Below are 72,089 nucleotides of genomic sequence, written 5' to 3'. Positions count from 1 at the left end.
TGGGATGTTGTACAATATTCCAAAACTCTTCACTGTACCTGAAGAAGACCTACACTAGCAATGCAGGGCATTAGAGACAGAGTTGACAGGTGATGACATGTGCCATGTTGAGGTGAGTGATTCAGGTGACGAACTGGAAGCCCTTTCAAGATACATTTCAGCAGGATCAACTCCAAAGGCTGTTCTGGAATATATGTGCACAAATAAGATGACCACCCTCTTTCTGAATGCTTTTCTTGCTCTGTGCATACTTCTAACACTTCCTGTAACAGTTGCCAGTGGAGAAAGCAGCTTCTCCAAGCTGAAGTTAATAAAAACACATTTACGCTCCACAATGACACAGGAGAGGCTGGTCGGCCTTGCAACCATCTCAGTAGAGCATGAGCTGGCCCATACTGTGGACCTTCAGCAGGAAGCAATTCAAATCTTTGCAACCAAGAAGGCACAGAAAGCACCACTTTGATTATTCAAACAGATAAAAATGCCAGTGTTTACTATGCAGAGAAGAAAAGTTATATTTGCTGTTCAGGCGTTTGGAAGTTAAGTGTTACTTAAAATTTTTGAACAAGGCATTTTAAGTTGTTAGCTCTCCTTTATTGGGGTAGGTAGCAGAGCAGTACAATGAAAGGAGTAGAACATGAAGAAGGCAGAATTGAGAACTTTCAAGTTTTGGCCCAAGCAAGGGGGAATTTGTCATTTGAGCTCCCCATCTCAGATTCCAAAATGTTGTGGGCCGGCCCTGGAGAACCCTAATCTGTCTCAATGACAGTCTGAAGTATTACAAAGCAGAGGGGAACTATACTGTAATTGGTTTCAAAGTGTGAAATTCATATACAGTTGAAGCTATGATTGTCAGGCAGCAGAGGGCACCATTCATCCAGAAATGAATGTAAGGAACCAGAACATGATGTAGATCTCTAACTACAATATAGATAGCAACACGTTGTTAAAGATCAACAGAATTGTAGCTAATGCAAGCTATTTTCTTCCATAACTATTAAAAAAGAGGGTAACAGGTATAAAAGATAATGGAACACAGGAGTGCTCTGGCAGTACAGGTTATGAGTTATGGCAAATATAATTTTAAAAAGCAATATGATATTTTTGAACTCTCAGACTATCAAAGCAACAGGAAGAAAACAAATGTATGTTTTAATATATAATGGTTTAAGGGAAAAATTGTTATTGCCTCAGATAATCAGATGCCTTATTTAGTTCTCAGAATCATCCCATCATTCAAGCTGACATTTGATCTCAAAATAAGATTTAAGGATTTGTGGTGGCTCAGGAAGCTTTGATAAACAAATAGTCCTAATACAAGGTACTAAATTCCCAAAGGATTAAAGGTAAATGGTCAAAGACTGACGTGTGTGATGCTAGCAGACCAGGTGCCAGCTCATGTATGGCCCCTAGGCTTCAGCAGAACACTAACAAATAATAGCTGGGGCCAGTCTAGCTCACCTGCATCTTAGTATTGTTAAAATAGGTATAAAAACGGATTCAGTGTTTAGATTTAGGGAATGCTTGTAAACTGCTGCATGTATTAATCTCACTTACAACATTTGTACCCCAATTGGCCTGTACACATTAGGGCTGGTTTGCAGTTTACCAGGTTTCCACACTGGGACTACAACTGCATGTTTTCACTCCGTTGGTAGCTCACCTTTTCCTCATATACTGTTGTACAGTTTTAGCAGTATTTTCAGACTCTCTTCATCCAGGTGTTTTAGCATTTTCTTACACGTCATCCTTGCTTGGTACAGAATTTTTGGTTTTAGATATAGTTTTTGAAGTCTCCTCATACAGAATTTTTCATTTAATATTGTATCCTCATCTTCCTCCCACCTCTTCCAGGTTTCATGATTCCCTTTACCGATTTTTTTCTTCCTCATGTGGATTTCTATACTCTGATTTTCACTATTACTAATGTCATGGAATATTTCTGCTAGGGCTTCTGCTTTTTCTTCAATGGATTAAAAGCTCTAATGTCCTTTTACAATAAGGCCTAGTATAGAATTGCTCTTCCTCTGTATTCGATTAATTGTCCTAAACTACCTATATACTGCCCTTGTTTTAGTATCTTGATTTTTTCATAGGACTTTCTCCAGCTGTCTTTTTTCCTTTGCATAATTACCTTGTTTATTTTATATTTCATTAAGTCTTCGCTATTCATTATATTTTTTGGTTTCTTACATATGTTGTTCCATCCATAAATGCTGTTTTTACACTCCTCATTCGACCACAGTACATGGTTTCTACCTTTAGGGTAACTTGATATCTACTGCCATCATGACTCCCTTAGTTATATTGCTACTAAATTCCTCAATGTCATCACTTATACATTATCCATCCATATTTTTGTTACCTTGCTTCTAAATAGTTCCCAGTTTGCTTTTGTTATTTTCCAAGTAGGGTGCCTTCTTCCTTCCTTAACATTGCCTTTACCTTGATATACCATAAGTACAAGGAAGTGATCACCTCCCATTCCCTCCTCTTTATGGACTTCCTAGCTGCATTTGCTTGCTATTCTACTTGACACAATTCCTAGGTCTGGACAGGAAAGATTTCCATCCGCTGCATTAAACCTAGTGGGTGTACATCCATTCAGTATTACAAAATTGTTTTCACCAGTTAATTGTTCTAGACACTTAGTGTTCTTTTATAACTTTTTTCACTTCCCCACAATATCTTATGGCCGTTTAAGGCCTGGAGTTGCGGCTGAAGACCTTGTTATAAGGGCACTGGACTGTTTATTTGTGGGACTTTGATATGCTAGAAGGGGAGAAACTTTTAAGTGACCTGGCTGGAGGGCAAGGTCACAAGCAGAGAGGCAACCACAGTGCCAGAGCTGCTATTGTGGGGACAGGAAGCATCAGATGACCAATGGGCTGCTATACCAAAGTCAGTCATAAGCGGCGTGCCTGTGGTGAGTCTATTCATAGCTATATGAACAGGAGTTTGCTCATATATTGTAATTCCTGATTCACCAATTTTATTTAAAACCATATAGATCCCAGAACTAGATAATATACTGTAGTGCATAATCCTGTACCAGCAGGGTGATGACCTGACAGATCTTTTCCATATTTCAATTTCTATGATAACAAAATATAATCGATGTTAGAAAAGAAGTGCTGCAGAATATCAGATCTGGTCATGAACTTTTTACTCCCTACAACTTAAACACGCCGACTAGCAAAAGTTGTCTTTTCATTTACTTATAAATACCAATGACAGACATTTCAACTGACAAACATTCAAGCTGTCAAATAGAAATGATAAAGCTATGTAAGAAACTGCTTTTTTGTTAAGCACTATTTAATCTATACCAATTGCTTAGACACAGCTTGACATAAATAGAAGGTTACTGGTGTTACAGCATAATGACTATTGGCCGATTTTGTATTCTGTTTGACTGCACAACTTTATCTAGATATGTTATTGGCAGTCCATATGACAGTGAAAACACCAAGTACTTCACATAATCTAATTATGCGAGACAGACTTATGCACAGTTTTGTGACGTGATAAAGGGAAGAGCCAACAAAAAATGCTGAGTCTAATAGCCATACAACACACTAATGGCATAACAGTATTCACTCATTCTACATTCAAAGTGCTTTCCCATGCCTCCCCAGCTCTGAAGGAGGCATTGAGGCTGCTGCTTTTCTATTTCTTGGCCCTTCTGGCACCCACCCAGGTTATGATCCCGTATCTGGATATTTTCTCTTCACTCCCTATTCAAGTCTCTGTCTCCGGACACCTCACCAAGCCACTCCAAATCACTGACAGTTTACTCTGTCCCCTTCCTCATTCATTCACCCTCATACTTCTTAACTTACATTTGTGGTTAGCAAAAAGGCCAGAGGCCACTGATGAAGTTAGGCTGCTCCTATCTCCTACCTCTTTTTCAAAAGTGTTTTGTGGCTTGCTGGCAAATGACTTCAAAAGGAGCATATAATACAGATACTTTTTCCTTGCTCCTCAGCACCAGCAGGAGATTCTTATGATGATGGCAGAGATTCACAGCTTTTCTTATGCTGATAATCCACAGCTCCTCCTTCATTACCCTTGCTGTTTTTCTCAACCCTTTCCTACAAAGGCCAATCACAGACAGGAGGAAGAGCAGACTTTGAAGGCTTGCCTCCTGAACCTTGCCCATTGGGGCACCTCATGAGAGCTGTTGAACTTTATCTCCACTGGTCACAAAAGACATTTTCAAAAGGTTCTGCTGGTAAACTGCAAATTTCTCCCACATGATGATTCTCAAAACTTTGGCCTAAGTGACTCTGCCAAGGTAGCACAAGAAGTCTGTAGCAGAGCCAGAAACAGAACCCACAGCTCTTAAAGTCCCACTCTAGTGTTTTAATCTTGAGACTAACCTTCCTCTCTTTTTCACTTCCCTCTAGAATTACTGTGGTGTACAGAATCTCATTTAACTAGCTGTCATGTCTAATGCCTAAATTTCAGACTGCCTGAATTTTGGACAAAGTGCTTCCACAAGGCAAAAGATCAGTATTGGTACCTATGGTGGTGTGAAGGTGAGAGTCAGCCTTGCTATAAAATAGATTGGATAGGCAGTGTGCACAGGAGTACCACAACAGGGAGTGTCAGGGGGCTATGGCTCCCTTACTTTTTACCGGCCATAAGGGCGAGCAACAGGGCAGGGGTGGACAGGAGCAAGGCAAGAGAGGTGGGGTCTTGGGGGGGAAGAGGCGGCACAAAAGCAGGACCTTGGGAGGAAAGGGCAGTGTGAGGGCAGGGGCTCAGGGAGAAGAGGCGGCATGAAGGCAGGCCCTGAGGGGAAGGAATGGCACGAGGGTGGGGGCTCATGGAGAAGGAGCAATGCGAGGGCAGGCCCTCAGTGGAAATGGGCAGCAGGATGCCAGGAAGAAGGAGTGGTGCGGGGGCAGTGCCTCGGGGGGCAGCACAGCATGGAGAGGGGTGGGGCCACAGTTCAAGCACCTGTGGCCCCCCCACTTTTAGGGCACTTCTGCCACTCCTAAGTGTGGGGCTAAATTGTACAGGACTTTGAAAGTTTGTACAGGACTTTGAATGTAAGGAAGTTGTGTTGGATGCAGGGAAGCTAGTGAAAGGATTTAAATAGGCCGTGATATAGTCAAAACAATGGACCATGAAGATGACTTTAGAAGTCAGTGGCGCCTGCAGCCCTATGCACATTCTGCATGGTATATGAAATAGACAGGGCCAGATTAAAGTACAGGCAACCTAGGCCTACACCTAGGACACTGTTCAGGAAGGATTTTGGGTGAGCATTGTTCTACAAGACATGAAAGTATCTTGTTAAGTAAGTCTAGGTTCTAGTATATAGGTGTTATGGTTTTATATGTAACCATTTGTTTCCAATATTTGCACTTGTCATTACTTGAATCTCTATAATTTGTTAAATAAATGTTCACTTGTTTTTACTATAAACACATCTAAGTGCTGTGTGTCCAGTGGACCAGTGACGTGAGGTGTAACCGGTAAGCTGGGTTGTACTGCTTCTTTGGAAGCAGTGACTTTGTGAATATTGTGTGTGTGAGGATCTGGACACTCCAGGAGCACACCTGGAGGTCTCAGGGGTTGGAGCGTGCCTATCTCTAACCTGTTGAGAGAGAGAGATAGGCCTGCGTAGGCCTACAGGCAGTGCTTGTTTGCTCATGGCTGATGAAGTCAGAGAACTGACCCATAGCAGGCAGAGACAAGCCTGCCTCACATAAAGGGCAAGTAGTAGCGAGAGGTCTCAGAACTCTATGCATTCCTGGGAGGCATCACAGGGTGCCATCAACTTTTTACCATTATTACCTGTGCGAGGAAGTGTTCCTCCTTTCATTTCACAACAACATACAGTTGTTACTTTCCTGCAGAGCAGAATGCTGATTCCATGGAGTAATTTTTCAATACAGTGCAAGAAGAATTTGGCATACGGTGCCTCATATGTGCTATGGGTCTTATTTATGCCCATTAACTTGATACTCAAAACTGGGGCTGCAGATGCACACAGAATTATGTAATAAATAAATTGCCACAATTATATCTATATATGCAAATGGCCAGTTATACGTCTAACCAGAAAACTGAATCCACAAATATTCAGTTTGGTAAGTACACACAAATTAGGTGTACAATCATGCACACATTTTTGCATAGGAAACCGTGTGCAAGCCGTTTAGAAAATCTTGCCCACAGAACCTGGTTTTCAAAAGGCACAGACAGCCAACTAATTGGATTTTCTTAAGTGTGTAAGCAGGTTAGTTGCCTAATTCCTATTGAAACAAACGAGATTCACATTTAACCTGCTTATTGCGATTTTCCACATTGTCACTAGGGGCATAGGCAATTAATGAAGATTCTCTCTCAGCTCATAAGGTCTGCATTTTAAAAAAACAAAAGTCCTGGGTCCTAAACTGTTGTTGCTAAGACTACTGCTGCATGTCTTCAATTTAACTGTTGATCATGATATATACATCTAGACTGAGATACCACTAATTTCTAAAATATGGACTGCATACTCTGTTTTATGCTATTCTCCATTTTTATATTTATACTACTGTTAGCCATCACTACTGAAAATAGATGCATGGAATATACAACAGACAGTAGCAAGAGTGTTTCAATAATTAAGTATGTTTCAATTATTTAAAATTTCAAAGTAGCCAACCTATCATGTCAAACCAGTAGCTGACCTCAAACTCTGTTAGCAATATCTAATAGTAATTTAAATGTTCTTTTCTTTCAATAGAGCCAAATTTAGCCCTGGCATAAACTGATTCCTGCTCACTTCATAGCTCAATTGGACCCATTGTTTCTGCACTAGAATCCAAGATGTCACATCTGCATAGTGCCTTTTCTACATAGTTTGAGAGCTTAATTTATATTGAAAGGGCAAAAATTTTCAAAATGGCTGATGGATGACTATCTGTACAAAGCAAGCTGACATCATACTATGTGTTAGGTATAAAGAAAAAGTTGGTGTTGTTTAATATGCTCAATTAGGTATTTTAATAATGTATTTTTGAAGTAATATTAAGTAAATCACTGGCTTCAACAGAATTTAATATTGAGTATATGAACTATGACCCTTGGACTCCATCTTAGTAAGCAAACTTGTTTACAACTTAGACACTGGAGTCCTCTGGCTCAAACTGGACGGAACCAGCTTTTCCTGCCTTAGAGATTATATAAGATCTCTCTCAGAGCCTGCACAGGGCTGTCCATTCCAGCGGCAGCATGTGTATGGTCAGGTCTTCCTAATACTCCAGAGCTAGAGAGAAGAGTACCATCTATCCTGCAGCGAGGTTGAGGAAGGAGAGGCTTGTCATCACTATTCCCGCCACAGTGAACCAAATCCATTTTACCTGTGGAGGGTCCTGCTTTCCTGGTGTCCATCATCCCAGAGGGTCTCCCTGCCTGCGACGAAATCCAACAGTCATCAGGACTCCCCAGTAGTCCTCCTCGAAGGCTCTAAATCAGCTGGAGAGTAGAAGGTCCAGGCTTTGTACCGGTACACTGTGTCCACTGCACTTAAATCATAGGAAAGGTTTCTGTATTGGGGTTTCATTTATTGTTTTTCTGAATGCCAAAGGAGGTTTTGTGAGTCTGAGCTTCAAGCTCCTAAAGCCAGTCACTGAATCACTGTATGGTTAAGTTTGTGTTTCTTCCCCCATTTTTCCCAGTTTTCTGTACCGTTACCCTTAATACACTTACCTTTGTTTGCAACATATTACCTTGTCTTTTCTTCATTTTCATAACATCACACAGGGAGGGAGGGACACCCTTATTGTAAGTTAAATCCACTGGTGACAAACATGGAAAGAAGCAGATTCTGCCCTTCTGAGATACCGGGCTCTCTTTTTCTATCTTTCCCCTTACCGTTTCTCAAGTATTTTCTCTCTGAAGCGTTACCATACTCCTTTTGGGGTAACACATTGGACAAGGAACATGAGCCATTAGCCATGGCTCTGAGAGGATCCCAGAGTTTCATCCATTTAGTCCCACATCTCCAGTTTGCCAGATTCATTCATTATATATATATATATATAAAACACAATTGCTTCTCAGCTTCACTAAATTTCACTTTTTTTTCTGATCAGAATTCCAGAGTAGATCTACACTAGTATATCTACATCAACTTTCTACTGATCTTAAACACTTATTTAGGGAGTAGTGGCTAACGGAAAAGGAGCAGGGAAAGAAATTTTGCCAGCCTTGGCATAGTATGTTTTGGGAAGTGAAGAAATAGTCTGCTTCTGCATTTGAACCAACTGTAGCAGTATGTACAGCAGTTCTTTACTCCAATGGGAATATGTGGGTGTCATCCAAAAACTTATTTCCTACAAGTGAAATCAGCATGCAGATGTGCACACTGAATATAAGAACTGACATCACTGTGAAATGCAGTCACAAGATTAAGATAAAATGCTAATTTCACTTCATAGCCAACTAAAAATTTACTCTGGGAGGCTGTTTCCTTTGCAGGGGCCTTAACCTCTTCCAGGGGTAGCTCAGACAAACCAAAGGAAAATGAAGAAAATAAATGTATCTGTTTAAAGGCCAAATTAAAAGTTACTATTCAATAAATTGGCCTGTGTTTACTACACCCAAAGTAGAAGAGTTCCAGCAAAAGAGAGACATGATCAGGCTGCCATCCGTGATTATGTCATTTTTCTTTTTCCTCTCAGTAAAGGGCTTTTGCAGACTTCTGCACCATATTTATAAACTGTTTATATTCAGGCAAACAAATATTTGGTCTATGTTTAGAGCAGAATGCTGTGGCAAAGTTTCTGAAACAAATATTCTTCAGATTTTGAAGGATGTTTTGGAGACCCACACCCTTAAAGGCACCGCAAAACACAAATACTTTTTTTTTTTTTAAGTATCCATTTTAGTGCCTTATACAGGTATAAAAAAAGGTCTAAACGTATGAGTGCTGTCATGCTAAATCTGCCTTAGTGATCAATCCCAGATAGTGACTGTCTTCTTGGTTTTAGAGTATAAGTGGAGTATCAGGAACCACACCTAACTAAAGAAATGACTCACAACTAAGCTGTGACAGGTTTATAACATTTCTTCTGCCCTGGAAAAGACACACGTAGCATTTAGAAACTAGGTAGGGCTGGGCAAACCCAAAAATGTATGGAATTTTTCTGAAGTTTTAATTAGGCTCCACAGAATGAAGGAGCTGTAGCTGGGTGGGGATGTAACTGTGACATTTAGCAACGTATCACAGAATAGAAATCTTATTACAATAATTAGTACAATTATGACTAATTCACTAATATGTCTTTCTTTTGTCTTCTACGAAAATTGTGAAATCAAGCTCATTTTTACTTCAGTCATGGAAGCATCAAGAGGATGAGCAATTCCCTTCAAACTAAAGACTGTGCCCTTCTATGGCATCTTGATTATGAAATGTCATAGACAGATGCTCCTCATATATCAACTGCACGTTAAAATTACCTCACAGAAGTTCTCGCTGTTATAGGTCTTAAAATGGCATAATGGACAATCCCTTCCATTACGGTGAATTACAAATACAAAGAAAAGTTTTCTTTGCGAATCAGAACTTTAAATTCAGGGGATCTGCATTCTACAGCATGAATTATAAGACACAGTAGGTGACAAAATAGAAAAATAATGAGTTTCTATTAAGTTAATAAATATCTCATCTCTACTTTAAATGGAAAGGTAATATTGGGTATGTCTACACTGCAAAAAAAAAAATCCATCTGTGGCAGCAAATCTCAGATTCTGGGTCAACTGAATTGAGCTCACACTATAGGGCTAAAAATAACAGTGCAGACATTCCTGCTCGGGCTGGAGTCCAGGCTCTGACACCCATCAACCTTGCCTGATCAGAGCTCAGGCTCCAATCTGAGCAGGAATATATCTACATTGTTATCTTTATCCCCCTAGCGTGGGCCTTGCCAGCCCAACGTAGTTCTGAGACTCTCTGCAGCAGTTGCTTTTTGTTTTGTTTTGTAGTGTAGACATACCCCATGATTCACCTGGGTCTTGCTTGTTATTCCCACTGAATAAAAAAAAAAAATGGGTAGCACATTTACTATAACAACTGATTAGAACAGTGCTGAGTACTGCCCCTTCAGCACTATGGGCAGGGAAAAGCAAAGAACCATTGTGGAAAATGAAAAAACTTTCAAGTGAATTGAAGGGAATTTGATTCTAGAGTTGACATGAGATATGTGTCAAATTCTAGTGATGATGCAAGCAGTGTGCCTCATATGAGCTGGATCTGTGCCTGTCCTGGCTGATGAAATTGGGTCGTTTATTAGAAGACATGTCAGAGCAAATAGTTGGCAAACAACCTCAAACAAGGTGCGGTCAACCCTCTGCTAAAGAAAACAACTTTGGATACCAATATCCTATCCACTTGTCTTCCAGGCTCAAACTTCACTTACCTAGGAAAGAGTTGAGAAGATGTCAGGAGAACTCTTCCAACAAGTCATATCCAGAAGTTTCATGGACATCATTATGATGGAAATAGCCTTCTGTGAGTGAGGACTAATATATAAACTTCAATTTTCTTTATAATGTATAAACTAGTCCTTTTTAGTTTAAGTGGAACTTCTAGTAACAGGATCACAGACAGCTCTGTCAACTTTGCGAAGAGGTGAACCTTTATCTGGTGAAGCTACAAACTGTTGCCCCAATTGTCAATAAAAAGCCTAGAATACTTTAAGAAATGCAGAGAGAATGAAATATTGACAAGTGTGAGGTATTGTACCCAAATAGTTCTCATTAGGTCATTGATCACATCCAGAATATGTAAGACACTTGAGGAACTTGGCACCATCTGCACCCACCTATTGAACTCAGAGAAGATGTCGGGGGGGGGAGGGCAAAAGAGGCCTGAAATCATATCTGTGAATTCATCTACCATTAAATCTCATGCTTTTTACACTTTTTGGAAGTACATCTGCTTTGCAGTACGGTAATGGATACTGTTAAAGGACTGCCCATAAAAGGAAAGGATTTTCCAAACTGACAAATTCAAGCTTGCCCACCCTTAATCCTGATTCACACACATACTGGGGTAGGATCTGTGATCCTCAGATTTCCTCAGATCTCCAGGAAGGTGCCATGAGAATGGAGCAAGTAAGAATTGCAACCTTTAAGTACCAGGTAAATATAGAAGATGATGTGATCCTCCTGGGCCACTGCAACATCAAGAAAAGCCAATGCCTCTGCTTTCCTGAGGCAAGTTCCAAGGAAACAGGATGCCAAGATTCCACAGGCCATGCGAGCCTGACCAGCCAAGTGTTCAGAGAAAGCCAGCCAGCATGAGATACCAAACACATCATGTCCCCTGAACTCCAGTCCTAACTTTGATGCTCCAAAGACTATGAAAGCTAGAGAATTCTCTCTCTCTAAGTAACCTTTTTTCTTTTTGTATTTTGTGATCATGGGGATTTGTGATCATTGTATATCTGATTTTTCCCTCTAACACTTTTTAAGATGAGTGTTAAGTAATAGCAAGTGCGTATCCAAGTCCAAAGCAAGTTCTACCTCAAATCACCTTGTGCTGCCCTGGACTGTAAAAACGTGCCTGCATTTACCACCGTGCCCAAAAGGGAAGATTAAGAGTTGCTGACTACTCTGTTACAGTGGGTAAGGTAGTTCTCCTAAACTTTCTGGCCTGCTATCTGTTCTGCACATTTCTGGAAAAGTCACAGTCACATATATCCTCCATTGGGTACCTGTGGCACATAAAGATTATTATGACAAAGAATGCTGTTTTTTCTTTATGTAACAAAATGATTGCATAACGCCAAGGAGCCCAAACTCTGATTACATACATTTTAAGCTAGAGCAATGGTCCCCGACCCTTCTGTGTGGCGGCGCCAGATGACTAGCCGCCGAGGAGTGTGGGTGCTGGACAAGCAGCTGCCGAAACGCTGCTGAGAGGCAGTATCATCAAGAGGCGTCGCCGCCGAAATGCTGCCATGGTGCCTGTGGGCACCGTGTTGGGGACCACTGAGCTAGAGCAGTTCAAAAAATTATGAGCCTTAGACATTTATGAATTAACCAATCTTCTTGAAATTCCTCAGAAAATTCAAGGTTTACTTGAGAAAGAGATTCTGACTGAAAATTGGGGGCAGATACACTAGGTGAAATGCTGTTTTCACTGATGTTAATGACAAGATTCTTAGTGAACATCTAACCCTGCAGCTGAGACATATGATTCCCAACAAAGGTAGACAGACTTTTGCTAGCTCTGTTCAAGTTAGTGTGCTAAAAACAGCAGGGTGGACGTTACGGCAATGGTAGTGGCTTGGACTCGCTGACCAAGTCCAGGCCAACCCAACCCCCTGGGTCTGAGATCGATTGGCTAGCCAAAGCTGCTGCTTGTACCACAACATCCACAATGCTATTTTGTCTACTCATGCTGGGAATCATACCTCCCAAATGCAGTACAGACATACTTCTATTGACTTCAATAGGGTCAGGATTTCACTTACTGTGTTTCTCATATAAAACATACGTTAAACTCTCACTTTAAGTGCAAAATAGAAAGCAATGTTAACTATGGTGTTGCAATGGCTCTTTCTATAACACAGGTGTCTTCTTTTTCATTGTATATTTAATCAAACAACCCAGTCTACAGGAAAACGAGATAAATGAGACTAGGGGAGAAGCAATAAATAAATGTGGTCTGTAACCTAGATATGCACATCCTACTCCTAAGAAGTGTTCATTGGTTTTATACTAGTTTAAAAACATGTTATTTCTATTAATATGAATTGAAATCACATTACATTTGTCCCACATTTATAACGTCAAAATGACTTTGTCAGAATTAAATGGAGATTTGAGCCTCTAGAAGATATACTATGGCCCACATCCTGCAGGATGATATGCCTGGGTGGACTCCTGCACCCATGTGGAGCCCTCAGTAGCACCTGCGTGGATTAGCTTTCAAGACTGGGGTCCATATTATTACTTCATGTCGTATCATTCCAGGATGAAGTTTTTTTTTAAAAAGAACACTTTAAAATAGGAAATCCAATTGGCATTAATGAATAACATGCAACTTCAGTGGTATGCTGCATTTAATTAATTAAGGCCTAAAGGATTTTTAAGGGATTCTAATATACACTGACACCATTTTCCTTTTTAAAAAGATTCAGGGCATTTTTCTATGAAAGTACCATTTGTGTATAAAGTTGTATAAATTAAATTTCTTGGGTGACTGATACTATAGATTAGCTGTGCAAGGCATTAGCTAGAAAAAAATACAAGTTATTAGTGAACTTTTCATAGGCTGAGGTTTTGAGTGGACATAGAGACTAAACTATTCTAAGACTGGTCTCTCTAAAATAGATCATGGTTGATGTACACTGGCAGGGCTGCAGACAGACATTTGCAGATGCCATTCTCTATAATGTCCCTGCACATTAATAGAGGACTTCAAAAATACATTTTGTGAGCATTAAAATTTATTAAGAGGAAAAAAACCACTTGGGAAGAAAGGTGGACAGACTACTGTTGTATGTGAAGGAGAACATTATTCCAAGCAGGAAATGTGAGCAGTACATACTCCTAGAATTGGAGATTTTTAAGAACAGACTGAACAAACAATTGTCAGGGATAGTCTAGGTTTACTTGGTCCTGCCACAGAGCAGGGGGCTAGACTTGATGACCTCTCGAGGTCCTTTCAACTCCTACATTTCTATAATACTATTTAGTTCCATACCAGAATGGCATGGTTTAACAAGGAATGGTTAATCAACTCTCAATTCTCCTTGTTATTTTGGATTTAAATCAGATCCTTAAAACTGTAAAGACATATGGCTGTTTAAAGAAAAAAAAATATAAGAGTAAGAAATAAAGATGATAAAACTCAGTAATACATCAATGGTATTAGCTCAGAGTGCAGGATTCCGAACAGAGGACTAAAGAAAGAGGGGGGTAGGTGGGAAGAGGAGCCTACTATTAATGGGGGATTTAAAAGCAAAAATATGTCCAGCATACTAAGAACATAAGAACAGCCATACTGGGTCAGACCAAAGGTCCATCAAGCCCAGTATCCTGTCTACCGACAGTGGTCAATGGCAGGTGCCCCAAAGGGAATGAACAGACAGGTTATCATCAAGTAATCCATGCCCTGTCACTCAATCCCAGCTTCTGGCAAACCATTCCTGCCCATCCCATTCCAAACCATTCCCAGCTAGGGACACCATTCCTGCCCATCCTGGCTAATAGCCATTGATGGACCTATCTTCCATGAATCTATCTAGCTCCTTTTTGAACCCCGTTATATTGGCCTTCACAACACCCTCTAGCAAGGAGTTCCAGAGGTTGACAGTGCATTGTGTGAAAAATTACTTTCTTGTGTTTGTTTTAAACCTGCTAGCTATTAATTTTATTTGGTTGCCCCCTGATCTTGTATTGTGAAAAGGAATAAATAACAACACTTCCTTATTTACTTTCTCTGTACCACTCATGATTTTATAAACCTATATCATATCCCTCCTTAGTCGCCTCTTTTCCAAGCTGAAAAGTCCCAGTCTTATTACTCTCTCCTCATACAGAAGCCATTCTATACCCCTAATCATTTTCGTTGCCCTTTTCTGAATCTTTTCCAATCAAATATATCTCTTTTGAGATGGGGCGACCACATCTGCACGCAGTATTTAAGGTGTGGGCGTACCATGGATTTATATAGAGGCAATACGATATTTTCTGTCTTATCTATCCCTTTCTTGATGATTCCCCAACATTCTGTTCACTTTTTTGACTGCCGCTGCACATTGAATGGATGATTTCAGAGAACTATCCACAATGACTCCAAGATCTCTTGAGTGGTAACAGCTAATTTAGACCCCATCATTGTATATGTATAATTAGGATTATGTTTTCCAATATACATTATTTCGAATTTATCAACATTAAATTTCATCTGCCATTTTGTTGCTGTCACCCAATTTTGTGAGATCCTTTTGTAGCTCTTCACAGTCTGCCTGGGACTTAACTATCTTGAGTAGTTTTGCTTCATCGGCAAATTTTACCATCTCACTGTTTACTCCTTTTTCCAGATCGTTTATGAATATGTTAAATGGGACTGGGCCCAGTACAGATCCCTAGGGGACACCACTATTTACCCCTCTCCATTCTGAAAACTGACCATTTATTTCTACCCTTTGTTTCCTATCTTTTAATGAGTTATCAATCATGAGAAAACCTTCCCTCTTATCCCATGACTGTTTATTTTGCTTAAGATCCTTTAGTGAGGCACCTTGTCAAAGACTTTCTGAAAATCTAAATACACTATATGCACTGGATCTCCTTTGTCTGCATGCTTGTTGACCCCCTCAAAGAATTCTAGTAGATTGGTGAGACATGATTTCCCTTTACAAAAACAATGTTGACTATTTCCCAATAAATTACGTTCATCTGCGTGTCTGACAATTTTGTTCTTTACAATAGTTTCACCAATTTGCCCGGTACTGAAATAAGGCTTACTGGCCTGTAGTTGCCAGGACAACCTCTGGAGCCCTTTTTAAAAATTGGTATCACATTAGCTATCCTCCAGTCATTGGGTACAGAAGCTGATTTAAATGATAGGTTACAGATGACAGTGGACTAAATGGAACTCTGTTTAAAAATATACTCAGAAGCCAAATATCTTCCTGATAGTGTTACCCCTTTTTGTGGCCTGTTGATTATGGTGTTACTGAATTGACTGCATAAACTGGCATGGAGAATGGAAACACCAGTATAGATCTACTCTCTCTGTCCTGATTGATCTCACAGGATAATGCTAAGCAACTGCTCTCCGCTGTGCAACCACCAGGGCTCAATGCTGGCTCTGAGTGCCCAGATGTGTGGAGACGATGTTTGCCTAACCTTCCCAGGTCCAATCCTTTTACCTCTCACCTGCATACCAGGCTTCTGCTTGCCCACTTCCAGGATTCCAACAGGACCTGCATACCAAGTTGGTGTCTCTATTGCCTCTGATTTTGGCCTTCATTACAGTTTATCCAACATTAGCTGCACCGACCAGCCAAACTGAGATAGAAACAAGGTTAGCTAGCATTGTGTTTAAACTTAACACTTCAGCCCTTTCATCCCACCTGCTCCTCTCTTGCTACCTTGTACCAGAGATGATCTGTGTCTCCCCATACTGGGGGGGTCCCACAATCTAAAGGGGAGGACACGTGTCTCTTCTGCTCAGCAACCCAACCCTGCACCCAGCCCAGGGCTGCCGCGCTCACCCTACCCAACCAGCGTTACTGCCAGAGTGGGCTCTGTCCATCTCCCACTGTGGCTTGGTCTACACTATCCATTTAAACCAATTTTAGCAGCATTAAACCAATTTGACGCTGTACCCGTCCACACTACGAGGCCCTTTACATCGATAGAAAGGGCTCTTTAAATCGGTTTCTGTACTCCTCCCCGATGAGTGAAGTAGTGCTAAAATCGGTATTACCATATCGGATTAGGGTTAGTGTGGTCACAAATTGACGGTATTGGCCTTCGGGCGGTATCCCACAGTGCACCACTGTGACTGCTCTGGACAGCAATCTGAACTCGGATGCAGTGGCCAGGTAAACAGGAAAAGCCCCGCGAAATTTTGTTCTGCCTGGACTGTCATAGCCCCGGGAGGCTGCCTCCCGCTCATTTTATCTCACTAACAAGTCACTGTTTGTTATTCCTGCATTCTTTATAACTTCATGACACAAATGGGGGGGACCACTCCACCGGTAAGCCCAGCGATTGGGGAGGAGGAAGCAACAGTGGGGTTGTTGCAGGGGCTTCCCTCGGAAATGCATGTATGCATCATTTCGCAGGAATCTGACACGGAGCAGCTGTGCTCTCGATTCACTGGTTCCTCTAAGTACACTTGCCCCATATTCTAAGCAGGACTGACTCTATTTTTAGAAACCATAAAGGAGGATTGACGTGGGAGTCATTCCCAGTTTTGCCTTTGTGCCTCTGGCCATCTCATCCAGGGCACCCATGATAAGCAAGCAGACAGTACCGAACGACAGATAACTGTCATCTCATTGCCAATTTACCCCGCATGCAGACGGTCAGAATAAGAACTAATACCGATCTTGCTATCATCAAAAGCAAATTGATGCTGCTGTTGTAGCGCTGGAGTATACAAGACCTCTGTCCGCGGCATCACAGTACACATAACAGGTGACTGTTTAAAAAAAAAAAAGACGATGGGCTCCATGGTGCTTTGCATAATGGCGATCTGCCCCAGGGGCAATCCATGGGAAACGGCCACGAAATGATTGTCTGCCATTGCTTTCCCAGAGGAAGGAATGACTGACGACATTTACCCAGAACCACCTGCGACAATGATTGTTGCCCCATCAGCCACTGGGCTCTCAACCCAGAATTCTAAGGGGCGGGGGAGACGCGAACTATGGGATAGCTACGGAATAGCTACCCACAGTGCAACGCTCCGGAAATCGACGCTAGCCTCGGACCATGGACGCATACCACTGAATTAAAGTGCTTAGTGTGGCCGCATGCACTTGACTTTATACAATCTGTTTTATAAAACCGGTTTATGTAAAATCGGAATCCTGTAGTGTAGACGTACCCTGCGTCTCCCCACCACATTTGGCTGCTCTCCCTACACATCTTGTGTGGCTCAAGCTGGCCACTCCAGGTTGCTGCTCTGTGCAACAGCTGCCTGAGCCACCCCCCGCCCAGTCCCAGCTGCCGTGGACGGGGCTGAGCAAGTCAGAAATATGCCTGGAGAAGTGGGGGCTCCAGCTTGCTCGGCCTGTGTCCCCAGCAGCCAGGCCCAGCCAGGGGGTAGCCCACCACCGCTTCCCCAGCCAGACTCTTTTAGGCAGCTGCTACAGTGATCCAGCATGGCTAGCATGAGAAGCTGCTGGTCCCACCCCTTCCACTCCCTGCTCAGACCTGGCTGCCAGGGACAGGGGCCAAGCGTGCTGGGGGGCGGGGGAGCAGGCACAGTGGAAGGACAGAACTCCTCCTCCGCCCCCCAGCAAGCCAATCTAGGGAGACACTGGACCCGACATGCTCCCCTACCTTATACCACCTCGATGCCCGTTTGGTCTCAGCCTGAAGGAACTGTTTCCCCCAGCCTGGCATTAGCAGTGCTTAATTGGTAATGAAGGAGGTACTGGTGCTCAAGCAACATCTGTACTTTCATACTGACACAGCAAGCGCAGAGGTGCCGGGGCTCAGAACTGCTAAGTCCTGAGGTGTCAGGGCTCAGAACAGGCACAAATTAAGCACTGGGTGATACCCTAGCTACCACCCCACTTCAGCCTCTCTCCCTCCTCCTGGTTCAGGATCCCCCTCGTCCCAGCTAAGCAGGTTTCCATTTGGCGGGCGATACAGCTCAAATGGGATAAACTGCCCCTCCTCAAGCTGTGTTCTTGGGTGCCAGCAGGCCACCACCTCCAGTGCGGGCACCCCAGCCCAGCAGGCCTCCCTCTTCGGCCAGCCTATGTCCTCCAGGCCCCACGCCCCCACGCTCTCGCCAGACCCTCCTCCCCTGCCCCTGTACCCGCATCGTCACAGCTCGGGCCCGGCTCCGCCTGCTTCCTGCACCGCCCCGGCGCTCCCAGCTTCCCCTCCCGGAGAGAGGCAGCCGGATGACGTCACCGGATCAGGCCGACCGGCAATGGGCGCCATTTTGAAACCCCAAAACCTCCCTCGGCTGCAGCTGTGTGCGGCGGCGGTTCTGACCCGGTCTCGGCCGGCGCCTCCCCCTCGTGGGCCCCGCAGCCCCCCGCCCCAGACACACTGCGCGACATGGCAGGTGAGAGGGACGCACGCAGCGCCGCGGCCGTCAGCTGGGGAGGCCTGGGCCTGGCCTAGGGTAGGGGCTGGGTGGAGGGCGCTCTGCCTTCCCACCGGGGCGGGCAGGGAGTCAGGCCTGGGCGGGCAGCGCGGAGCCGGGGCATGGGAGGCCGAGCTGGCTCGGTGGGGCTGGCTGGGTTGTTCGGGGCCGAGCCGGACCGCGTGTGGGCCTTGGCCGGGCAGTACGGAGCCAGGCTGGGCCCGGCACTGAGGAGCCTGGCCAGTGTTGGTGGGGGAGCCGGGGCTGGGTTAGGGGTCAGGTCGGCTCCCTGGGGGTTGAGTTGGGGTTGCCCGCGCCGCTCGCCCTCACCGCGCTCTGTCTCCGCAGGGGTGGCAGGAGGTGGCGGAGGAGGAGGTAGTAACGACTTCCAGTGGTGCTTCTCCCAGGTGAAGGGGGCTATCGACGAGGACGTGGCAGAAGGTAAGAAGTGGGGTCCGGGCGCTGCGGCCCGCGATTGAGCAGGAAGCGCCGTGTCATAGGGGTCCCCAGTCGGGTGTATCAGTGACTCCCAGTCCTGCATTCACTTTAATCCAGCCCCACCTTAGACCCAGACACCAACACCTCTTTTTGTCTAACGTGTCGCGCCTATCGACTCTTGCGAGGAGTCGGTGCTGATGCTGCAATTCTCCTGCCCCAGCGTGAATCCCGGAGGATGGGGTGTGTGTAGGAAGAGGGGGAGGATGCGATGACTAAGCTAGTGCCTGTGCGTTTCAGAACGGCTTGCTCTCACAAGATAGCATAACAGAGAAGGTGGCTTCCTCCTCTTCTTCATTTATAATCACCAGGGAGATGGGGTATTGACAGTGGTAATTCTTCTTTTTTTAAAGAAAGGTAGTCAGACATGTCAAGTTTCTGCCTTCTGCAGAGAGGGAGACTCCTTCATTAGGAAGGAATTTAAAAAGCGGTGTTTAGAATTTCACTGTAGCAATGAAGGATTTTATTCATACCTGCCAACATTTGAAAGCTATAAATAAGGACATTTGGGTTGGAAATAAGTACCCTTTTAAGCGCAGTTGAAATACGTTAGACTTGTTTATCATTTTGCCATTCTTATTCCGAAATGCTCTACGTTTTGCTTTAAAAAGTCCACTCCTTCTAAATAATCAAGATTGATGTGTATAGTGTTGCTATATGAGTTTCAATGAGTTAGTTTCTGTTGTTAAAAGATCTCCTATATTCAGATTGTCCCAGTTTGAGATACACGCTTGTAAAGAGGGTGTCATATGCTGCCTCACGTATTTGAGTTCCTACTACATTAAAAATAAAAACACACACATACTTTAGCTACTTGCGTGCATTGTTCTTAGTTCTGGAATTACTTTTGAATGTATTTTTCCCATGCATAGTTTGTTTCATCCATATTATTTTTCACTGCAAAAATATTATGAGACCGTTTTAGTTTTCATGTTACTTTTGTTTTGGAGAAACAGCATTGCCTCCAAAATATCTGGCATGTGAAGAGATTCAGTTTATTAGAGCAGATAATATTCAGACTAGAGATGGGTGAATGCGTCAGCTGATTATTTCTACACTTGTAACACACGCTAAAGTTGTGAATTTATGTAAATTAATTATATTGATAGGTTTTCAGGCCTTCTTAGAACACTATCTTTTTGTTTCTTTACACCTGTTGTCCATGAAAAAGCTTAAAGAGCCACCCCTGCCTATATTTTAAGAAACAATCCAGTTTTGGCAAAATATTTACTATGATAAAATTACCTTTCAGTCACTGCTGATTACCAGGACATTTGTATATAATCAGAAGCTCTGTCCTTTCTAAATAGCGGGTACATTTTACTACCTCATTCAGTGATTTTGTAACATCAGAATTCAATGTGGAAGAAATGTGTGTTATCAAAGATCCAATGCACATCATTACAGGATGTATTGCAAGTTAGAAACACTTAAGCTCATCCCTTGGCATAGTCTCATAGGAAAAACTATATAGCTATAACTTATAAAACTCTTAACAACATACTTTCCAACTATGGGCCTGATTTTAAGTACCTATTAAATCAACAGGAGTTCTGCCTAAGTGAAACAAGCACCTGTTGTGGCCTCATTCACTTTAGCATCATAAGCTACATTAATCTGGCAGCGATCTTGCCTCAAGGTGACAGAAAGTCTACCCAAAAATGGCCTCTAGTATTGCAAGGCTCACATAACTGCTGGCCAGTGCAATCTGAAGTAGACAGTACTTTCATTAGAAGGGGTACAGCCAGGGTTACTAGATAATGTGTTGATTCAGCTTATTTCTAAGCAACCTTCACCAACAGATCTCCTATTTAACACATCACCATACTAAAATTGCCCTTCCATTGTGTATCCCACAGAGCATGAGGGTGGTGTTTGCTACCCTATAATATGAGTGAATCCCCTTGTGTGCAGCGGGCTTCTTTGTTGGCATGGGAAGTGAGGTCCGTGCCCTACTTAACCCCATTCCTTCAAGTGTGAGTTGAGCCCAGTATTTGTAAAAGTTTATCCATGTGTTGTTGTGGCTCTTAGCATTTTTTTCAGTCTTTTGTCTGAGATTTAAAATTTAATCCATTTGTTCATAAAATCTTCTTTCATGGTAAAATTTGAGTCAACTGAAGGTATTAGCTGGATCTTTTATTTCTAAGTGCTTTTGAAGAGTGTCTTAAATAATTTTTATATGAAAAGCATGGACTTCAGATGAGGGACATTTCGTTAGCTCTATATCAAAGTACATTTTAAAAATCATTTTTTATTTTTTAACCTTATTCCCTCCCCCCCAGTATAAATCAAAATCTTGTAGACTTATTTGCTCCTGATACTGCTTAATGCTTTACCTTTTGCTTAACTTTACACCTGTAAGTAGTCCCATTGATATGAAAGCACATGTATTTTACAGGATTGAAACCTTAGTTATATTTATAATTTGCTACCCTCGAAATACTGTTAGCCTTTGCCATTTGTTAGAGTTCTTTCTCTCACCTTTTGTCTTTAAACAAGGATATTTATAATCACATTTAAAAAAAAAACTGGTCCCTCAGTCCTTCTTTGGGCTCTGCTCTTGTGCCTCTGTTTGTCATTGTGGCATTCACTGAAGTCTGAGAGTCTGCACCTATAGTGAGTGTTGCAGTATTTGATCTTAGGTGTTGAGGTTGGGCCTTGATTACTGAATTGTGGTGTCTAATCTCAGTCTTTTTTTACCAAGCTGTCCATATAAACTGATTTGATGGGGCACTATCAGCTTGCAATATTGTCTTGATGGTATAGACTACTAACAGCAAATCTCCTGTCACTTTTTGTGGTCTTACAAATATATATTTTTTAATTGTCTTTATCTTTTGCTGTAAGGAAAAAGAGATGTAAGTGGGGAAAACTAACTCTACAAAGAAATCTGAAAATGACAGTACACAAAGTGATGTCAAATCCATAAAATTCACAAATGGAGACTTTTTTTTCCTATAAACTTTTTATTAAGTACTCATGTTTAGTTTGCAACTATTGAGGAAGTTAAAAGTGCTTTTAGTTTTAAAGTTAGAGGTATTTCTTTAACCTAAAAGATCATGTTCAGCATCTGTTTCTGTTATGATGCTGTTTTAATGAAAATACTATTCTGAGTGGTGAGATATAATCTATTCAGATTGTTACTATGTGCTGATACAGGTAAGTTCTATCTGAAATGTACATTTTCAAAACTTTTTTTAACCTATTTGATTAATATAGAAAACTGAAGTTTGCTTTCTTTCTGATGCTATCCCTGTGCTGAAATAGCTATTATAAATTGTAGTGAATCTTTTTTGCTGAGATTGATATAAAATTGTTTTTTTATATGTATATCTTTAAATAAATGGAAGTGCGCTGTTTCAGGTTATCCGTGATGGCTGTAAACTGGTCATACAAAATGATGATAGATATTAGATTTATTGCATATAAAAGGATGTAGTTTTCAAAGTAGGAAAATTTGAGAACAGCTGAAGAATGGTATTGGGGAAAGAAATTTGATAATACCAAGCGTTTCAGTTACTTAACAAAGATAGACTTCTTAAAAGTGGATTGTTTAAATCTCAATTGTAGTTTCCTTATTTCAGGGAAATATTTTGCCTAAAGCCTCCATGTTGATAACCCCAGATTTCACAGGCAATGATAGTTCTGGGATTGCTTAACTTTGTTTAAAGTTACTTTATAAATGTAGGCTTCAGTTTAAATGTTTTGTAAACACCAATTAGAACTGTGATAGATTGATCTTACTATTTTCTCTAATTTGCCCTATCTGATCGATAGAAGACTGCAGTTTTTCAGCAGACATAGTACTAAATTAATTCTTTAAAACAAACAAGAAAGCAACAAAACTGGTCTGTTGTGTATATCAGCATACTGATATGCTTGCATCCTTGAGATCAAAAGGTATGACCATGTTCCTTAGAGCTTGTCTACACTACAAAATTAAGTCAACTTAAGTCGGCATACAGCCACCGCAATAATTAAAGCAGCAGTTCATATCCATACACCACTACCCCGATATAACACTGTCCTCAGGGGCCAAAAAATCTTACCGCATTATAGGTGAAACCATGTTATATCGAACTTGCCTTGATGCACCAGAGTGTGCAGCCCTGCCCGCCCTCCCCTAGCACTGCTTTACCGCTTTATATCCGAATTCATGTTATAGCGAGATAGAGGCGTACTTGCTTCTTCTGTGGGTGGTGCTCTTCCACTGACTGAAGTGAGGCATTGTGGGACACTGAGAGCTGGAGCTGGCAGCCCTGAGGCTGATAGCTTCATCTCTATGCGGGGGCTCACAGCTGCCTCCCCCACCTCCTGCTCTCAGGCAGCTGTTGGGCTCACAGTGACCCAGAAGGTGGCTCAGTTTCACAGCAGGGAGCCTACCAGCAATGAAATTAACATTCTTGTCAGTTTCACAGCTGCTTTTAGTTCACATTTTGCTCTGGGGATCAGCTTACAGCCTGAGCTGGAGACAAAATGAGAATTAATAATAGCAGTGAAACTTACAAGACTGTCAGTTTCACTACTGGTGGGCTCTCTGCTGTGAAATTGAGCTCTGGCAACTTAGTCAGCCCTGAGGCTCCCACTGTGGGCCCTGCATGCAGGGTTGACAGCTGGGTGTCCTTCTGCCACCTCCTGATGAGGGATTTGGCAAGGAAGGAGAGCCTGACCCTGGACAGGCTCTCCTTCCCACTCAATCTCACACCAGGAGGCAGCAACAGAGCTCTGGGATGTCAGCGCCGGGCAGGGGGAGGCTGGAAGCCCGCACCCAGCTGTCAGCACTGGTGTGGGAGGAGGGCTCACAGGGGGAGACAAAAAACAATGTAAGTAATACACTGTGTACACAGACACTGCATTGCTCTAACTTCATCAACATAAGCACTGTGCCTCCTGGTGGAGGTACTATGTTGCTATAATGGGCCACTTGCTTAAGCGGAAGCACCATTGTAGTGTAGACACTGACATAATGAGGTTGACATAAGGCAACTTATGTTGACCTAACTCCCTAGTGTAGACCAAGCATTAGTCACTTTCAAATTTGGTTAGTAGAGTACTGTGGATAACCTTAAAATTTGTCTGGCCTCACTATATACCTTTTTCCTGTTTTAATTTCAGGGGTGATAAGTCAGGGAGCTGCCTAAATATTGGAAGGAACCTAAGATCCTTATTACACTGACATCTTGAGATTTTTTTTTAGGCTTCCCACGGTTGTTAACACTGTCATAAATGTTTCTCTTAAAAGCATTGTGTGTTGGTATTTGGACAGTGTTAAAGATGCTGTCTCCTTAATCAAATACTAACTATATATATATTTTGCAATTTATACTTGAAGTTCTGTGAAGCAATCACACTGTTAGAAAGCACAAGTGTTCCTTTTAAGAATTTATGTAGCTTGAATTTCTATCATATTTTAAGCTTTATTTGGACATTGGTGTATCTTGAGCCTTCTTTGAAATAAAGGGATGAGTTTAGGCCCCAGTCCCGCAGATATCTGCATGTTGTTGTCACGCATTCTAGCAAGTGTCCCATTTTGGCCACTTATTTGGATAGCTCTGAGGGGAATCCAACCCCCTGTCTGCTGGATCCCTGGGGTGTTTCAAGCTTCTGCAGGCTGAGTGGAGTCCAGACACTGCCCTAATCTTGGGGTCTCTGGGCAAATTCTCAGGGTGCAGACTTTCTATCTGACATATATTCTCCCTTCCCCCTCAAGGCCCTGAGTTTTGGAACCCAATATCTAGCCACCTAGTCCCTCTGGCATGGCACTGACCCTTCAGACTCCCCACTACTTAAAACACATCTCTGTCCCAGAACTCCACCCAAAAGTGTGAAGTTTTTGGTTTACAGTTTAACTCTCAGTGACACGTAATAGTTGTGAAGCATATACAGAGTGTGTATGTGTGGGTATAGCATTATACTTTTGTGTTCTCTTATCTTGAATTGTGTAAAGCACAGGAGAGTACAGATATTTAGGATGTATATTCTGTACTGTAGCGGTCCACAGTAGCTCATCCTTCCCTTGGGAGTACTTGGGGGATCATTTGTGTTCTGTCAGGACAGGCAGGTGCAGTCCTCTGCTGCCATACCAAACCTCTCCTTTGAGCAGTCTCTTTCATCTTAATCTGATCAAAATGGCTCTCCTTCACTGTTCCCCTTGTGAATTCCTATATAGACTCCTACTGGGCCTGCCAGCTTCTTTTGCTGCCCCTCCTCACTTGCCCGTAGACAAGAGGAGGAAGTGCCCAGCTGGAACAAACCCATTGTCCTAAGGTGTCATACTTTGAATTTACCATCTTTGAGTGCTCATCACTCAGTTGTCTCTGGCCTGGCAAAGTCATAACACAGCCTGCTAACTCATGATGGATCCACATACATATAGACTTTCCGTGCCACTGAAATTTCATGATGCAATTTCATAATATCCTCCACAGTTCAGAACTGGTTCAGACAGAAGCCCCAGCTCGTCACAGAAGGTGCTCACCCATTACAATCGATGGAATTTCAAATATACGTGGCTGTGACTGTGCTTTAGGTACAGACTAATTCTTAGAAGCAATGTTGCATAGATACTATTTTGTCAGACTTAAAATATCTTGCATGTGTATGTCCACATATTGTGGTGATAGTCATATAATAACTGCATTTATGTGCACCTTCACTCTATGCTCAATGATCAGTTCCACCAGGACTATTGTGAACATTCCAGACAGTAATCACTTATTTTTTAAAAAAAGCTGGCCAGATAAGTTCCTCAAAATACACTGTCTTGAGGAGCAAGGCTGTTAGCATTAAATCCTATAACTTTTTTAAAATTTTGAGTACCATATAACCTGGTAAGGCTAAAAACAAGATTTTGAGCCTTTGGAAAAGGAAGAGCCCCACCTCAAAAGTGGATATGCGGAGCATGTTCTTCTCACTTCTAAAATAGGAGACCTTAAAATCAGGTTGTCATGCTCTAACAATTTGAGTACTCTGTACAGTTTTTGCATTCTCTGAGATTATGAATATTCTGTATGTATCTTTACCAAGCTACAAACTCCATTTTGAAGTTTCAGCCCTTTCTCTTCTGTTGTCTTTTTGCTGCTTCCATGTTGGACCAAAATTCCAACAGAGTAGAGGTACAGGCCTGACAATAGAACATCAATAAATCTGAAGTGCTCTCCCACTGAAACAGAATAGCTCTAAACAATAGACTAGTTAATCAGGGGAGAGGTCACCTGGAAGGAATGTGATCACCTGAGGAGGCTGAGAAGGATGTCACCTGACAAAGCGGGCTAAAAGTTACAAAAAGGTAGGAGCTCTTTTTGTGACCATTTTTTTTTCAGCTTACGATAAGGAAGAAGCAACCGAGCATGTAGCAGCTTGCAGCCCAGCATGTAGTGGTTTGATGAGGCTAGAGACTCTGGGTATGGCTACACTTGCAGCCATACAGTGCTGCCGCGGGAGCGCTCTCACGGCAGCGCTTTGAAATGCAAGTGTGGTCGCAGCGCCAGCGCTGGGAGAGAGCTCTCTCCCAGCGCTGCAGGTACTCCACCATGTTGTGGGGATTAGCTTACAGTGCTGGGATCCGCGCTTCGAGCACTGGGGCAGTGTTTACACTGGCGCTTTGCAGCGCTGTAACTTGCTGCGCTCAGCGGTGTGTTTTTTTTTTCACGCCCCTGAGCGAAAAAGTTGCAGCCAAGACCTCTGCTTGTGTAGCTTCCAGGGAAAGAGTGAGCTCACAAGAGGCTTTGCATTTAGGATTTTCATTGTTTTTCTAAATGATCTGTAATGTCTTCCGTTTTCTCTCTTAAGTAAAAGAGCATTGGTGACTCTGAGGCTGTGTCTACGCACCTTTTAGCATCACAGTCATGCTGCTAAAATGCGTGCAGTGTTGTTGCTCTTTATCAGCAGGAGAGAGCCCTCCTGCCAACTAAGCACTGTTCACACTGGCACTTTTCATCAGTAAAACTTTTGTTGTTCGGGGGAATGTTTCTTTTTCACCCACCTGAATGACGAAAGTTTTACTGACAAAAGTCCAGTGTAGATGAAGCCTAAGTAAAGTGTCTGAGTGCATTATATGCAACAATTACTGTACTGCCTCAGGAGAGAGTTAAACTGAAAGCCAGAAGACTCTCTCATCTTTTGGCAGAACTCTGGGGTAGGGTGAGTTTAAGCAACAGGAAATCTGAGAATAGGGGCTAGACAGCTGGGTGGGTTCCAACTCTCATGGGGGAGAGGGAGCACTGGACAGAGGGTCTGCACCCCGAGGATGTGCCTAAGACCCCAAGGATGGGGCCATCGGTTGGCCTCTGTTCAGTCTCTGTAAGCTTAAAACAGACAACAACCCAGCAGCTGGGTCCATTTCAGCAGTTCTATAGTGTGTGACCACTGAAAGCTACTGCCCTCTGTCTCCCAACTCAGCTCCTGTAAAGCAAAAATATTTGGTTATTACCTTGAAAAAGAGACTGGCAGAGAGGTGGGTCTTGTAAAGACCATGAGTCACATGGACTTGTTTATATAATAAAATTTGACCATTTATACGGGTACAGTGTAATTACCAAGTGGCCCCACTCTCATTCCAGAATAGAATTGCCTTCAGTGTAGCTTATGTTGCTCGGGAAGGGTTTAAGCTAAAGTGAAAAAAAAAGACACTTTTCTACTGGAATACATCCCTACCCTGATATAACACGAATTCTGATATGCGGTAAAGCAGTGCTTGGACGGGGGTGGCGGGGGCGGCTGTGCACTGTGGCAGATCAAAGCAAGTTCGATATAATGCGGTTTCACCTATAACGCAGTAAGATTTTTGGCTCCGAGGACCGCGTTATGTTGAGGTAGAGGTGTAATTGAGTCCACATGGGGACATTACATTAGTCTAAGTATATTTATGTAATTAGAAAAAACTCTTTGTGTCAACAGGCTGCTTGTATTAAGCCTGGGGTAGGCAACCTATGGCACGTGTACCAAAGGCAGCATGCGAGCTGATTTTCAGTGGCACTCAACACTGCCTGGGTCCTGGCCTCTGGTCCAGCGAGCTCTGCATTTTAATTTAATTTTAAAGGAAGCTTCTTAACCATTTTAAAAACCTTATTTACTTTACGTACAACAATAGTTTAATTATATATTATAGACTTATAGAAAGAACCCTAAAAATGTTAAAATGTATTACTGGCATGCGAAACCTTAAATTAGAGTGAATAAATGAAGACTCAGCACACCTCTTCTGAAAGGTTGCTGACCCCTGTACTACGCTCTGTACCAGCTGGATTTTATAATAATTAAGTGTTCGTTTAAACAACTTTGCCAGTAGTACAGTTGAAATAACTTCCAAATAATTTAAGTAAATTAAATGCTCTTTTAATATATTAATTGGACATATTTTCTAACTCCTGGAACTATGTCAATCAGAGAATACCATAAGGAGTTCCTTTTGAAAATATAGGCTTCCCTCTGACTGCATAATCCTGTATATTTACCTTCTCCTGCTTCTTGCCCCCTTGTGTGTTTCTGTCCCTTGTGCGCCTCTGTTTCTGTGGCAGTGGTCCTCAAACTGTGAGGCACACCCCCCTAGGGTGGCACAGAGGAACATTTGGGGAGGGGCGCAGCCCAGCCACCACAAGGAGACAGGGAGGGACTGCCATCACGTCCCACCCGCGTCCTTCCTCGCAGTCTGATTGCAACTCCTCTCCCACCCCAGCTTTGGCCCCTGGCTGTGGCTCCGCTTCTGGCCCCTGACATGCCCCTAGCTGTGGCCCCAGCCTTATCCCCCTTATCACTGTCCATCCCCGTGTGAGCCATGGTCCCTGCCCCCGAGGTGGGGGGGGGCATGACCATGAAAAGCTGGGGATAGCTATTCTGTGGGATAGAGTGACACGCTATGAAGAGGGTGAAAGTGAAGATATTTTCCTCCTCATGGCTGAACTCCAGCAACTGCTGTTTTTCCCGTCCTGTGGTGTTGATCATGTCCTCAGCCCTTTCCCTCTCTCCTTTTTCTTCTCGTAGCTAACAAATCTAGGAAAGCAGATGTCTTTTAACACATTAAAATCTTAATGGAGTTGGACAGGATTGGATCCCAAAACAATCCAAGACTCCATTAATTTTGCTTAACTAAAACTTTTCAAAAAGATGTAACTATATGCAAATTTGAAGGGACAGTAGTAGGTGGATTTTGAGATACAAGAAGACAAACATTAGACAACAATCAGATTCAAATCAGGATACATTTTAAATGACTTGTCATTCCAAAAGATTTTTTTTTTTTTTTGCATACTTTACAGAAACATTCTCCCAAGCCAGGGGTCAGCAACCTACAGCATGCATGCCAAAGGGGTACACGAGCCAATTTTTGATGGCACATGGTGGCCAGTTGAGCGGCTCAGCCTGCCGCCACTCTGGAGTTCCCACTGCTGGCCCCTTGCCAGCTAGTGTCCTGCTGCCGGTCCCACTCAGCACCCGCTGCTGGCCTGGGTGAAGGAACCCCAGGCTGGCAGCAGGCTGAGAACCCGGCTGGCAGGATCCAGCGGCCAAAGCCCCAGAGAGAGGACAGGCTGAACTGCGCAGCCTGCCCCCGCTCTGGGGTTCCGGCAGCTGGCCCCTTGCCAGCCAGGGTCCCTGCTGCAGCCCCATCGCCTTGCTTCCAGTTGAAGTTCAGCATAGTGCCCCTGCCAGACAGGGTCCAGGCCTCTGGCCTTGCCAGACAGGGTCCAGGTCTCTGGCCCTGCTTAGCCCTACCAGTCGCCTGCTCCACTCACCTCAGCTGCCAGTCTAGGGTTCCAGCCGCTAACCTCCTGCCAGCCGGTTAACAACTGATCACTCAGAAGCCTGTAGGCAGCTTAAAGTACAGGAACTCCTCGCTTAACGTTGTAGTTATGTTCCTGAAAAATGCAACTTCAAGTGAAACAATGTTAAGCAAATCCAATTTTCCCCCATAAGAATTAATGTAAACGAGGGGGTTAGGTTCCAGGGAAATTTTTTTCACCAGACAAGACTATATTAGATATGCACACATAGAGTATAAGTTTTAAACAATTTAATACTGGTACACGGTGATGATAATTGTGAAGTTTAGTTGAGGTGGAGGAGTCAGAGGATGGGATATTTCCCAGGAAATGCCTTACTGCTAAATGAACTAGCAACTGACTGAGCCCTCAGGGGTTAACTCGCACACTCTACAAGACAGCAGGAAACGGGGAAGGGCAGACAGAGACTGAGAAACACACCCTGTGTGTGAGAGAGAAAATGTGCATTTCCCCTTTAAGTAGCAGACACCAGGCTAAAGTACACTGCTCTGTTAATTAAATCAGCTTGCTGAGATCTGAGACCACAGCTACTGCCTAGAAGCTCCCTCCGTCCTGTGTCCCCCCCTGCTCTGGGGAAGATGAGGTAAACTGGGTACAGGAGCGGGGGGGAGGGGAGACACCCTGACATTAGCCCCCTTCTTGCCTCCCGCCCCCTGTACAGCAAGAAGGAGTCTCTGCTGGGAGCAGCTCCAAGGCAGAGGGCAGGAGCAGCACCTGGCACTAGGGGGAGGGACAGCTGCTGCACAGGGAACTTAGGGAAGGGTGGAGCTAATGGGGGGCTGCTGGTCCACCCTGGTTCCAACCACCCACCATCTAGCTGCAACAGACTGCTCTTCCTGCAAGCAGTGGACAGAACAGGCGGCTGCCAAATGACTTTAGAAGGGAGCATTTCACAACTTTAAACGAACATGTTCCCTAACATCAAAATGACTTTAAGTGAGGCATTCCTGTATCCAAATACATGCCAGACATTGGAGAACTCAGCAAGGAAAAGCAAGGCAAGGATCACACTAAACTGATAAGATCTGCATTTTAATTTAACTTCAAATAAAGCTTCTGAAACATTTTGGAAACGTTGTTTATTTTACATATAATGGTTTGGTTATATAATATATAGACTTATAGAGAGACCTTCTAAAAACCGTTAATATGTTACTGGCACGCGAAGCCTTAAATTAGAGTGTATAAATGAAGACTTGGCACAGCAGTTCTGAAAAGTTGCCGACCCCTGCCCTATGCCTTTACAGTAAATATGGGGGTCTTCGGGCCAAAACAATTATACAGACCAAAGCAAACAGGCAAAAATATGACTTTAATAATGGAAACTGTTTTTGACCTTCATTATGGAGAAGCTATTCTCCCTCTACGGCAGGCCTGCACAACTCGTAAAGCGGCGAGGGCCACATTACTCCAAAGAAAGCAGCTGAGGACCAAAACCCCTCGGCCCCACAGAAACAACCCCTCCCCCCCCAGCACCTCCCGGCCCTGTGGAAACACCCCGCCCCCAGCACCGCAGAAACAAACCCTCTTTCCCCAGCGCCACCCCACCAAATCAGCTGTGAGCCAAAAAGGAAGGTTGGGGGTGGGGAGTTGATACTTGATTTTAAATCAGCCAGGGGCTTCCAGGTGAAGAGGTGACTGGGAGCCCTCAGGGGCAAACTAAAGGGCCCAGGGCTCTGGCGGCTGGGGGAACCCGGAGCTTTGCAGGTCTGGGGCAGGAATTTAAAGGGCCCAGAGCTCCTGCCGCTGAGGGGAGCCTGAGCCCTTTAAATCCCAGCCCATCAACTGGAGCCACGGCTGGGATTCAAAGGGCTCTGGGCTCCCCGCAGAACACCGTGTGCGCGGGATTTAGAATCCCCTCGCGAACCGTACAGTGAGCCTCTGCGGGCCGCATGTGGCCCTTGGGCCGCACGTTGTGCAGGCCTGCTCTACGGTACCTTAAGTTATACACGTAGTTAGAACCACATTGTGAAAATGCTCATTGTTACTGTGAAGAATTGGGGCATCTCAATATTGAGTACTTATCCTGAATTTCAGCACTCTTCTGCACACATTAACAGAAGTGTTTTGAGCTGCTGAGCAAGACTTCCATTTACTGCCTTCCTAAAAAGTGGTCATTTAAAATGCCCTGACATGAAATCAAAAAGAATGGGTTCCATCTATAGAGATTGAGTGTCGTAAATTCCAGGATGATAAAGTGGCCCTAGGAATGGCTACTGACAACTATGAAGCTGTCATGTGTCCCATGACATTTTAGTTTCCTTCCTTCCTCCCTAAACCATCACGTTACAGGGAGCAAAGCTGCACAGTAGATTTGCAGAGAGCAGTTAAGTTATATCAACAGAACTACTTCCAGTAAGAATATACTCCACCTTCAGTTCCATTCTGTCACAGTAAGATAGCAAGAAATCATTGCCTGATTAATAACAGTGCATTATAGAACCATATAAATCCCAAAAAACCTGCCTTCTTGCCTAATTTACAAGTGGAGTGCACTTGCTGAGGCCTATGACTGCTTCTTGGGCAGAGTGAGGCTGTCGCCCTCAAGGAAACATGCAGGGCAGCAAGTTGGACAAGCCCTTAGAAGTGTTTCCAAGTAATACATAATTAATCTCATAGCTTTCTGTGGGTGTGCCACTCCCAAGAGTAGTGCTTCGTGGTATAATAGGCCCAGAAATCTATTTTGTCTCTTCCGAAAGGGCAGGGGGAAGATATTATGATGTTGATGCTACTTGTTCTTTCCTCACTTTTATGGGAAATTCTGGAAATGATTACTTCCCTCTTGTCAAGGGTTACCTGATATATTCTAGTAGTAGAGAAAATTGGTGGTCCCGCAACTAGTGGAAGAAAAATATTCTTATGTAACAACTGTAATTAAAAATACATCGTTTAGTGTGGTGACTTTAAAAAATAAAGCCCTGCAAATGTAGTTGCTTTTTTTTTTAAAAAGTGGCTTGTAAGGGAAAGAGAATGGGTTTGTGCACCGTGCATAAAGAAGAGCTGAAAGTGCTGGAGGCTAGGGTAGCACAGCATGACAAAAGGATCAAGAAGAAGGGGGGAAAGGTTTTCCATGTGGTTTGTTTTTTTTTTTGTTTTGTTTTTTTTTTTACCCCCCCACTCCACCAAAAAAAAAAGAGTTAAAACACTTGTCTACCCTTGGATTGTGGTGGATGGTTAGAGAATTTATGGACTGTTCTTATAATCATGGAAGTGAAACCTGCCTAAAAGGAAATTAACTTATTTAGAAGTTTAAAGTTTTTGCCAATTTAACTCAACACTTCAAAGAACAGACTTCATATATTCAGTACTTAACCCTTTGACCAAGGTTCAGAAGATTCCAGTACGTGTTTGAGTCATTCAAAAAGTCCTCCGAAATTCCTCATTGTTAAGGCAGCAAGAATCCTGTGGCACCTTATAGACTAACAGACATTTTGGAGCATGAGCTTTCGTGGGTGAATACCCACTTCATCAGATGCACATAGTGGAAATTTCCAGGGGCAGGTATATATATGCAAGCAAGAAGCAAGCTAGAGATACTAGGTTAGTTCAATCAGGGAGATAGGCCCTGTTCTAGCAGTTGAGGTGTGAAAACCAAGGAGGAGAAACTAGTTTTGTAGTTGGCAAGCCATTCACAGTCTTTGTTTAATCCAGAGCTGATGATGTCAAATTGCAAATGAACTGAAGCTCAGCAGTTCTCTTTGAAGTCTGGTCCTGAACTTTTTTTGCTGCAGTATGGCCACTTTAAGATCTGCTGTTGTGTGACCAGGGAGGTGAAGTGTTTTAACCTCAGGTTTTTGTTATTGCTTCCTACTATCTGATTTGTCCATTTATCCTTTTCCGTAGTGACGTCCAGTTTGGTCGATGTTACATAGCAGAGGGCATTGCTGGCATATGTGGCGTATATTACATTGGTGGACGTGCAGGTGAATGAACCGGTGATGGTGTGGCTGATCTGATTAGGTCCTGTGATGGTGTTGCCGGTGTAGAAGTGGCAGAGTTGGCATTGGGGTTTGTTGCATGGATGGTTCCTGAGCTAGAGTTACTATGGTGCGGTGTGCAGTTACAGTTGGCAGGTGTCAGGCTCAAGGACTGCCTGCCACCCAAGGCCTGTGAAAGTGTGGATCATTGTCCAGACGGTTGTAGATCCCTGATAGAGTGTTGAAGGGGTTTAGCTGGGGACTGTATGTGATGGCCAGTGGAATCCTGTTGGTTTTTTCTTGGGTTTGTCTTGCAGTAGGAGGCTTCTGGGTACGTCTGACTCTGTTGATCTGTTTCCTTATTTCTCGTGCGAGTATTGTAGTTTTGAGATGCTTGGTGGAGATTTTGTAGATGTTGGTCTCTGTCTGAGGGGTTAGAGCAGATGCGGTTGTACCTCAGTGCTTGGCTGTAGACAATGGATCGTGTGATGTGCCCGGGTTGGAAGCTGGAGGCATGAAAGTAGGCATAGCAGTCGGTAGGTTTTCGATATGGGGTGGTGGTGGTAATGTGACCATCACTTATTTGCACCGTAGTGTCTAGGAAGTGGACCTCCTGTGTAGATTGGTCCAGGCTGAGTTTGATGGTGGGGTGGAAGCTGTTGAAATCGTGGTGGTAAACAGAAAAAACAGAGGAAACCCCTTTTTAAAAAAAATAACAATTTGAATTTTGCATCATAAAGCAAAAAGAGCAAAAGCCCAATCAGTTTTTCCTTTTCAGGAAATCTTCATCCTTATGGGAAGCTCTTTGTTCATATGAACTTCTCTTGGAGGCAGCAAGCCAGGTTACCTTCTAGAAAGGAGATGAAAAATTACTTTTGTCATCGGGGGATTAATAGTTCTGAATTACTATACGTTATGTTCCAAATTTTGTTTTTGACAGTTTGAGCTGAAAGAGCCAAAGAATACTTAGATGTAGTTAGCTATAACAGTCCCTTTCCTAATTCTTGTGACCCTCTAGTGTTTGTGTTTATTCTATATAGCAGTAACATCATTAAAACTTCTTATGTAGGCTTAAATAAGAAAGCTCTAGATTTTGAAAAAAATAAGTAGAAGTGTTCTAAAACATTGTTAGAGTTACAAGCTAGAGAAGCAGAAGTTAAGTGACCTTTTCCAAACTTGAAATTACAATGGTGACTCCATCATGCTCTGTGGTACTCCCTGGCAACAGCAAAACAGTAAAGTTATCTTGTGTGCTCTTCTGTACCCCATGTCGCTTCCTTCTCCAAAACTTACTTTCCTGTATGGACTGTCAGCAATTTACAATGTTTGTCCCAACAACCCCCACCCCGCACACCCACACACCCAAAAATCATTCTAATGGCTGCATCTCCCACATGGCCTCATTAGTTTTCCAGTAGTGACACACAATAAAGGAGTTCTGCAGTGGAAAATCCCAACTTTCGTAGTCTCCAGCAGTCAATCCAAATGGCTGCTGTAGTTGCAAGATGATTCAAATGTCCGTTTGACCTTGTTTACTTCTGTCACCATTGAACTTTGTCACTAACTCGACTGCCTCCACTTCTTTTGTTAACTAGAGGTGGCATAATAGGATAAGGTATCTACCTCTCCATATTGAACATGTCTTTAATACACCCAGCATGTTTTTTGGGGGTTCTGTATCCTGACAGCATAGTTCAGTGGACAGAGCAGTGGACTGTGAGTCAGCAGAGAAGTTTGGATTCTAGGCTCTGCCACCAACCTGCTATGTGAGCTTGCCTAATTTACTTCATCACTTTGTACCTCTGTTTCCCTGCTACCCTTTGTTTTGCTTACTACAATTTTAAAGTGTTTGGGATAGGGACTGTATCCTATTTGTAAAGTGCCTGGCATAATGGGAACCCAATCTCAGTCTAGCTGTAATGCGAATAGTAAATAGGCCTATGTTAAGCAAGTGACATCAGTTACTCATAGCAATTAAACAAAATCAGTCTATGAAAAACACCTATAATGATTGTCTCCCAAGGTTTCAGCAATGCCAATTTCTGCTTTTTGTTTTAATGTTGTTTTTTTTGAGAGAATGAGTCAGTGAGTACTCTGGTAGTTAGAATTGGAGGATAGAATAGATGTTAGGCGTTTTCTGAAAAACGTTTTTTTCTTTGATTTAAAGGTTATCAGTACTAGCTTAAAAGAAGGATTAATTTCAGTTTCTGTTCAGAGGCCGTTTGCCAGTTTCCACTAGTAAAAAGGTCTCGCTTGTTGTATAGCTTTCACTTTTTACAGTAGCAATGTGCTTATTTATACAGTGGTGATAGTCTGTAACTTAAAGGCTGGACATCTAAATATGAAACATTCTTGAAAATATCCTAAATCTATAGATTTTATGCATCAAATTTGGATTGCCTCCACTACTTTCTTAAATCACTTGCTCATTCCTTCTGCTTTTTTGCAATTTTTCAGTTTCTCATTGTGTACGTGATGCATACATCTATCTTTTTCGTATATCTGTATACAGAGTGATATTTTTTCTCAGTTTGTGTCCACTTCAAGGAGCTCAGGATTGTCAAAACTATTTTTGAATTAGATCATTCTATTCAGTGCCAATAAAAACCTTTATGACACACCATCCTGTATTCAGAATATTCCATATGTATTGCAGAAAATTTATTTTAGAAAATGTGTTTTAGAACGTTAAAAAATAGTTTCAGGTTATGTGAGAGGCATAGTATTGTTATGGATCAGAAAGTGACTGAGATAGGAAATAGAGTTGGGGGGGAACAGGCACTCTTTTTTATCATGGAAAGGTTTCAACAGGGTGCCACAACATCATATGGTAAGACTAATGTTTAATTTATTAAAATTTATCTAGAAAAGGAGATGATCAGTGAGGTGGCAAACTTGCAGATGACACAATTATCTAGTCAAGATGGAGAAGACCTTAAGGAACCTCAGAGGGCCCTTGATCAAGTTAATTGAAGGGGCAACACAATGGCAGATGAAATTCAGGATTGATCACATGTAGCATGATGTGCACAGCAGAGAGTAATTGGAACTACTAATACACTCAATTGGGTTCTGAACTAGCAATAAACTCAGGGAAAAGATCTAGGCATCCTTTTGGACAATAGTGAAGGCCTCTGAATGTTCTGCAGTGGTTTAAACAAAAAAAGGCAAATTGATACAGTGCATAAGGAATGAATGGAAATTAATACTGAAAATACTATAGTGCTATTATATGCCAATGGTATGCCTTTATCTGGAATCATGTGTATTTTGTTCTGGTCGCTCCATTTCAAAACTGATGTTGCAGAATTGGAGGGGGTTCAGAGGCAGATAATAAAAAGGTTTAAAAGTATAGTTGAACTCATAAGTGATTAAAAAGATGGGGATCCTTTATGCTGAAAGGAGACAAATTTCAGGGGACATAAATACAAAATAATGGTATAGAGAAAGTTGAGAGGAATATCTGTTTGTTTGTGTCGTCAGAGCAGGAGGTTATTCAAAAGAATTAAAGATGGCAAATTCAAAACGGATAAGGAAAATTTTGTTTTTTAATTCAATGCCCAATTAGACTGTGAAACTCATTGCCCCAGAATATCACTAAGGCCAGAAATTTAGCAAGATTCAAAACAAGATTAGATATTTATCTGGGTAGCAAAAATATCCAGAATTGTAATAAATTCAAAAATTGAGAGGATATAAATATCATGTTTTAGGTTATAACCCTCAATTGTTGGAGATTAGCTTAGAAGGAAACCTGCCCTCTGGGGAAGTTATCTCATACCTGCTTTCCCAGGGGTTGCAGGTTTGAGCTCCAGTCCCAACCCAGACATCTGCACTGCAATTTTATAGCCTCGCAAGCCCAAGTCAATTGACACAGGCCAGCTATGGATGTTAGCAGCATAGACATACTTTTGTGGGCTTAGCTTGCTACCTTGTTCTATTCAGCACAGAGCATACTGTTGCCGCTCGGCAAATGTACAGCAATAAGATATAATAAGATACACATGCACAAAATATTGGCTTAGTTTTGGATAGTAATGCTGTAAGTTAGATAGTATTGTTTTGCTGTCATATTACCAAAGTGGAATAGTTGTCTTCTTCTGTATTGTGTTCAGTTTCTAGGTCTTGAAACTACTTGGCTCAGTTTACACATTATAATGCTACTTTATCTCTATTTTATGTTTACAGCTGATATTATTTCAACAGTTGAATTTAATTACTCTGGAGATCTTCTTGCAACAGGAGACAAGGGAGGCAGAGTGGTTATATTTCAAAGGGAACAAGAGGTCAGTGACTTCAAAAACAATGAAGTGTGCCTACCGAAACTGCTGTTGAGTTCTTAATTTATTAACTTGCATGATATTGCTACAACTTTTGATATCACCAGCTTTAAATGTTCCCATGTTGCTTTCTAGTCCATGATATTTCTTTAGAAAATTTGAAATTGTCCCAATCTCTTTATTGAGCTGAATGTTGTATTTGAAGCAATGGCCATTCCAAGTATTTCTGTTTAGCTTGTACAATCACAGTTATTCTCCATCACAATTATCCTTGCATCTGACGAAGTGAGTATTCACCCATGAAAGCTTATGCTTCAATATGTCTGTTGGTCTATAAGGTGCCACAGGACTCTTTGTCAATTATTCTGCAGATTGTCGTAGGACCTACTGTTTTAACTTAAAGGTCAGGGTGACAAAAGATAAATTGTAGTCTCTTTTAGAAATACTTTAACTGTCTTCAGAAAGAAGGCATGGACAGCTCACCTGCTAGGAGGAAAACAGAGGGTGCTTGAAAATTGGAGCATCAGCAGCTTGCTATGTTCTAGGAGCAGCAGGGACAGCAGCTTCCCAATCAGCCTCAAAAATGTGTAACAACCTGGCAGGGCAGAGCATAAGAAGGCCTTCTCCAAAAACTGTTTGGCAGATAATGTCATTGAGATAGTAGGCACCAGTTAACATTTTCCTGTTACTCAGTGTGGGCTGGCATGTGTATATATACACTTCATATTTGATTGTTTGTACCATAATCCTCACAATAGAAGGAAGAAAACACAGAAAAATTCTGTATCCTCAATCTTGGTAAATACAGATGGTTACATTTAAAAGGGGCATAATTCAGTTTATTACAACACACAAATGGTGTACATTGGAATACTGCACTATGAGCTCATGGAATGTAAAGAACACAGATTTACTATCTGATCCTTGCACAGCCAAATACTTCGATTACCATCGCTTTGCCATATCTGTAAAAGAAATTTTTATATGGTTCTTGCTACCAAGTGGAATGTTCACTTTCTTTCAACTTTTTTCTGCCTCCGAAGAACATTTTTATACTTTGCTTTGAAAGCCTGAGGAAAATCCTGTCTCTGAGCCTTCAAGTATGCGTACATTTATACCTACATTTTAGAGTTATACATAAAAACTACGTTAAAAGAATGTTCAGTTTGCGAAGTCAAGCACTCAAAGTTAGGAATCACCAGAATTAAGGTGGCCCATGAAACTTTAACTTTTACTGCGTGTGTGTGTGTGTGCGCATTCATTCAAGATCTCTTACTATTTTTTACAGAACCCTGCGTCATTAAGTGTATAGGATGGGCAGTGCTCAGTTAATGGCTAGTCAATATTTCATTTTAGCCTCATAGTTTAATACAGTGAAACCCTGCTATAACACGATGATTGAGGTCCAAAAAATTGGATCGCGATAAATGTGGGGTTGTGGTATAGCGAGGTTTACCTTTTCAAGGTGGTCAGTTTCAAGCGGGTCAATTTCTCTTGGCAGAAGACTTGCATTTGTGAACTGCCCATAACAGTAACTGAAAGGGTACAGCTCCAGCGGCGGGGGCTCTCAGCCATGCAGCGAGAGAGGGAAACACTTGGGGAGAGTAGGGGAAACATGCAAGGGGCAGAGGAAGAGCGAGGAGCACCTGGGGAGGAGAATGGCTCTTCTCACCAAAAGGGTAAGCAGTCTCCAGCCTTTTTTTCTTTTTTGTGCTTCTGCGGCACTCCGCTTTTCTTTTCTTTTTTCTTTTCCTTTTTTTGCTTGGGGCAGCCAGAGCCACCTTATGATCGCCTTATAGCCAAATTCGCGTTATTGCAGGGCGCGTTATAGTGGGGTTTCCCTGTATATGGACCCATGCCTTATTTACTGCATACTATTCAAATCCTGCTCTGCATACAGAATTATTAATTTTTTCATAGACTTATCTATGGCACTCATCAGATAGAAAACTAAGACAAGAGCACTGTGGGTGAACACTTTTCACAAAACAATCGCTGCATATCTGACCTCTCAGTCCTCATTCTGTAGGGAAACCTGCACAACACCTTCAGAAGGCTAGCCTTGGAGCTTGAATTCATAACTTTACTAGACAAAACTAAAAATCACAGACTTAATAAAAACACTGGATTTATGATTTATTACAATGATCTGTAACCCACTTTTACCTCCTCTTTTTTTGTTTTATGACTTCAGAGGTTAACTGGCCACCTTGAACGGTCTCTTACAATATGTGTTAACTACTGAGGCTAAGCAATCTGGTCCACCTTGTATTTGGCTGCAACAATCTGAGTACCTTTCCCAGACCTGAAGAAGAGCTTTGTGTGCCTCAAAAGGTTGTCTTTCACCAACAGAAGTTGGTCCAATAAAATATATTACCTCGCTCATCTTGTCTCTGTAGTAAATGATCATGTAGTTTAAGACAGGATTATAATGCATATACACAAGGGAGATAAATTAAGGTTGCACAAGCAACTTTAGTTCCAGGGTTATCTCACTTTTGAGTGCTTGACTTTGTAAACTTAATGTTTATTTAACGTGACTATTTGTGTGTAATTTGCTTTTCTTAACAACCTAAGAAAACTAAAAAGAAATTCCATCAAGTGGAGCCATATTGACTTCTCATATGTTCCAACCTTTCTGATGAAGCATGTGGGAGTATAGACTTGTAGGGGATTGGTCACATTTAAAGCTGACTGGGTGGTATTCACACTAGGTCTTCAGAGGTTGTGCAACCCATAAAGAAATTATCAATATATGTATATAAGCCAACTTTTTTTTTTCCCTCACATCAGTTATGGGAGGTATAGTTCAGGCCACTTTTGGTCCCTCTCAAGTGTGTCCTTCAGGTAATAGGCTTGGATTCCTTCAACTCTCTCATGGATGGAAACATATGTTCCAACCACTCTGGGACTGGAACTCTGGGTGGCAGCCTCGCTTCCCAACTATTATTACATGACAAGACCAACTGCATCCAGCACCTGTAAACTCTTTTTCTCTGAGGGCCTGTGACTAGCATCTGATTAAAGAAACTCAAAAACTGCTTCTCGGAAGAAAGCATTATTTGTTTACCCAAATGTATCTAGAAGCCCGAGAAAAGAGGTAAAACAATAAAATACCTATATGCTTGGTTCTCAGATAAACTTTGTTCTTTCCTTGCAAATTTCTCAAATTCTGTGGGCATTAGCTGTGCACACACATGTGCACACGTTGGTGGCTACTAGCCATCTGTTGGAGTTTTTAAAAAAAAAAAAAAAAAAAAAAACCCACACCTTTAGTATTCTTGCATTTTTATTAGAGAGGTCTATCTACTAACAAAAATTGAAAAAACACATGAACCCTGAAAATTTGATTCTTTTGTGGTTTAATTCAACTTCAGGATGCTGTTACATGTTTGAGAATATTAGCCACTGGTTTTATCAGCTTGGATGTTTTAACATTGACAGAGGTTGCTGCTTTTCTAGAGAAAACAGGCTTATAGGTGTTGAATTTTAGATGTTGCATGTTGCTGGAACATATCCTTGGTGGCCAGCTGGGAGGATGGAGCAAGTACAGGCCTCCTTTTTTTAGGCATGGAGTCATGAAATGGCCAGATGCCGGAAGCCCATTGCAAGCAGACCCACAAGCTTTGGCAACTTTGTTTACGTCAGTTTTTGAAGATAACTAGCTAGTTCCTAGCTAGTTCCTTCCCTTTGGAACAACACCTCAGGAGTCCCTTGAGGAATCAGAATGGAGTACTCCTCTTCTCTTCTGAAGTCATGAGCATTGTCCAGTGGGGTTCAGTTTAGGTCACCTTTACCAAACAAAGAACCTCCTGATTGCAGTAATACCACTCAGAAAATCCATAGATAGAAAAATGTTTAGACAGTCAGCAGGTCCAAAGCTATTTTGAGACATTTGACGTCTTGGGTCAGTCCACAAACGTTATTTCAACTATCCTATGAAAGTCCCAACTCGATGGTAACTGAAAAAAAATAGAAAGTTATGAAAAGTTGGAATTGAAATAATAGGAAAACACAAACAAGCCATGTTGAGCCATGCACAGAGAAGAACAGTTTGTGTTTTATAGACAGATATTCATAACATCCGCTTTTATTTTTTGGTTCTCTTTGAGCAGCTTTTTTTCCTTAAACTGAAAATTTGAGTTGAAGGTTAGACTTTAATTCAGTCAGAGCAAAAAGTCTCTTTCCTTCTAAAATCACACTTTTGTGATTTTTTTTTTTTGTATGTGTGTGTATATAGGCGTTTCTGCTTCACAGACCTTTAGATCCCCAGCACAGACCTCTGCCACTTGAGATATGTCTACAATGGCAGTGTTACAGTGCCAGCAATTACAGTGCCGCTCAGAGAGCACCGAAGGGAAACCTCTGTTGTGTGTTCACACTGTCAACTGCCTGCGCAGTATCATGTTCACGCTTGCGGAACTTGCAGTGATGTTTGGAGTGGTGCACTGTGGACAGCTATGCCACAAAGCATCTCTTCCTCTTCTGTCACTAAGAGTTGAGGGAAGGCGGAGGGGGTTGTGGGGCATCCTGGATCCTGTCCCAGTGCCCTGTGAGGCATTGCTTTGCATCCCAGCAATCCCTGTGCTTTCGTCTGCATTTAGCACCATCTTTCAACGGTTTGTGTACTGTGCACTCTCCCTCTTCGGTCCACAGGAATGGATCCCACACTGTTGCCAGTATGCTGCTCACTCTAATTAACGTCACGAGTAGCACTGGAGTTATTCCTTAAACTACAAAGGCAAGAGGAGTGTGACATTGATCTCACCATGCATAGTAGCTATGACACTAGATGGCATTCACAGAGGTGCTGATCACAGTAGAACACCGCTTTTGAGCTCGGGAAACAAGCACTGAGTGGTGAGATCACATTGTCATGCACATCTGGGATGACGAGCAGTGTCTGCAGAACTTTCAGATGAGGAAAGCCACATTCATTGGACTGTGTTATGAACTCACCCCAGCCCTGCAGTACAAGGACACAGAAATGAGAGCTGCCCTGCCATTGGAGAAGCGTGTGGAGATTGAACTGTGGAAGCTGGCTACTCCAGACTGCTACCAATCGGTCGCTAACCAGTTCAGAGTGGGAAGGTTGACCATTGGACTCGTGTTGATGGAAGTGTGCAGGGCTGTTAATCATATCCTGCTGCAAAAGACTAGCTCTGGGCAATGTGTGTGACATTGTGGATGGCTTTGCACAAATGGGCTTCCCTAGCTGCAGAGGAGCGATGGATGGCAGGCATATTCAAATTCTGGCACCATACCACCTAGTCACCGAGCACATTCATTGGAAGGAGTATTTCTCAATGGTTCTCCAAGTGCTTGTGGATCACCATGGGTGTTTCATGGACATTAACTCAGGTTGGTCCGGAGAGGAGCGTGACACACACAGCTTTTGGAACACTGGCCTTTTCAGGAAGCTGCAAGCAGGGACTTTCTTCTCAGACCAGAAGATCACTGTAGGGGAAGTCGAAATGCCCATTTTGATCCTGGGAGACTCTGCCTACCGCTTAATGCCATGGCTTATGAAGCCATACACGGGGCACCTTGACAGCAGCAAGGAGCAGTTTGCAACAGTCTGAGCAAGTGCAGAATGACAGTTGAATGTGCCTTTGGCTACTTAGTAGCCTGCTGGTGCTGTGTATATGGGAGGCTGGACCTTGCTGATGACAATATTCCTATGCTTATAGCTGCATGTTGTACGCTCCATAATATTTGTGAAGCGAAGGGTGAAAGCTTCACTCATGGCTGGACTACAGAGGCTCAGCTCCTGAAGGCTGAATTTGAACAGCCAGAGACCGGGCTATCAGAGGGACGCGGAGCGGTGCCATAAAGATCAGGGATACCTTGAGGCAGAAATTTTGATGCTGAAAACCACTAATATTTGCTGCTGTGTTCAGAAGTGTGGTGCTTATAATGCTAAGAGGTGATTGTCATTGGTGCAGATGATGCACTATGAAGGTTTAAGAAAGTTGCCTGCTGCTTTTCAGGGCTCTGTTTGCTTTCAGTTAATAGAATAAAGATTACTTTCAAACCAACACAATTAGTTAAAAAAAACAACTGGAGGAGAGAGACAAACAGAAAAATACATCAGCACTGAGGGGGAAGGGAGGGTCCCAGGAGGAGGTGGGGTCCCGGGACAGTTAGATTTGCATATGTCCAGGTATCATATCCAGCCTTCTCCTCTGAAGAACAGTGCAGTGGGTACTGTACTTCAGCAGGGCTAAACTGCAGAGGGATGGGTGCTGAGTGCATTGGGTACTGCGAGTCCACAGTGCTGGACTGTGATGAGGGAGGAGTGGAATACTGTGGATACAGACTGGAGCCAGGAGGTTGATGAGAGTCTGTTGGTGGTGTCTGGGTCGAGGGACAGGATGCATGGGAAAGAGTTTTGTGACAGTGGCCGCAGGGAAGGGTGGATGAGGAACTGCTTGGTTTGCAGTGGTAGTAGCAGCTGAAGCGTGTCCGCTTGTATCATAAGCATAATTCCCAAATCTGGACCTTAGCGTCCAGAAATCTGGGTGCCTGCATGAAACCTCTAAGCTTAATTACCAGCTTAGATCTGATCTCGCTGCCACCAACCAGGAATCCTAGTGACTGGTACACTTGGGTCCCCCAAAACTTCCCTGTGGGACCCCAAGACTCAGATGCCCTGAGTCTCCTAACAAAGGGAAATAAACTATTCCCCTCAGCCTCTTTCCCCCCCAGAATTTCCTTTCTGGGCTACACCTGAGAGTTACTGAGATGCAATCCTTTTTACATCACAATACCAAGAAGCATGTCTCTTCTCTTCACAAAGAGACAAACCAAATAAAGGAAACAGCAAAGATTCTATCTTTCCTTCCCCTCCCCAATTCCTTGGTGCTCAGAGATTCACCCTCCGTAGATTAACCACAGAGATTTTTTTCGTTCCTTAGCTGCTAACCCATGAAAACCAACTCAAACAATGTCTTAAAAAAGAGAGCTTATATAACAAAAAAAAAAACAGCATAAACATAATCTCATGCATCAAGGTGACAATAACAGGCATTGCTTAAAAAAATATATAAACAAACAGTCCCTATTTTAAAAAATATTTTAATTTAAAACATTTCAGCAAAACTACACGCATGTTAAATAAAACATAAAATAACAGCCATTATTTTTTTACCTTTGTACTTACAACTTGAAAATGAAAAATTAAAAGCTTAAAGATAAAAAAGATCCCCTCTCATAGCTGAGAGCCAGACAAAAACACAGACCCAAACATTCCCTCCCTCAGCTTTAAAAAAATCCGGTTTCCTGATTGGTCCGCTGGTCAGGTGTTTGGTTCTCTTTGTTAACCCTTTACAGGTAAAAGAAACATTAACCCTTAGCTATCTGTTTATAACAGCTTGGCTCTCCGTAACAGTTAAGAGCCATTCTGTGGCTTCATTCTGGTGTGCCGCATGCTCCTTTCAGTCCCTCTTCTTGCTGTCCCGACACTCCAATTCCTGTTTTTTGTCCGCCCTGACCCTTATGCCGCTTGCCTGCGTGCAGCAATGGTCCTCCCACCCCATCCTCCAGTGACAGCAGAGTGGTGCAGGAAAGTTATGCTTAATGGGGCAAGAAACAAAGCAGCTCTGCCAAAGAACCTGGGGCAATGGATTGCCCAGTATCACCGTGAGCATCTGTCTCAGAGATCTCCAGGAAACTCTCATAAAGTGAGGGAGTCAATCAACATCCTGTTCTGCCGTTCAGACTAGGCATGTGGTGATACATGCATCACACAGACACAAGCCTGCTTTCTGCAACCCCCTTGCCTGCAACAACTCGCTTCAGCGATTCCCAAAATCAAAGCCACTTACCAGGGGCCTCCTCTCCTGGTTGCACTTTGCCAAGATCTGACAGCTGCAACTAGCTAGAATCCTTTGGGGTAGAGAAGAGCTCCTGGCTGCATGCATTTTTGTCTTCCGGGTCATCCTCTGCCTCTGATTCAGGAATCCTGAGTTTTATTCCAGATTCTGCGTGTAGCATACTCAAGTGATTACAAACTGTTTTGCCCTTGGTCCTGTCAACCTGAACTTGTTCTAGTCCTAGTCTTGCCTTCCCACTGCTCCCCTTGGTGTCTTGTCCCAGTCCCTGTCTCCCCACCATGGCTCCTTATCCATTTGCATTGTAGTTATGCTGCTGTTTTTCCTCAATTTCCTGAGCACCAGCAGAGGGAGTATTGAGAAGACAAGAGACCATATTCCTGCTTTTAATTCTGGTACCTGGCACCACAGCAGTCCCTGGCTGCTGGAGCAAGCAACCGCAGGGAAGTCCTGCTTATCCCATGACCTAGAGCAGCAGTTCTCAAACTCTGGGTCGGGACTCCGTTTTGTTAGTCACCAGGGCTGACTTAGACTTTCTGAGGCCCAGGACCGAAGCTGAAGCCGGAGCTCTATCACCTAGGGCCAAAGCCTGAGGGCTTCAGCCCTGGGTGGCAGGGCGTACGTTACAGGCACCTTGCCTTGGGCTGAAGCCCTTGGGTTTCAGTTTTGTCCCCCCCACCCCCCTGCCACCTTCCTCCCACACATAAGGGGCAGTGGGACTTTGCCTTTGGCTCCCCATGCTGGGCCGGGGTAGGGGTGAGGATAGGGAAGGGGAGGCTTGGGTGGGCTCAGGCTTCGGTCCCCCCTCCTTAGGTCGTGTATCATTTTTGTTAGAAGGGGGTTGTGGTGTGATAACAGTTATAAGTACAGTTATAAAATGTTGGTCAACCTTAACTATACGCTTCACTACCTGTTCCATATATGATAACTGTTAATGTGCTATAGTAGACACAGAGCTAACTCTGATATTCACAGGATGCATCTTCCTGTCCCTTCCTCAATGACTATTCACAGTAATTTTTTTTAAAAAAAAATATTTAAAATGATATGCAATTAAGGATAACTTAACACACAACTTTTTTAAAATCTAGGATAATTCTCAAACAAGGAATTAAAGTAACTCCTCACTTAACATTGTAGCTATATTCCTGAAAAATGCAACTTTAAGTGAAACGATGTTAAACGAATCCAGTTTTCCCATAAGATTTAATGTAAATGCAGGCGGTCAGGTTCCAAGGAAATTTTTTGGGGGCAGACAAAAGGCATTATACTGTACAGTACTGTGCTGTACTGCGGTGGGGAGGTGCCTCTGGCTTACACCACACAGGCACAGCCCGCTGCAGACAATGAGGCAGGCAAGGACGCTAGGTAGCACCTTGCACAGCGACGCTTCCCCACTCCTCCCCCTCCCACCAGTGACGGATTTAAAGTTAGTGGAGCCCTGTGCTCAGCTTCATTTTTGCCCCCCCCCCCATAGGGAGAGCATTCTCTTATTCCTCCTTCTTCCCCCCTCCCCTTCATTCTTTTTTTCCTCCTAGGGCTCAGGGCTGAGAGTGCAGGGTGTGGGAGTGCGCTCAGGGTGGGGGTTTGGGAGGAGGCTCAGGACTGGGGCAGACAAGAGGAACAGAGCACTTACCTGGGGCAGCTTCTGTTTGGTGCAGGTGGCTCTGTACAGCGTGGCACCGCACTCATGGTCACGATTCTGGGAGCCACGATTCTGGGATTTGCCCCCACCCTGGCAGGCAGGGCTACCTGGAATGCAGGGGTTTTAGGGGCTGCAGGGCCCTGGGCTAAGGGGGCCCTGGCCTACAGCTCTAAAGTCCCTTTCAGAATGTGGCCCTGCGAGCATGGGCAGGAGGAGGAGGGGCAGCCACACAGCCAGTGGCTGGAGAGAAGCGGAGCTTTCCCCTTCAAAGGGCCTCATTCCGAAAGGGGCTTTAGAGCTGCAGGCCAGGGTCCTGGGTCCCCCTTCGTCCAGGGCCCTGCAGCTCGTAAAGCCCCTGCGTTCTGGGTGGCCCTGCCTGCCGGGGGGGTGGGGCAGCTCTTCCCCCCCAAAAGTCCTCCCAGAAGCTTTGGGAGGAAGGGAGGAGGAGGAGGAGATGAGGAACTTACACAATGCCGTCTTGTAAAGTCAGCCAAATGACGTTATAAGGGAGCATTGCACAACTTTAAACAAGCATGTTCCCTAATGGAGCAATGACATAACTTCGAAACAATGTTAAACAGGAGGATGTTAAGTAAGGAGTTATTGTACCTGAGGCCTCACCAGCCTACTCCATATTCTGGCTATATTTCATGGTGGTTATTGTTAACAGAAGGAAGCACCTGAACAAGAGCCTGCTGATGAGTAGTCTAAATCAGAATGGAAGCCAAGCTGATGTCTTGATCTACACAGTGTTCTCACCTTCCATTGAAATGAATGGAAGTTGAGGATGCTCAGTACATTGCAGGATTGGACCATCTTTGCTTGATGGTTGGGTTTCTGCCACACATTGATATGGGGAGATGACCATTTGCAGGTCATTTTTAATGCAAATCTGCATTAATGTCAGTTTGCATATTTAAAAAAAACAGTAATTTTAGAAATTACATGTTGATTGTCCCAAATAACAAGAAACATTTGTATAATATTAATGTACTGTAAAACTTCTTTGTTTCTCTGCAGATCTCTAAGTCAAGGCCAGCTGCAGAACTCCTGCTCCCTTACTATTTGGTGCACCACATTCTCTCTGTTGCTGACATAGCAGCCACAGAACCCTACTGTGGACTGGAGCTGCCCAATAGTGGTAAGAGTCCACTGTCTTCCAATATGCGCAGTTTTGTAGAGTTTGTAATGTTATAACATTGGTATATTAAAAAAATACATTTAAAAAACTTTACAAAACCACACATCTTGTGAGAAATGGCGTCTTTCCGTACCCATGTAGGGTATGTCTAATGTGCAGTGAAAGTCTGTGGCTAAAACATTGCCAGCAGAGAGCGTACTGGTGCATCAAACATAGCAGGAACAGACTGGATTTTGCAATTTCTAAAACTAAAGGAAAATAGAAGTTTAATTGAAAGTAACAATTTGTATTGTAAAAGACCAGTTATACAGTGCAGGGGTAGGTAACCTATGGTATGCATGCCGAAGGCGACACACAGGCTGATTTTCAGCAGCGCTCACACTGCCCAGGTTCTGCCCACTGGTCCGGGGAGCTCTGCATTTTAATTTAATTTTAAATGAAGCTTTTTAAACATTTTTAAAACCTTATTTACTTGACATACAACGATAGTTTAGTTATATATTATAGACTTATAGAAAGAGACCTTCTAAAAATGTTAGAATATATTACTGGCACGTGAAGCCTTACATCAGAGTGAATAAATGAAGAGACTGCACGCCACTTCTGAAAGGTTGCCGACCCCTGTTCTAATGGATCTTGACCAGTTCCTCAAGACTTTGCCCAGTAGCATTTCCCAATTCCTGGTTCACATTTAGAATGTATATAGTGTTGTCATTTTCTAGGTATAGAAATAAAAAAGTTCTATTTCACTAATAAAAATGTTATGCTTCCTTGCAGAACAAAAGCCGTCCTCATTCTCGGGGAGAATATAATGTTTACAGTACTTTTCAGAGTCATGAACCTGAGTTTGACTACTTGAAGAGTCTAGAAATTGAGGAAAAAATTAATAAAATTAGGTGGTTACCACAACAGAATGCTGCTCATTTCCTGCTGTCTACAAATGGTAAGGACATTTCATTGTGTACTTTTATTTTGTAAAACAGCAAGATCTTTTGATACTTCTAGCTCAATTTCATCATCTTACCCTGGATCCATTTGTTCATTACTTTCATACAACGGAATACTATTCTTCTGTTCATCGTTTTAATTCCATGCAAGACATGTTAGGGTTGATACCATATGTTTAGAATAGTGATGTAACTATGCATTAGCTGTCTTAGGGGGATATGGGAAGATATACCTAGCAACCCACTGAATGTGCCCTTAGATGTAATATGCGAGCTGACATCATAGCCAGCAATACTTTCCCTGCCTGTTGTTCTGCTTGCGTGACTGAAGGCTATGTAAAGAAGCTCTCTGTGCTTTTTACTTCTTTCATGCACAAATGTGTTGCAAAAGGCAGGAATTTAGCCCCATAACCTTAACATAGCTTGAGAGAAGGAGGCTTTAAGTAGTAAATATTTATATTATGGTTTCACTAAAATACTGCACTCTGGGTTGCAGTACAATTGTGCATTGTACTATAGTACAGTACTGCTGTTTCACCATAATGCTCTATTAATAGGGAAGGGCTTTTTTGCAGGTTATTACTCCTACACTATGTCTTGAAAGTGCCAGTTGGCAAGTCCAAAGAGATGGTATGAACTTGAAATCAAACCACTTTACAAAAAAAAAAAAAATCAACAGTATTTTCAAGTATTACATCTGACCTGGCATCTGCCTGCCAATTTTTGTTGTTTTAAATCACTTTTTTCTAGTTGTAACTGTTTTTCTTCCCCATTACTGTGGAAACTACACAAAGAAGCAGTGAAACTGAATACAAAAGTGATATTAAATGTTGAAAACAAATGACATCAAAATTATTTCCCTCTGATCTTTCAACTAATGTAACCTTATGATTATTTGTAATTAATAGATTTAAAACATGGAACAAGTGTGATTAAGTTTCATATGGAATACTGCAGTATACAATTGCACTGGTGTTTTTTATCGTAAAATAACCTGCACAGTGAGTGTGAAAGAACTTTGTATCTTTGGTGGTTGGGGTGAGTCTTACATGCCTGTAGAAGCCTACATTTTATTGTACATCTGACAGTTACACAAGTTATCATTATTTTGCTACTGATCTACTTGCCACTGTATAAGATTTAAAGGAAGGCCCCTCCCCAGATCAACTTGTAATCCAAATAAACCCCCTTACTCAGAGGCCTTAAAGGTACTAGTTTATAGGTTTTAAAAAAAAAGAGAGATAACAGCTTTTCTGATTAGCATTTGGGGTTTGGAAATAAGGCTCATTCTTCCTTGTCTCCCATAATGAATTCACTTTTTTCCAGAATGCTAGAAACAGTTTTCCCCAGATATCTATCAATTCTACAAATACAGCTTTTGCTTATTCTATATTGAATTAGACAATTATAGAATGGAAAGAAAACCTAAAGAGGTTTCAGATGAGATATGTTATATGGATTCTATTAAAAGGAATTGCTGTCTATCTGTAAACTTGAAATAACTGGATAGTTTACCTTGTTCCTTACATGATAGAAATTTCTTGGCATTCTAACAGTCAAAGCTTCATCTTTGTGCTGTCAAAGTTACAGTCCCTTTGGCGATAACACAACCCAGCTCCTTAGAGAATGTTTCTGTTGTCTTACCCAGCATTTGACTGGAATCATCTACCTTCTATGAAAGTGTCAGTTCACATACCCTATTACCTTTCACAAGGACTTGTCCACTATCTCATGATCACCTGTTAAACAGAACACCAGGGACATGAGCTGTGAAACAGCAGAACCAAATCCCTGTACATTTCAACATTGTATATCAGTCTCCTTTTTGTTTATGAAAATAGTGCATATAACACCTTCTGAACGAAAGGTTTATTCAAATGGATATGTCACATTTTTCGTAGAATTTTAAAATATAAAGGAAGTCTCACTCAGAAGATCATTGGTTCAACTGTACATTTCTTTGTTAGCTTGATGGGGAATAACAAAAACACAAATTGCTAAATGCAACTACATCGGGCATGCTACCGAAACCTTCTACTGTATATTCATATGTGTATATTTATTTCTTAAGGAGGCGAAACTTTTTTTCAAACATCCCTCCTTAAGTCAGAGGAGAAGATTTTCCTAACAGCAAATGAAAACAGTAGACTTCTTAAAAATCTCGTTCTTCCTCTAAAGGAAAGTGGATGATTCATGCTGCTTTTCTGTTTCCTTGTCTTAGCAGATAAAAAGAGGCTAGACTTCTGCTTAAATTCACACACACATACCCACCCACCCACCCGCTCTGGTTTTACCTCAGGATTAGCCAGGACAGAGTCAGGGGCTTTGAATGTTTTTCCTTAAACTCAGAATGTTCAGTGAAGTCACTCTCCTTCAGGTCCAGTGTTCCTTCTCCTTTAGTTGGTAGAGATGATCTTGTGAGAAATGCCCCTCCATTTATGATGTCAACAGATATAAGTATACTCAGTGCTTATGGTGCCAGGATTTCACTGCTCCTACATTTGCTCCTTTTCCCTCTCAAAAGTCTGAACCCCCACTTAGCCCAGAAGCCCACTGGTACCTTCGTTCTGATGTAAGCATGTCAGGAATAGAATAATCATATGTTTTCTTGAAGAATTTTTAACATGGAGATTTGTCAGCCAAAAGAAACATTGCGTTAATTCTCCTTGCTGATGGTCCTCAGAATATTTTTGCCAGGTCTTTTAGTCTCTCATATATTGAAAAACTCACAGCCTCATCCTTGGACAACTTATTTCACGTAGATGACCTGCTGGTCTCCAGAAGCCTAGGGTTCAATTCTTTGTCTGAACCAGCAGACCAAGATGCTCCTGACCTTAAATTGCCCTGTGTAGAGCTCCTCCTTAAATCTTCTTACACAACCTCACTTATGGGATCAGGGTAACATTCCTTTCTAACATTGTCCCTGGAGGCTGATTCTTCAATCTTTCTGTAGTGGAAAAAGAACTTTCCTGTCTTAATAGTGCAGTGTCCTTATGTGCACAAGGATCATGGGGATTGGTGATCCTGAAGGAGAATAGGATTCTTTCCCAGGTAGATTTTCCAATGGAATTTATTTGAACCATATTGAAAAAGCAGGTCAGCTGAAAGCTACATTCAGAGGACTATTCTCTGGCTCCAGAAGATGGAAAGAGAGGCCCAGTTTTGCTGGCTGTAAGAAGAGCTTATAGTTTAAGTATTTTGGTTTTTTGGCAGTGGGAGGGAGGGAGGAAAGAGGCTGCTGCCTTCAAGGATACTTGTCTGGGAAATTGACTGCATATGAAAAATTACAGTCATTTAGGAACTTTGTCATGGCTTTTTGCCCCCTTGAATAATAAATCCAATATGGCTTTTGTAGTCCTCAGATTGGAATCCAGGATTTCTGGGAATGGCTGAGAAAGCTGTTTCCTAGAAATTCAAAGTTAAAAGAAATCCAAGCATGTTAAAGAATGGAAATACACTGTTAAAGCACCCAGAAAACCTTAACTCTTATCGTATAGTGACACTATAAGGAAAAATATATGAAAAATCTAATGTCTGTCTGGACTTCATCTAATCCAGGGTATCAAATACTACAGTGCCTTTATATGATTATTTTATGCTGGTGCTACAGGGTAGAATTAAAGCGTTAGGGCCTTAACTATGCATTTCCGTACAGTAACATATTTGAATTTCTTTTCATTTCAGTTTTAATTCCAAACTTCCTCAGTTGATCTTGTTTGGGCCATAATAAGAACATCCCTGCAAATCTCTACATTACTGATATATATTCTCAACTTTAACACCATTTAAAATTTTATATTTTGTCCGGAAAATGTATACAGTTAAAATAGGCAACTTTAAGGACAATTCTGAATGGTTTCATAAGCAGTTGAAACAAAGTAAAATATTCTGGTATGTAGTGTTTGTGTTTTTTAATCATTTTATACTATGGTAGCGCTCAAGACGACGATCAGAATTGAGGCCTCTTTGTAATAAGCACAGAGGAAACCCAGATGAAGAAACAGTCCCTGCCTAGGAGAGTTTATAATCTGGCATGTAACTTTATAATTATTGAATCATCTTTAATTTTGTAATTTCAATTTCAAGAATGTGAATTTTTGTTTTTAGATAAAACTATTAAATTATGGAAAATAAGTGAAAGGGATAAAAGAGCTGAAGGTTATAACTTGAAAGATGAAGATGGACGACTTCGGGATCCATTTAGAATCACCTCACTACGAGTATGTTTTTTGTTTTTTCCTTTGACTCTAGTTAAATCTACTTTTTGAATGTACAACTTTACTTTTGTACATTTAAAAAGAGGTGTTATTCACTTAAAGTTGTGTATTGTATTGCAGTTTGTATTATGTGGAGTCAAAACTGTATTGGATATTTCAGGATCATACAAAACATACGGAATTAAATGAAAGACATTACTGAAGTTTCATTGATTCATGGGCCCAGCACTGCCTAGATGCTTTGGGAACATTAAAGACCAGAGTGTTCCAGACATCTTAATGCTGTTGTAAATATAAATAGGGTTTTTAAAGTCTGTTTAAAATAAGTTAATATTTTTCATTAGGTGTATCCTTTCACTCATCTAAATAATTTCTAGAAGACCAGAATATTTTTGAACAATCGTTTTTGAACATAAGATTCTTAAGCTATCTTTGAACCTAAATAAAGTATCACTTCTGCTTATCTCCCTGAATAGCCTGTTGTGCTAGTGACCCATCTTGCAGCATTTGTGTGGATTCATAAACTTGCATTTAAAGTACGGTGGTTATCTTTGACACTGGGGGAAAATTAAATTTAAAGAATATTTTTATGTAATGGTCAGCTCATTTTTTAATTAAAGCGAAGTGTTAGGCCATATTGGTCATCTGGGTCTAAATTTAATGGTTTCAAGGATGCATTACAAGAGACATTTGATGTTGTATTTGAGTGGAGCTTGTTCTGAAATTGGAAAGGTCAAAATATTTTTGTCCTGATGGTTTTGATTTAGTGCTTGTGGATTTAATGACAGGTTTCAGAGTAGCAGCTGTGTTAGTCTGTATTGGCAAAAAGAACAGGAGTACTTGTGGCACCTTAGAGACCAACAAATTTATTTGAGCATAAGTTTTCATGGGCTACAGCCCGCTTCATCGGATGCATAGAATGGAACATATAGTAAGAAATATATATACATACAGAGAACATGAAAAGGTGGAAGTAGCCATACCAACTGTAAGAGGCTAATTAATTGAGGTATTAGCAGCAGAAGGGAAAAAAAACTTTTGTAGTGATAATCAAGAAGGCCCATTTTAGACAGTTGACAAGTGCGAGGATACTTAAAATGGGGAAATAGATTCAGGTGTTAATGACCCCAGCCACTCCCAGCCCTCTATTCAAACCCAAGTTAATGGTACTAGTCTGCATAAATAAGCCACAGTTCTTCATTGGAGTCGTTGTGAAAGCTTCTGTTGCAATAATTTCTATCTTTACATCGTTACTGAATGACCACCAGAGTTCGATAGTATCAGAACTGGTTTGAATGTTACGATTCCTGATGTCAGATTTGTTGTTCATTATCCTTGTGTAGAACTTCTGTTTGCAATGTAACATGGCAAGGGACATGCCGCACAGTATGGCATATATCACATTGGAGAATTGCAGAGTGAACAGCCCCTTATGGCTTGGCAATGTGAAGGGCCTATGATGTGTTGTTTGTAATAAATGTGTACAGATGGCATCGATCTTTGTGTTGCAAGGATAAGTTCCGGTTTAACTGGTTTTTGTTGTGTGGTGCGATGGGTAATTGCTTCAGGTTGGGGCTGTCTGGAAGAAGACGCGTCGTACCAAGAATCCGTGAAAGTGAGGATCAATCTCAGGATAGGTTATAGAGCTTGATGATGCGCTGGAAAGTTTAGTTGGTCGGGTCTGAAGGTGACGCTAGTAGCGTCTGTTGTTTTCTTTTTGGGCCTGCCTGTAAGTAGGTGACTTGGGTACTCTTCTGGCTTCTGTCAATCTGTTTTTCACTTCAGCAAGTAAGTATGTAGTTTTAAAATGCCATAAGAGAATCTTGTAGGTGTGTGTCTGCGTCTGAGGGACTGGAGCAAATGTGGTTATATCTTAGAGCTTGGCTGTAGACAATGGTTCATGTGGTGAGTCCTGGATGGAAGCTGGAGTAATATAGGTAAGTATAGCGGGTCAGTAGTTTTCCGGTATAGGGTGGTGTTTATGTGACCATCACTTATTAGCACAGTAATGTCCAGGAAATGGACTGCTTGTATGGATTGGTCTAGGCTGAGGTTGATGGTGGGATGGAAATTGTTGAAATCATGATGGAATTCCTCAAGGGCTTCTTTTACATGGGTCCAGATGAAGATATCATCAATGTAGTACAATAGAGTAGGGGTGCTGGGGGACGAGAGCTAAGAGAGAATACTTCAGCCTCTCTGGTCACTCAATAACAGATTTAAAGGTGGCAGTTTTGCCAAAGAAAAGCTTCAAAAACAGACCCCAATGAGAAACTGCTGACTTAATATGCAAACTAGATACCATTAACCTGGGTTTGAACAGAGACTGGGAGTGGCTAGGTCATACTGAATTTATTTCCCCATTTTAAGTATCCTCCTACCTTCTTGTCAACTGTCTAAAATGGGCCTTCTTGATTATCACTACAAAAGTTTTTTTTCTCCTGCTGATAATACCTCATCTTAATTAGTCTTATAGTTTGTATGGCTACTTCCACCTTTTCATTTCTCTGTATGTATAGATAATTTCTTACTGTATGTTGCATTCTATGCATCTGATGAAGTGGGCCGTAGCCCACGAAAGCTTATGCTCAAATAATTTTGTTAGTCTCTAAGGTACCAAAAGTATTCCTGTTCTTTTTGTCGATTTAATGTTTTTAATAGGCAAAGAAATGTTATCAATAACAACATTTTCTTCTATTTCACCATCGTAAACTAAGAACTGGATCCATTCCTAATCCTGATTTACCCTTTTTAATATATAAAGCCATTGCAGAAAGATTCAATGCTGTGTCAAGACAAGACCGAATACAGTAGCACCTCAGAGTTACAAACACATCGGGAATGGAAGTTGTTTATAACTCTGAACAAACCATTATGGTTTTTCTTTCAAAAGTTTGCAACTGAACATTGACTTAATGCAATTTTTAAACTTTACTATGCAAAAGAAAAAAGAGTGCTGCTTTTAACCATTTTAATTTAAGTGAAACAAGCACAGAAACAGTTTCATTACCTTACAGTTTTTGTAAGCTTCCCCTTTTTTTTGTAGTTTAACACAATACTGTGTTGTATTTGTTTTTGTTTTCCCCCCCTCTACTGCTACTTGATTGCTTACATCTGCCTCCAAATGAGATGTGTGCTTGACTGGTCAGTGTTTGTAATTCTGTGTTTTTCTTAACTCTGAGGTTCTATTATACTTCAAAAATTCTTTGAGAGCAGAAATAAGAGAGCTTTCTACTTTTGGTCATGTGCTTTTATTACTGACAGTATTATTAAAGCCAGTCACAACCCAATCAAATTACAATAATAGGTCAAGTCATTTTTCCAAAGCAAGATTGTATGTGTAGGTAATATTTTTCTTAGCGTCCCGTAGCCATAAGTAGTAAAAACTACTTGCACAGCACAGTTACTAGAAAGCTTTGTGGTTTAGGGTTTAGTTTCATCAGTAACTTATTAATAACACATGTACCTTTTATTTGAGATTTGGTGATATTTACACTTGTATGTTTTCATGATTGATCACCCAGGAATGATTCAAGTGGTCTCTTAATATGTTCACCTGATGCTATTTCATTTTCACATTCTAGTCTCAAAAGTTACTTTTAGATTTCATTGAGTGAATTTTACTTCACCCTTTTCCTTTTTAAAGAAATTTGCTTCACCCACATAAAACCTAAATAACTATGCAGGGAATGTATCTTTGTCAATGTGATATATAGTGACTTCCCCTCCAAACAGCAGGTACTCCAGAATTGCAATTGTAGCAATTGGAGTGTTAAGCTTACTGCATTCACATAAAGACATCCCCATTCCTTCAGTACTGATCTTCAAAACTGGCACAGAAGGTCTCTCCCCTGGGCATGGAGAGTGGAAGCCCTCTGTGTTGTCCACTGTTCCTCTGTGCAGCCTTGCAGCCAGGAGTTAAGAGAATTTCACACTTAACTGCATTAATTGTAATTTAGATTTTGCTTAACCTTTCCTTAATTACACTAATTCTAGTGTTCTGGATTTTGATTGTTCTTTTATAATAAAAGTCATGTACCCTGAAATATTATTTTTAGTCCACCTCATCCTAGCACTCCACTTCATCAATTATATTTTTTCTTGCGTTTTAACCTTAAATCTTAAAATGTGACTAATCATTAGTGGCAAGAAGAAGAATTTTTTTATATAATAAACAAGATGTGTGGCAACTCCAGAAACCTTGTATCTACGTTTTAAAAAATAAAAAAAAAAAGTTTCCATTCTCTTACCTTTCCACTTGGTGTGTTTTAAAAAATAATTTTGTCAGTAGTTCAGTAAAAAGAGCATCAGATTATGTTATGAGGACACGGTCAAGTTGATTTCATTTGTAAATTAACTTTCTTGTTGTTCATCTTTCAAATAGTTTTTTCATTCCATTTTAAAATGTTGTTTTAAGGGTTTTTCAGCTCCCTTGTTGCTGTGTAGAAGGGATTAACTGATTTTTAGAGGAGAAACAGTGCACCAACTGCTATCAGATGCTCAAAGTAAACAGTCTTAGATCTCTTTTGTTCAGCTAATTTTTGTTATAGATCTTACAAGTAACTACAGAAGATTTATTTTCAGGTATGTGAGTTTCAAATTGAGTGTCTTCAGATTGTTCCATATGAACATGTACTTATCTCTCGATGGGGAAGTATGGGAGAGCCTTACATATTTGAAATGCAAAAGAATGACAATCGGAGATCTGGTTTGTGACTGCTAATATGGAAAGTCAGAGTAGAGTGTGCAACTGTTGATTATATTTTTTTGCCTAGTCTATTTGAAAAGTGCCCCAGAACTAAGTGAACTGTGTTCCTATACAGAAAGAAAATCAGATTTCTGTAGTCTACATTATTATTTTACATAATAGCAAATAAGACTATTTATACAGTAACTGAATTAATTCACCTTTAATGTAAACTTCTGAATCACAAATTATTAGTTTTTTTATCTTTACAGTGAACTTTTTCCCCACATACAAGAAAAGTCAGTTTTTATATCTTCTCTTGTCCTTTGCAGGTGCCAATATTGAAACCCATGGACCTAATGGTAGAAGCAAGTCCCCGAAGGATATTTGCAAATGCACACACGTATCACATAAACTCTATTTCAGTAAATAGTGATCATGAAACATACCTTTCTGCGGATGACCTAAGAATTAACCTATGGCATTTAGAAATCACAGACAGAAGTTTTAGTATCCTTTTCCTGTATAAATTCTATGATTATATATAAAATTTCTCTGTTTTGACTATTAATAGAAACATTTTTGTTGTTATATCTGCAGTTTTACTAGACGTTAAGTGCCCTAAATACTTTCATTTAACTCTAGTCATATAATTAAACAGTAGTTTAAATGCACTAAATCACAATGAAACATGTTTTTGAAATGGAAAGCTGCAAGTAGGAAGATATGTAGAGTTGAGTTACTTTAATTTTGCAGAGCGGAAAGTGAAGATGAAGTGAAATGCTGGGACCATATATCTTAAATGTGGGGGTCAGTCTTCCATTAAATGAGCTTATTGATAATATATGTAAAATAAAGAATTCCATTTTGCTAGAGAGTTCTGTCTCCTGTTGTATTCAAAGTGTCAGCTGTGTAGTCTGATGTTAATCTTGATATAAAGTAAAAACTTAGAATTTTGCATACCAAGTATGGATATGCCTTGCAAACAATATTGAAAGTGACCCTTTTGCTATGGCTTAAGGCTGCCCATCTCAGGCCAATATGATCCAAGAGATGTTTTAGCAAGTAATATAGGTGTCTGCAATAAAAGCAAAGATGAAAGAAATATAAAATAGCCATTAAGTTGTTTTAGGGCATAAGGGGAACGAAGGCCGTTCAGTTTGTAAGATCCTGCAAAAAAATTCCACACAAATATTTTTAGTTTGTAGGGTACAGATTCTAGGACCAGCCCAGGATTATTTTTATGCTGCTCCTGTCCTTTTACAATGAGTAAATGTCCCAAAGCAGAAGGGAAGAACTCACCCTATGCTTCTAAAAATATACTAGAATCATAATTAACCTTTTTTTTTTTTTTTTTTTTTTGAAATTTTATTTTAGAAGCAATAAAAGTGAAATGCTATTTGTTGCCTTTACCAACAAACTTTCAGACATTGTAGATATTAAGCCCGCTAACATGGAGGAACTAACAGAAGTGATTACTGCCGCAGAGTTTCACCCACATCATTGTAATGTGTTTGTCTACAGTAGTAGCAAAGGAACTATACGACTCTGTGATATGCGTTCTTCAGCCCTCTGTGATAGGCATTCAAAATGTAAGTAACTTAGAATATTCTATCTTTTTGCTTTATAGAATTGTTTGTCATATACAACACGAGACGGTGTAGGTATTCTACTTATATAAACAAACATTAAAATGTCAAATTCTGCTTATTGATAAAGAACTTACAAAGGTAAAGAGTCATAGTTTTGTAGAATGGAACATTTTAATTGTCTTGTTCTAGGCCATCAGCAAGCAGAAGTGTAGCATGAGACAATTGATGATGTGACTCAAGTGCTTTTGGCACCAGTGAGACCTGTCTTCTGTCCAGACTCAGTCTTGGTGCTTCTCAAAGGTATCTGCTTAACAAGCGCCAGTTCAGGGCAGTTTATTGACATCTACCTTTGTGCATTAGGAACTGGGCTGAGGCTGCCAGAACCCATTTCATTTGTGACCATTTACAGCTATCGGAATGAATTTTATTCATAATGATCTGTGCTGGATTTGAAGCCAGTTCCCAGAGGTGAAAGGCCAGTGTTTTTGAAGCACTGAGCCGCACAGCCTCATATAGGTGAGGAAAGCTTTTATATTTCCACCATAAGGAATAGGGCCTATCTTTACACACAGCCTGTTGTTTTTTGGTTGTATTACAGTTGTGTAATGGTTTTATATATATCTACTTCCTGGGGTTGACCTAAATTGCATTGATATTTCCAGGTAAGCTCATATACTGTAGCAAAGATGAGGTGTTTTATTGTGGAAGGAAAACGCTTAAACATTGTAGCAAGTATGGTATGATGCATTTCCTTTTTAGTCAACTTAGCTTATATAATTGGAAATGTCAGTGGCCAATCTAACTTGTCATATTTTTGATAGTTTCCTTTACTCTGTAAAACGTACAGTAATCTATGATTTTTATAAAAGGTTTGTAAGAAAGAACTTTGGTATTATTCCCTTGGTGTTGAATGGTTCGTATTGTCATTGATTTGAAAAATTAAGAGTAAATAACTTTCAACCTAACCAAAACGTATGTTTCAAGAAAGCAGACAAAGATCGTCCTTGCAATTTCAGTGTAAATACAAACTTGCTCTTTCAGTAAATTTTGTGTGTGGTGCAATTTATATTCACTTATAAATAAACCATGTACCTTACAGCACCACTAAAATATGTGGGATCTGTAAAAGAAATGTATACTGGAGATGCTGACTTCTCTTATTGTTTCATGTTTTAAAAAATTTTAGATTTACTTTATCATAGTGTTATAGAAAATCGGTAGTCCTAGTGGAACACAGCGACTTCTGAATTTAACTTCATATACCATTTTTTGTTAGTTTCTACTTCTTAACATTCATTCTCAAACTCCAGGAATTGCAGCTTCTTGATATGTCCTAATGGGAGAACCCATTGGAGCTTAACAGCTAGTGATACTAGCTATGAGAACTTAGTGTCTTTTTTAAAGAAAAATCACCTTTTAAAAAAAAAAAAAAAAAAAATCCTACAAAACTAAGCGGGGCTATGGTCTTCTTTTCTGTTCTCTCTTTTCTTTTCTTTTTTCTTTTCTCTTTTCTTTTTAAATGGAGGGTTTAGTATTCAGGTCCATGATTTTAAAATATGTAAATACTGAATAACATTGCCATTTGTAAAATTTGGTGTATTGGATTCAGTTTTACTTTACATCTTTATTTACAGTTTTTGAAGAGCCTGAAGATCCTAGCAGCAGATCATTCTTTTCAGAAATTATTTCCTCAATATCTGATGTAAAATTCAGTCACAGTGGTCGATACATGATGACAAGAGACTACCTTTCAGTTAAAGTGTGGGATCTCAATATGGAAAACAGGCCTGTAGAGACATATCAGGTAAAGTGTTGCTTTTTTTAAATTAAAAAATATTATCTTTCTTTTTTAGATCTGTCTAATACTTCCTTAAATGTTTTAAGGTTCATGAATATCTTCGAAGCAAGCTTTGTTCTCTGTATGAAAATGACTGCATCTTTGACAAGTTTGAGTGCTGCTGGAATGGTTCTGATAGGTAAGGTTAACTTGTGAAATAAGGTTAATTTCAGAAATTTAGTCCCCAATCCTGAAAACACTTAAATACATGCTTATGTAAAGTATGTGAAAAGTCCTTTTGAACTCAGTGTGCAAGATTAGGGTCTTAAAGTTTCTTTTGCATCCTCAAAGAGGTGGCAAAGGCAATGTAAACTTTTTCTCAATTAACCCTATTTCAGTATAAATTATTGCTGCGGTTGCATACAACTAGCTTTTTTTGGATTTCGACTTTAAAACTATCCTGAAACCATTTTTTTTCATAATCTTTTGAAATAATAAGACAAAAAATAACTGGTTTTCAATATTTTGAAAGATCAGTTTTTGTTTAATTTTATTTCCAACCGTTCTGTTGGGTTCTGTCCTTAAATTTGTTGTTGAAGGGAAATGATACATGTAGAAACAGAGGTAACTATATAACTCAGTTTTATGTCTTCTAGCTTTTGTTTTCTTACATGATCCATGAAAATGTTTTTAAAATTTCTGGATAAAAAGTGATATACAAGAGTGCAGTAGTTTGGAGCTCCACTGTGATAACTTATTGATACTGTATGTTGCCCTGATTATTGGGTGTTTACTACATGAATATATTGATATATTAGTTCAATAGAGGTGTGTCTGAAATACAGGCAGGAAGGAGAAGAATGGCTCAAGAGAGCTACCTATCAGCAAACACTGGAGAGTTGTTAAGGGACAATGCCAGCACTGCTAGCTTGATTCTGCCTCAGTCTCCAAACAGTCTCCAAATCTGGATTTGGCCAGGACCTGCCAAACACCAAAGAACAAAAGAACCATAGCAGGGTATAAATAGGAACATGCTTTCAGCGGGAGTTAGAACCTACAAGGAGCCAGAGTAAAATGAGACATAACAGCTCACTCCAGGCTTCTGGGGAAGCTAGACCTGCCTGTCAACATCATAGGATGATAGGACTCTTAAATAAGATAGACATGCATATAGACTTATTTATTTTAAAATCCTTTTTCCCCCATGCACTTTGTTTCTGCTGCAAAATAAACAATGCTTTTGTTTTAAGAAGGCTCTTTGGTCAATATAGACCTCTGGTCACAGATTCCTGAAGGGAAAAACCTGATGCCCAAACACAGGGACATCTGCAGGGCAGAAATGTTTGATAGGGTATTGTAGCCTGGGTCCCAGTCAAGGAGAGGAAGTATTGCAAAATTCCACCCTGGGATAGATATGGGAATGAGCCTAACACCTGAAGGAGTGCACTCAGTGAGATAAGAAAGAGGACAGAGGTGCAACTACATCTGTAACCATGACAGAGAGCTTATTATTAAGGTTACAGCAAAAATCTCACATGGAATGTTAGCAATCCTACCCTGCTTGTATCAAATTCCAGAAAGGAGTGGTGTCAATCTGTTTACATTTTTGCTAATACAAGAGTTAAATATCTTGCAACAAAGTTGATCATTTTCTGAATTTTGCAGGCAAAAGGTTAACTGCATTACCTTTTTGATTTCTCAAAGTCAAAAGAACTATCATAGGTTTAGAATGTTAGATATAAACAAACCTGTTCTGTAGTTAGGGCTCTGATATCATCCTTGTTACACAAATTATGTGGCCCTGTTTCCGCTCCAGAGAAGTTCTTTCCCTCTCCCGTATAATCCAATCAGTATAGTATTCTTTGTATTTTGATAAAGTCAACGTATTTTACACTGTTCTCAATTATTAAATTTTCACTGTGATGTAGATATTTGTATTAACTTTTATAATTTGTTCTCATCAGGGGAAGGTAGAGATAACTGGTATCTGGGAAGTGGCTTTGGGCTCCAGGAGGCAGTTTTGAAATACACATCCAAGTGTCTGCAGTGCAGGAGAGCTGCCCTGCATTTCTGGTACTGCTAGCTGGAATTGGGTGGTTGCTCAAGGACTAGCTTTCCCCCTGGCTGCTTCCAGTGCTGTAGGATGAAGAGGGGGTAGGGAAGGGATAATACTAGAGTAAGAATAGGGGCAGTTCTGCTGTGAATGGGAGGGTGCTGCTACTTCACTAGCCAGTTTCTCTTGTGCTTGTCCAGAGGGCTCGAGCAGGGAAAGGTCATGAATGATTTGTCTGTGTCTGTAAGAGAAGAGACAGTGAGGGGAGAGGATGTGTAGGATAGCAAGGGGGTGGGGGGAGAGCTGGAGAGAAGGCAGTGGTGAATGTGGTATTTTAAATAAATAATGTGGGAAGATGGATCAAAGGAGTAGCAATGAGGAAGGACATAAGTAAGAGGGAAAAGAATGTAGTGCAAGGTTGTAGTCTTAAACTTAAGCGCTGGCAGTCATTTTGTTCTGTGCACAGAAGAAATAAATTAGAGGCACACTGCAATGGAATAATGTATTATGGTCTTTAGTAATCCAAGTAAAATATTTCCCTTTTTTCTGGTTTTAAACAGTGCTATCATGACTGGCTCCTACAACAATTTCTTTAGGATGTTTGACCGTAACACACGACGGGATATTACATTAGAAGCATCAAGAGAAAGTAGCAAACCTCGTGCCATCTTAAAGCCACGCAAAGTGTGTACAGGTGGTAAGAGAAAGAAAGATGAGATAAGTGTTGACAGTCTGGACTTCAACAAGAAGATCCTTCATACAGCATGGCACCCCACAGAAAACATCATTGCTGTAGCTGCCACCAATAACTTGTATATATTCCAGGACAAAATTAACTAAAGATGGCTTATTTGAGGACAAAGTCGTCTTCTTGCATAGTTAAGCTCAGTTGTTTCTGTAAAAGAGAAGGCCTTGTTGTCCTACCAGTAAAGAACATTGATGCACTTACTTCCCTTTATAGATAAAGGAGAGAAGCTTGCCTGGTTTTGAGTTCATGGTGTAGTTCTGCCTTCGGTGAGGGGGGATGTGAGTTGCAATTTTCAACAAGAAAAAGCCCACAAGAAGCAGAATTGATGGACAGTGCTCAATAAAGGCCAATACTCAAATGTATTTATTTAAGTCTGAGCCTTCCTTTCCAGTTTATAGACCAAAAATTTAACACCCAAGAAGAAAACTTGTCATAAAAATGTAATTTCTGTCTCTGCGCTCTTTCTCTCCTGTAATATTTGGGCCTTTCAAAACATATATTGTGCTTTATGCCTGTAAACATTCCTCCTCTGGCCTTTTATCTAGGCTTAGGTGTTTTTATCTCTGAGCACTTAGGTAGGTCTTGAGTTGGGTTTGTAGGCAGATTTCCATGTATATTTACTCACCAACTGTATCTATAATCACACCTTCTGGTGTAAACCACTTAATAAAAATAACAAACTTTAAAAAGTGTTTTTAAATCTGAAAGTATGTATTCAGTCTTTTTATTTTTTTATCGCATGTATTGAGGTTGTGAAAAATAATTCTGATGGGAAGATTTGAAAAGTTTGTCCCAGAACATTGATTTTTGACAGGCAGGTATGAACAGTTTCGTGTAATATGAAATATTTCAAACTCTGAAATTAGTTTCTACAAAATTTGTATTAGTTTAAGATGTGTTGGTTTCATGTAAAATTACATCATACTTTATACAAAAAGTAGGAGATTGAAAAGGTTGGTATAAAGATATCTAGGGCCATAATAGAAAGAGACCACCTAGAACAGAAGGAAAAAATATCTTAAAACATTCAACAAAATTGCTGCTTTAACAATTCAAAATCAGATTTAACGGATGCCTCTCAAATGTTTGACATATGCACATAAGGTATGTGTCTTACTTTTTTTTTTTTTTACCTGTTTAGTACCTTTGTTTTGGAAAAAATATACTTTATTTTAAATATTAAAAATTGGCATAATATGTATATTAAATTTCACATTGCAGTTAAAAAAAATAACTTCTTATGCCAAGCAGCAGCACAACATAATGAAGTTTAATCTATTGTAACCTGTTGACACCATGAGATCAGGTTATATGGAGGCTACATACTGATATGAAATGCATTTGTGGTAATGTCTGTTCCTGTTGACAACAGGAGATTAAAGAATAATTCTTGGTACTCTTTTTTTTTCAAAAGAACCTGAAACTCATCCGTCAGTTTTTCACCCAAAATAGGTGTGGGTGTAAAATTGTACCTGAAATAACTGCAGGCTCATTTTAATAGCATCAAATTATCTAGATATGTAAGGACTATAAAATGTGCCTGCAAAATCAGAGGCGTCTTCTGAAAATTAGACTTTTGAGCTTCCCTGATGAAATACAGAAGTGTGGTTTACACTCCATTTTTAATAAAAATGAAGGTGTATTATGATTACTCAATCAGATATGGATATGCAAGAGAAAAATGTCTCTGTTCCTTCCCTCTCAATTAATGTCCATAGTGCCACTCTTGTTCACAATAAGCTAGTAAATACAGCTAACTTTTTGGGGTTCTATGAATAAAGTTTAAATAAAAATCTTATACTGTATATTGGTTGTGACACTATTTGCAAATCTTGAAATGTGGAACTAGGTCATTTAAGCATTAGATTTGACCTTGTTCTTAAAATACATAATAGAGCTAATACAGTGGGATTGTATATACTTGTTCAATTATTTTGACCAAAAAGTTTAATAAATTTTAAATGTTTACCTGAACGTGCTCTGTGTATTTTGACAACTTTTTCCTTTTTTGCTTCTGAAATTGAAATTCTAGCAGAGTTCCCCCAATATAATTCAAGGTAGACGTCCATATTAAATTAGCATGCTTCTTAGGAAAGGGAAATGACCACGTGTATTTAGCAAAAGCCTATAGAATCTCCTGCAAACACTTCTTATGCACTTCACTTGGTTCACTTGAGTAGACCCATTAATTTTCCACTGAGCAAAGTTAAATATGTGTAAGAGCTTTTCTACACTTAAAATGCTACAGTGGTACAGTAGTGCTTCAGTGTAGACATTATGTATGGCCGACATGAGGGGTTCTCCTGTCAGTATAAGTAATCCACCTCCCCAAGAGGCAGTAGCTAGGTTGATGGAAAAATTCTTCCATTGACCTAGTGCTGTTTACACAGGGACTTACATCAGCTTGACATGACTTGGGTATGGATTTCTCCCACCCTTGACCAATGTAGTTAAACCAAACTCATTTTCTAGTATAAACCGGGACTAGACGTTCGTAAGGTCAGATCCTTAATTCAGAAGGACATCTCACCATACTGGATGACTGTAAATACAGTTAGGTTCTTATTATAGAGCCATTGTAGTTGTGTCCAGCAAACACCAAACCATAGGTGCGATTAGGAAAAAACTAAAGGATTTTGTAAGAGAGATTATATTTGGCTACTTCATATAAAAAAAATTTTTTTGTTAAATTCTTTGGTTAAACAGCTGGTGATTCAAGAAAAGCTTTCAACATGCATCTTACTTGGAAACAATTTTTCTTGTCCTTTTTTGGTGGGTGGGATTCTTCCACTCCAATTTTCAAATATTTGCATGAAAATAAAATGTGATTTAATAAAATCAATTGTTTGGTGTCTGAAATCAGTTTGTAACACCACATTACTCTTTTCAAGTTAAATAGTCTTGATCCTGACCCAGTTGAAGTCAGGATGAAAACTTCCATTGGGGCTGGTGGGAGCGAGATTTCTATTTTCTGTTTTCTAGGGAGGTTGTTATACTGTACCCAACACCATGGTATCTTAAGTACTTAAGGAGACAGGACTATAGTACAATTTCAAGTGGGAGGTATAAACAGGGGAACTATTATTAGAATTAGATATGTGTAGCACTGGACGGATTAAAGTATTTATCAGTAAAAGCTGATAAATGTTGATTTCACTGTGTACACCGAAACTGATTTTAAAAAAAAAATTCGATGATAGAAATTTACAGATAGGTAAAGATAGAAAAATGCTCCTTGAACTTATTAGTGTTGTTTTTTTAAGGCTATATACTTAGTGTGTGGTGGCAATTTTAACTTTTAATTTTCTGAATTTCAATAGTCTGACACCCCCTCGTCAAAATTTAAATTGATAAATTGAAAAATGCTTACAAATACATCAATAAAATGGGTCAAATTTTTTTTTAAATTGAGTTCTTCAAGCCTGGATGTGTTGTCTACAACTATTGCAAGAGAAATTAAGTCCCAAGCTCTCATCTTGGCAGGTAAAAATGTTCAGCTTAGGAAATAAGGATCCTTATTTTATGCAAACATTTCTGAGGAGGAGGATAAATCTTTAGGAGGGAGTAATTTTCAATTATGTGAGGAAATGAGAAGTGTAACTCCTGAATCTTTGTATCAGAATTTACAGATGTGTCAAAATTTCCCTTTTTGATCTATCTTTTGATACTTTCCCATATAATGTATTGTTGTTTAAATGCACCAAGCATATCCAAGACGATCCTCCCTTTAGAACATTTGAAGATTTGTATGCTGTAATCAGTTGTATAAAATTCTATTTAATAAGGGAAGGCAATGTTGTCTAGTGGCTAGACCACTGGACTGGGATTCAGGAGATCTAGGTTCTAATCCTGGCTCAGCCTGGGTGATCTTGACAAGTCATTTCACCCTCTGCCTCTGTTTCCCCATTGTAAAACGGGGATAAAATGCTTTTGAGAGCTATAGATGAAAATTTCTTACTGATAATTTTCTTTCAGATAGCAGTGTCTTATACAGTTCTGAACATCTGGGGTTACTTTGCTCTGTCTGCAGCTCACAGAGGCAGATCAATATGGTGCCATACGGTCTGGCTACACCTTCTCAACTCATCTGTCAGCAAGCAGGAGCAATTTCCAAGCTGTAAAGTTTGCATAACATAAATTATCAGAAAATTTCTGTTCTGCAGCCCAGTGTTTTTACAATTCTGGATTTCTGGGAAGTTATGAAACAAAAGTTCAATAGGAAAGAAGTACTATCTACTGTGCCCGCCCACTGTCCCCCTTTTTGTGAGCTCACTTAGAAGTCAGTTTTATTTCTGGGCTTTACCTTCCTGCCAAAGGAGGCTCTGCAGAAGATAGAAGGCCCACGCTGTAGTGCTTAATGAAGCTGTAGACCAAGTGGCCACTTTGCAAATTTCCAGGTAAATACATTTGGTTCATTCCACCCATGAGGTCGCTAAAGATTTAATGGAATGCACCGTGATCCCTTCTGGGTCAGGAACCTCTTGAGTTTATAGGCTTGCATGCTACATAGTGGAATTCACTTGGAAATGGAGGACTTGGAAGCTCTGAGTCCCTGGCATTTCAGGTGGAAGGACACAAATAGGGAGTCCAATCTTCACATAGATTCTGTATGCTTGAGAGATTTTCAGCGCTTTTCTGATATCTATGTGCCACACCTTTTCAGTTGGATGTGATTTTGGAAGGAAACAACCTCTTGGGAAGCGTGGCAGGGCAGTCTACCTTTGGAAGACAAGATTCTTGTGTCAAAAGCACCACCTTGTCCTCATGGAACACACAGTAAGGCTCCCGTTCAGATAATGCTGCCAGCTCCAACGCTCATCTGGCAGATGTGACAGCTACTAAGAATCAAGTCATAATGGCTAAATAAAAGGCTGACTTTGAAGTCAGAGGTTTGAAGGGGATGGCTTGTCAGAGCCCTCAAAACTAGCAGAAGGTCCCATTTTGGGAAGAGCTGCCTGACTCCTGGTCTAGCTAATCCGACTGCTTGAAGGAAACTGGCTCCCTGTGGATTGTCTGTCAGGGAGCCAGAAAATCCTGCGAATAGCACACAACTAAGAGCAGACACAATGTTACTGGGCTGGAAGCCTCTGTCCGCCTTCATGGAGAAAATCCCAGAATGGTTGGAATTCCTGGATTTCTGGAATTCACGTTCTCTTTGCAACAGTTGCTGAATCTGGCCCAGATAGGAGAGTGTTTTTAGTCTGGATACTCTCCTAGAAAAAAGTGATGTTTTAACACTGGAGGACAGACTGAGACTGTCTAGTGCTTCTTCCTCACTAGCCAGGCAGTTAATTGAAGCCACTTTGGATCTAGATGAAAGGAGGACCTTGAGAGACGTCTGGTCTCCCAGGATGCTAGAGTGGGGGCTCCAGTTTCAGCTCTTATCAGGTCTGAGAACCAAGATTGCCTCAGCTATTGAGAAATAGCCAGTATTACCATCACCCTATTCTCATTTCATTTTCTGGACAGTATTTGAAAGGGTGGAAAAGTATAAAATATGCTCTGTGGCCAACATAAGGCATTTGTATCCATGGATCTGGAGGTGATGATCAGGGTCCAGACCCCGCAATGGGAGATCAGGTGTTCTGAACCCCAAAGAATAAGCAATTGAATCAGCTGGTTGTACACACTGTTAATATGTATAAAAATGTAAAGAAAGGGCTTTCATAAAAGCTTTTAATGTTCTGAAATAGATGGTCATTAATGTTCATACATCAATAACCATAACATATACACTTGTGTGTATACATATGTTGAAAATTGTGATTGTAAACTGGTGCAACTTCATCACCTCAGAACAATGAAGTAGTCAGACAGGAAGGGGAGCACCTAGTGTTGTACAACCCACAAAAAGCCTTTACGGTTAATGGGAAAACACTGAGACATTCCAGCTAGAACTTCCCACTGCCCAATGTAACCATGAGTGTCCATGCCAGAAGGGAGGGAAAGGTTGGTTGGTTTTTTTTAAAAAAAAAAAAAAAAAAGACTTTTAAAGGAGACTTCAATTTTAAGTCTTCAGAAACTGAGGGACAGACTCTCTCTACTATGAAACTGTTCAGAAGGAAAAGGTAACTTTTATATTAAAAAAGTGAATCTAGTCTGTCAGAAGTGTAAAGTCTGAAATAGCATCTTTGTTTTTTTGTGTTTGTTTGTTTTACCATATTTCATATTTGAATCTGATTTTTCTGTTTGCTCCTTGTATTTTCACCCAAAACGGGTCTTTCATGTGCAAACCGTGGAGTGCGTGCACCAAAGTGAATTATAATGGGGGGCTGTTTTCACACATTCAGGGGTGATGAACCAGAGGGAGAAGTGTGAGAGGCTGGTAGCTAAGAACTCTGGATAGTCAGAGTTGGGGAGACCTGTGACTGAAAGGCTGTTGGGATCACCTCACAAGAAGTAACTAGGCTGGTGGAAGCCAAGGTGAAAGCTTTGCTTGTGGGCTGGCTACTGTGTCGGGATTCTGAGCCATGGCACTACAGGATTAAGGCACCCAGACTTACAGTGACAGAACCCCTCACTGGTCTGAGTGTTCCCCAAAACCTCACAGTAGGGTCTGCCTCCTTTGTGAAATATTTTGACTTCTGCATTTTTATGAATTGCAAACAGTTTGGTGGGACGGAGGCCAAATATCTGAACGATGAGATCAAAAACCTCCTAATTCAGGCTCCACTTGGTGTTTTTGTCCCTCTATCTGCTGAGCCACTCTGCCTTTTGATTCAGGTCCTCTTTGATATGGATGTGGATAGCTCCGAGGAACTGCTCTGCCCACCTCATTATTTCTATTGTTTCCATGTGTAGTGCTGGACTTCTTGTTCTTTCAACAATATGACTAAACCACCAAGAAACGCGATGTAGTTTCTCCTTAGGATGAGGGGGAATCTTTACTGTGCTTGCTTGACTACTCTCAGCTCTAAGAAGTTTATGCTATGGCTCCGCAGACTTTGGGCTAAGGTCATCAAGTGAGCTCCCCAGCCCTCCAGGCTGGCACTGACTGCAGGGACCAAAAGGATATGGAAGGCAGATGGGCATGCCTTTGTGGTCATTGTCATGGGCAGGCCACCACTGTAAGGAGCTGAACACCTGCATTCAAACCTGTACTTATCTTTCATGTGTTCCATGCAGTGATCCCACACCTTTAATATAATGGCTTGAAGACTTCGGATATGTGATTGGGCCCA

The 72,089-nt window shown here is 41.1% G+C and overlaps 1 protein-coding gene across 3 annotated transcripts; it reads left to right on the top strand.

Moving 5' to 3' along the window:
- The first annotated feature begins 18,619 nt into the window (after positions 1-18,619).
- PPP2R2D (protein phosphatase 2 regulatory subunit Bdelta) lies at positions 18,620-66,882 on the top strand. Of its 3 annotated transcripts, XR_004376406.2 has the most exons (11): positions 18,625-18,778; positions 19,148-19,240; positions 38,178-38,275; positions 49,665-49,830; positions 53,942-54,054; positions 59,071-59,248; positions 60,166-60,330; positions 61,965-62,134; positions 62,215-62,306; positions 64,072-64,180; positions 64,721-64,808. XR_004376406.2 is itself a non-coding variant. In XM_032799696.2 (10 exons), exons 1-10 carry the CDS (start codon positions 18,772-18,774, stop codon positions 64,998-65,000), a joined length of 1,362 nt encoding a protein of 453 aa, XP_032655587.1. In that variant the 5' UTR covers positions 18,620-18,771; the 3' UTR covers positions 65,001-66,882. The 3 variants fall into 3 exon arrangements, 2 of the variants coding, with proteins under 2 accessions (XP_032655587.1, XP_032655588.1); XM_032799696.2 differs by lacking the exon at positions 64,072-64,180 and having other exon boundaries at positions 18,620-18,778; positions 64,721-66,882; XM_032799697.2 differs by lacking the exon at positions 64,721-64,808 and having other exon boundaries at positions 64,072-64,714.
- The last annotated feature ends 5,207 nt before the right edge of the window (positions 66,883-72,089 follow it).

This window comes from Chelonoidis abingdonii, chromosome 15, assembly GCF_003597395.2.
Source record: "Chelonoidis abingdonii isolate Lonesome George chromosome 15, CheloAbing_2.0, whole genome shotgun sequence".
Classification (NCBI taxonomy): Eukaryota; Metazoa; Chordata; order Testudines; family Testudinidae; genus Chelonoidis; species Chelonoidis abingdonii.
Note: the sequence above shows the minus strand (reverse complement) of the source record. Positions and strands in the feature narration are given on the sequence as shown.

What these genes read in the sequence shown, in the direction of transcription:
- PPP2R2D (XM_032799696.2), top strand. An exon ending in CGACGAGGACGTGGCAGAAG is followed by an intron (nt 19,241 to 38,177) that starts GTAAGAAGTGGG and finishes TTATGTTTACAG; the next exon opens with CTGATATTATTTCAACAGTT. An exon ending in TATTTCAAAGGGAACAAGAG is followed by an intron (nt 38,276 to 49,664) that starts GTCAGTGACTTC and finishes GCTTCCTTGCAG; the next exon opens with AACAAAAGCCGTCCTCATTC.